This window comes from Heteronotia binoei, chromosome 3, assembly GCF_032191835.1.
Source record: "Heteronotia binoei isolate CCM8104 ecotype False Entrance Well chromosome 3, APGP_CSIRO_Hbin_v1, whole genome shotgun sequence".
NCBI classification, from domain to species: domain Eukaryota; kingdom Metazoa; phylum Chordata; class Lepidosauria; order Squamata; family Gekkonidae; genus Heteronotia; species Heteronotia binoei.
In genome coordinates, this window is record NC_083225.1 from 167,887,012 (window position 1) to 167,957,794 (window position 70,783).

General features: G+C 45.2%; 3 protein-coding genes across 3 annotated transcripts; all 3 read left to right on the forward strand.

Moving 5' to 3' along the window:
* Window positions 1-18,962: 18,962 nt before the first annotated feature.
* On the forward strand, window positions 18,963-43,211 carry LOC132568749 (vitelline membrane outer layer protein 1-like). Its single transcript, XM_060234862.1, has 4 exons — window positions 18,963-19,088; window positions 38,803-39,088; window positions 39,663-39,766; window positions 42,909-43,211. The coding sequence occupies exons 2-4, from the start codon at window positions 38,900-38,902 to the stop codon at window positions 43,198-43,200; spliced, it is 585 nt and encodes a 194-aa protein (XP_060090845.1). The 5' UTR covers window positions 18,963-19,088; window positions 38,803-38,899; the 3' UTR covers window positions 43,201-43,211.
* LOC132568750 (vitelline membrane outer layer protein 1-like) lies at window positions 22,427-31,155 on the forward strand. Its single transcript, XM_060234863.1, has 3 exons — window positions 22,427-22,710; window positions 23,875-23,978; window positions 30,674-31,155. Exons 1-3 carry the CDS (start codon window positions 22,522-22,524, stop codon window positions 30,963-30,965), a joined length of 585 nt encoding a protein of 194 aa, XP_060090846.1. The 5' UTR covers window positions 22,427-22,521; the 3' UTR covers window positions 30,966-31,155.
* Window positions 43,212-52,132: 8,921 nt separating the features above from the next.
* LOC132568998 (vitelline membrane outer layer protein 1 homolog) lies at window positions 52,133-57,528 on the forward strand. The gene is made up of 4 exons (XM_060235182.1): window positions 52,133-52,248; window positions 55,053-55,338; window positions 55,893-55,996; window positions 56,897-57,528. The coding sequence occupies exons 2-4, from the start codon at window positions 55,150-55,152 to the stop codon at window positions 57,015-57,017; spliced, it is 414 nt and encodes a 137-aa protein (XP_060091165.1). The 5' UTR covers window positions 52,133-52,248; window positions 55,053-55,149; the 3' UTR covers window positions 57,018-57,528.
* The last annotated feature ends 13,255 nt before the right edge of the window (window positions 57,529-70,783 follow it).

Here is a 70,783-nt window from a genome sequence, read left to right on the forward strand (position 1 = left end):
GGTCCTGCAGATATGTTGGTTCCAGACCACTCAAGGCCTTAAAGGTCAAAACCAAGACCTTGAATCTGACTCAGTACTCATCTGGAAGCCAGTGCAGCTGACACAGCACAGGTAGTATATGTGCTGTCTGTGGTGTTCCCGACAGGACTCGTGCCGCTGCATTCTAGACGCATTGGAGTTTCCAGGTCATTCTCAAGGGTTGCAAGTGATTATTTAGTTTCTCTGTGTTCGGTTCATAAGCAGTCTCTCTTCCTAATCTCCCTTTGAAATTTCTTTGTAAGAGCAGTGTGACTCTTGGGTCAGATACTGAATGCTGTGGTTTCTAATGTCAGACATATGTCCATTTATTCTTTGCATCCATCTGGATGGAACTGAGACCTAAGTTTCCTGTCTCATTACCAGCACCAGTATCTCCACACCTACTACCCCCCTGCATATCACACCTGATCCAATCAATCCTGCTATTGTCATTCACCTGCTATTGCCATTCAGCATTTGAAATCACCTTTATAAAATTTATATCTCCAGTACCTTGTGTTACATTTTATGGCACACACGGCCTGGCCCAACAAAGTAACATTAATGTCAGATCGAGCCCTCCTAACAAATGAGTTCAACGCCTCTGCTCTAGGTGGCACTCTTGAGCCTTAGCAAGTTTTGGGATTTGTGTCATACAAGGTGCTTTGAGATGCATCAAGGACTTCCTGAGACCATGCCAGCCATGTATCTTCTTCATGGAAGAGGGCAATGAAATGTGCCAGGACATTGGAGAAGGCAGAAGATGAGTTTCAGTTCAGATGGCCATTTTCTTACCTGTCTGGGGGACAGGATGGTTGACTGTCATAAAACATGATCTAGGGGATGAAGATGTGTGATATGTGATGTCCAACATGACTGGAGGGGGTTGGGGTATGATGGACTGGTGCTAGGGTTTTTGGTGCCCTAGGTGAGCTGCCTACTAGCGCCCCCCCCGCCACATTTAAAAAATAGAGAACTGTAGGAGAAATGAAGAAACTTGAAACTATTTACATTTTTAATTTACAGTTTTTAATTTAATTTTTTTTAAAATGTGAGATTAAGCAACAAATATTGTGAGAATACTACTTGATCCTTTTAGCTAGAGGAGCCAGGGACAAGATTTTCACATGGCCATTTCTACTTGATCCTTTTAGTTGGAAGTGCCAGTGACAAGACCTTGTGCATGCGAGAAAGATGCTCTACCATCGAGCTATGATTCCCACCCCATGGCTCTATTAAAGTAGAATAGGAAGGATGAGTGACAGCATACAACTTCAACAGGAGCCAATATTTAGAAACTCTAATTGGCTCTTCTTCAGCTTTTACAGTTGGTTAATTTTATCCCTGCCCGGCTCCAAGAAGCGCACTTCGCAGGCGCTGTCCGCTTTTGCATTTCCTGGGTCTGTAACAGACCTGGGGAATGCAAAACCAGGCGGGCAGCGTCTGCACTCCACGGAGCCTGCTTTCCTAGGAGGCTGTCTACTTGGCCTACTCCCACGCATCGGCCATGCGTCCCATGAGGGGCAGGATCCCAAAATCTCAACTAGGAGAGGGGTTCCCACCAAACAAGGTAGGAAGATTTAATCTTCCTTTGTTCTTTGTTCAAATGCATGCCCAGTCCTGTGGCCAAATGCTGGGATTCAGACTCCTCTGCAAGAGAGCAGTAGGGGACCTTGGGGTGTATTTACTCCATGACAGTCAGGTGGATTGTCAGGGGTAACTGTCCTGAATTGTAACCTAGCTTAGACCTATGTTTATGTTATTTTTCTGTAACCACGAGGCATGATAGCTGTTTTCCATGTATGTGGTCTAGTTTAAACTTTAGTAATAGCCTTTTTCTTGTTTAGGAAAGCAGACAGTATTTCAATTCCTACCCCTTCACCTAGATCACCTGCACATGCTGCCTGGGGAGGTGAAGTAATTTGAAAGTACTGCTCTTGTACTTGCTCAGAGGTAGTCTTTACCCCAGGGCAGCAGTTATGTGAGAGACTGGATTTGCTAACTTTGGGTGGGGGCACAAAGAAAAGGGAGCAATCGTAAAAGTGAGTTCACTCAGCTCTTAAACAAGCAGCAACAGTTTATTCAAGAAGAAACAGTCACAAACAGCACAGGCAACTTCACTCAATATATAAACCGTGGCTGAGTTAAACATGCCCCCTTTAGTTGGTGGCTATCCCTCCTATTGGTCTCTCCAGGATTCTTCATTTGCATTTCCTGGAAGAAATGCCTCACGTCCCGATTGGCCGGTTCTAACAGAACGCCCAATCAGAATGCAGGCATCAGGATCCTGGAGAATAACGGAAGCATGCTTCAGTCTCAGGCCTACTAATAGTGAACACTGAACACAGCAAATACATAACAGTAACATGCTGTTAAATTCATGCAAACATACAACATGCATGTAAGAACACAGGGTGGGTTTGTGACACATTCTGTCCTTATTTTTTCTATATAAACACGCTAGTAGTGAGGCCCTTCCAAAAAGCAAGGGAGAAATGACTCTGCCGGTGCTAAATGGGGCTCTATGACTCACCTGGGGAACCCCACCCACAGGCTGAAGATCACTACCATAAAGGAAGACTCGGTGGATCTTATATTAATGATCTGTATCAGGAGAATAATGCTATAGCATAGCGGTCCCCAACCACAGGGCCCTGGACCGGTACCGGTCCATGGCCCATCAGAAACTGGGCCATCAGCTGAGCTGCCCACCCCCCCGCAGTGCCCCACAGTCTCCTGCCCCCCCCATGCCGCCTCCTCCGCCTTCCACATCGGCTCCCACGTCGCCTCCTCCTCCCTCTATGTTTATTAGGTTAAGCAGGGGAAAGCGCTTTCCTGTCTCTTTAAAAGCTCACCTCCCGCGGCAGCAGCTGATCCGCTGGGGAAACCGGCAGCAGTGGCGAGCAATCGTTGAACAAGCCTCCGGATGCAAAGGCAGTGCCGCTTGTTTAGCAGATCACTCACCACTGCTGCCGCGGGAGAGGGGGAGGAGATGGCTTTTAAAGAGCCGGGAAGACGCTTCCCCTGACTTAACATAATAAACACAGAGGGAGGAGGAGGCGACGCAGGAGGAGGGGGAGGGGCGGTGCAGCGTGGGGGGGGGAGGTCAAATTCAGCCCCCCCCCCACTCTGCATTTCCCCCACCCTGCCGGTCCCTGGTGCCAAAAAAGGTTGGGGACCACTGCTATAGCACATAGACTTGGAAGCAAGTCCCACTAAGTCAATCAGGCTTCATCTGAAGGGAGTCTGGAGAAGACTGAAGCTTTAATGTGAATTTTGTTCACATTTCCTTGTTGTCATTCATGCTAAAATGGGACACATTTCCATCTAGATAGACTTCCAGCCAAATACCATGTTTAATCTAATGCTTAAATTTAATAGAATATATATTCTCTGCACTGGTGAACTGTATTAAATAGTATCACCTTCCATTAGAGCTTCTGCTTACAGATTAGTGTCTGAAAGGAAACCCTGCCTTTCCACAGTCATCCCTGCAGTTTGGACTTTCCATATCAATTTCTGGAAATCCTTTTTTAAGAAATAGCTTTGCTTAATCCAGATCTGCGCATGCTGCGTTAAAAGAGATGGACAAGATTAGAAACCCCAAGCTTGAGTGATTTTCTTATGCATCACTTTGGCACATTTATCAGTGCACTAGTTAAGTTTTAATGGCAGTCTATTTCTTTGTGGGAGTATTCAGATAGAAACTTTAAATTGCTAACTTTAAATGTATTAAGCTTCTAAACTACAGGTCCTTCTGGTGTTTAAGAAATACCTGGTACTTTATTCTGATTTGCAGAGCTGAAATTGTTATCAATTACTTTATTTTTATGGCACCCTCAATATTTTTATATTGTTCCAGATGTGTCTGTAAAAACATTCCTAGGGGAGGAGAGCAAACTGGACTGCTCATTCTTGAGCATTCCAAACCTGTGTGTGTTATAAGACTCGGGGCTTTTTTTGCAGAAAAAGCCCAACAAAAACTCATTTTCATATTAGGTCACACCCCCTGATGTCACCATTGTTTCAAACAGGGGGTTTTTTTTGTAGAAAAAGCTCAGCAGGACCTCATTTGCATATTAGGCCACACCCCTGACACCAAGGCAGGCAGAACTGCGTTCCTGTGTATTCCTGCCCAAAAGAAGCTCTAGACATGACCGTGTCCTTGTGGCTGCCACAGGGACGTTGCTGCCATTTTAAAGTCATGTAGTTATTGAACCCCTGAAGCAACCTTATACTGAATCAGACCAGGGGCAGTGTTTATTCGGACTGTCAGTGGCTCTTGAGGGTCGGAGAAAGAGCTTTTTTGCATCATCTGATAATTTTAACTGCAGATGGTAGGGACTGAACCTGAAACTAGAGGTGTGCTCCTGGAAAAAAAAACACACAATACTTTTTTTAGATTTAAATTTCAGAAATGACATAAATACTGGTATTAGATTATATTTGAGTTCCAGGCCTGTAGCTATGAGAGGACCTGTGGGGGCACAGCCCCTCGACTTCTGGGTGAGGCCTCCAGTCCCTGGGGTCTCTGCCATGGTTCCGGAGGCTGCCTGGCCCTGCCAGCAATTTGGCAGCCAGGGGCAGAAGCAATCTCAGCCTCCTGCTGGAGTTAAAGGGCCCGCTGATCAGCTGTTTTGCGGGCCCTTTAACTCCTGGGGGGAGCCGGTGGCTGCTTTTGCTGCCGGCTGTTTTAGTGGCGGGGAAGAAAGGGAGGGTGGCAACGAGAGTGACAGGGAGGGAAGAGAAGGGCCTTCTTTCCCCTCCTTGCTGCTCTCACCGCTGCCCTCCCTTCCCCACCATAAAATTGTGTGCAGGGCTGGAGGCAGAAGCAGCCCCAGCCCCTGTGCTAGTTAAAGGGTTGGCAAAATGAACCAAAGCCTCTCCTTCCTGCCCCCCTCCAAGGAAGGAAAGGGAACTCCCTCCTGACAACTGTGGGAAACCCGGAGGTTGGCTGCATTTGAATCCAGCAGCTAAATAGCCGCTCAAGATTCAGAGGCAGCCAACCAAAGCCTTCCCCCGCCCAGGAAGGAAAGGGAACTCTCTTCTGACAACTCTGAAAAGAAACCCACCCCTTCCCATGAGTGGCTCCGTGACTGCTGACTACTCGTGGGGCTATTCGTGAGTAGGAGGCAGGTCTGGTGACTAGAATGGGCCTGCCTAGCTAGAAGAGCTAGGGCCAGTCCTGCGTGTCACACTTGTCGCCACCCTCCCTTCCTTGGGGGGGGGGAGGGGAGGGTGTAAGAGAGGGAGAGCAACTAGAGGGGAGGTTGTGTGGGGCGCTGGAGGGCATCAGTGCCCCCCCCGCAAATGTAAATGCCCCCTCACCTTCCAAATCCTGACTATGGCCCTGTTTGAGTTTCCCCAGTACCATTTTGAAATTCAGGTTTTTCTAGGATTCTGGAATTATTTGGGTTCCATTGTTTCCCAAAGGGCACTATTTGGGAAGGGCTGGAGTGGCATCCAACCAAATGACATGACAATTGTAGAGGAGCTAGTGTTCCTTGTCCACTAAAACTCACCCAACTTTCAAGTGAATTGAACCAAGGGGCGGGGCAATTCTATGGGCCCTTGAACAAGATATCCACAGCCATTCTACTTTCAGGGGTACAAACTCAGAGGAAAAAACAGCGCAGGAGCTACACGAGCACAAAGAAAAGAGGAAAGAGGTAGGAGTCAGCAAACTCATGGCTCTGCTAGGCCCTGTGCCTGGCTCATGCCAGCCAAGAGCTGCCTTCCCTGGGCTGAATGAGACTTCTGCTGGTTGGGAGCTACCCAGGGCTTTTTTTTGTAGCAGGAACTGCTTTGCATATTAGGCCACACATCCCTGATGTAGCCAATCCTCCAAGAGCTTACAGTACTAGGCCCTGTAAGCTCTTGGAGGATTGGCTACATCAGAGGTGTGTGGCCTAATATGCAAAGGAGTCCGTTGCTACAAAAAAAAAGAAGCCCTGGAGCTACCTACACTAGGCTACAAGAGATGCCTCCCTCTTCCCTGCCTTTCATTGCCCAGCAAACCTGTTCAAGGGTGGGGTGGGGGGGATCACACCAGGCTGAGGATTCTTAAAATGCTGGTTCCAAATATTCTCAAATATTTCCAGAAACATACAGGACCCAGATATTCCTGGGAATCCTGAATATCGCTCACGATTCCTGAATATGCCTGGAAAATACTGGTGAGGTGTTTTCTGAGTATATATTCAGACTGGATGTATCCAAGTGCACATCTCTCCTGGAAACCCTCCACATGCCATGCAGGATGCTCTGCCACTCAGCCCTAACTCCTCCCTTCCTGTTTCTCGCCCCTTATACCTTTGCACCAGCCTTGCTAGCTAAGCACAGGAGCTCATATGGAAGTCTTCACAGGCACAAAACAACCACCCTCCTACTTCTAAGTAAGACGACGATGACTGCAGATTTATACCCTGCCCTTCTCTCTGAATCAGAGACTCAGAGTGACTTACAATCTCCTATATCTTCTCCCCCCACAACAGACACCCTGTGAGGTGGGTGGGGCTGAGAGGGCTCTCCCAGCAGCTGCCCTTTCAAGGACAGCTCTGCAAGAGCTATGGCTGACCTAAGGCCATTCCAGCAGGTGCAAGTGGAGGAGTGGGGAATCAAACCCAGTTCTCCCAGATAAGAGTCCGCACACTTAACCACTACACCAAACTGGCTCTGGAAGTGTCAATGAATGCAAAATTCACCATCTAGAGACTCCCAAGATTTAATTGCTCTCTTAACAAACACAAGGTTGAACAAAGCAGGAGTCAAGTTGCACCTTTAAGACCAACCAAGTTTTATTCAGAACGTAAGCTTTCATGTGCTCTCTCAGCACACTTCATCAGACGAGGGGATCAGGTATATTGGGCTGCAATACATGAAGTTTGTTGATTAAAAGGGCAAACTGACTGTGATCACATGGTAAAACAGTGTGGCTTGGCCATTTGATCTGGATAGCCATAAAAGGTAATAAAGTTTGCTGCCAGTTGGTGTTTCTACAGATCTAGGTAAATCACAAAAGGACATGTATTTCCTAGTTGTAGTCCACCTAATTTACTTATCAACATCAATCTATACATTATAAACATAATTCTAGTCTGCCATTAGAAAACAAGAATACATAAAATGAAAACGTGTTAAGTATATGTAATGAGATAAATAGCCAATATCCCTTATTTGAGTATGTCAATATAAAACATTATTCTGATACACTATTATAAAAGATAAATACATTGGAGTACTGTGGATGTATAGCTATACTCACTGAGAGTGGGTTTAGCATATGTAATGAGATAAAAAGTCAATATCCCTGTTCAGTCCTGGGGAGGTGTTTGTTCCAAGTTTCATAATAATAACTTGGAACAAACACCTTCCCAGGACTGAACAGGGATATTGGTTTTTTATCTCATTACATCTGCTAAACCCACTGTTTCAAATAGCCCAAGCTAGCTTGATCTCATCAGTTCTCAGAAGCAAAGCAGAGTTGGGCCTGGATAGTATTTGCATGGGAGACCACCAAAGAATACCAGGGTTGTGAAGTAGAAGCAGACAATGACAAACCACCACTGAATTACTCTTCCTTGGAACCCCTTTGAAATTGCCATAAATCAGCTGTGGGTTTATGGTTAAAAAAATCTCAACTCTCATTGGAAGAAACCTAAGAAGAAGAGGAGGAGGTTTGATTTATATCCTGCCCTTCACTAGCCAAAAGAGTCTCAGAGCAGCTTACAATCTCCTTTCCCTTCCCCTCCTCACAACAGACACCCTGTGAAGTAGGTGGGGCTGAGAGAGTTCTCCCAGAACTGCTCTTGAGCAGAACAGCCTTGAGAGAACTTATGGCTTACCCAAGGTCACATCAGCAGGTGCATGTAGAGGAGTGGGGAATCAAACCTGTTTCTCCCAGATAAGAGTCTGCGCACTTAACCACCACACCAAACTGGCTCTTGTTGTCCACTCTCAGAGAGTATTCTTCCCCAGTACCAGTGGTGGGATTCAGCAGGTTCGCACCAGTTCTATGGAACCGTTACCTAATGCGCTATCGGTTCTATAGAACTGTTTGTTGGTCGGGCACCCTCGGATCAACGGGGACTTTCCCCTCTAAGTGCCTAAAACTCACCAGTTTCTTTTCCCCACCAGACTGCAAAAAAGCCCAAGCGAACAAGTTAGACGCGCGCCCTGCCAGGAATTGCGTCTCACTCCCTCCAGCCCCTTCCAGCTTCACCACTCCCACGTGTGATTAAAACCCAGGCGCCGAGGAAAAAGCAGCTCAAGCTAACCACCGCGGCGCCTTCTGGGACTCGTAGTCCTTGCGCTCGGTAGCGCAGCAGGCAGGAGGCTCGAAAGACTACCAGACCCGGCATGCCCCTCGGCAAAGAAGGGCTCCGCTCGCTCGTGCGCGCTCGCGGAGTCAGGAAGCCCCGCCCACTTTAATTCCTGGAAGGATGAGTAGGCGAAGGTCTGTGGGCTGCAAACGCTTGTGGGGGCATCGGGCTTGTTTGGTTTTTTTGCAAATGGCAGTCAAATTAGGTGACAGATTTTTCTTTTTGCAGAGAGATAAATATTGGAGCCTGTTGCCATGTATGCAAAACAAGGCTTGATAGCCGGGCTTTTCCTCAGCCAACGGTTGACCTGTTCAGATGGGTTCTGTGGCATGCGTTTGGGTGCCCCAACTGTAGTAGCTTTCAGGTGATGGTAAAAAAAACCCTCTGCCTGGACATGTGAGTCCTCCACCCGTGTTTGCTCAAGCTTGTATAACCAGCTTTGGTTGGCACACTGCTTTTTTAGGGAGGCCAGCCTTTTAAGCTCACATTGCCAGAGTGACACTTCGTTCTGCAAAGCTGGGGTGTCAAACATCTGACCTGGGGGCCGAATCAGGCCCTCGGAGGGCTCCTATCAGGCCCCTGAGCAACTGTCATCTGCTTCCTTCTTTCTCTTTTCTGTATAACAGCTTGCTTTGCAAGGCTCCCTCAATTGCACAGGAACTGCAGAGCAAAACTTCTATTTTCTCCATTGGCTGAGGCTCCTCCCTTGGGGAGGAAGGAGGAGGAATAGCTTGCTTTGCCAGGCTCTCTCAATCGCACAGCAGAGATACTGAGTGAAGCCTCTCTTCCTTCTATTTGCTGAGGCTCCCCCCCCAGTCCCCTGGGGAAGGAAGGAAAGAGCCAGAGCTTCCTTTGCCCAGTTCCCTGGATCCCGTGGGAGAAATACAAAGAAAGCACCTTTAAGACCAACAAGTGCTAATGCTTTTAGCATGTTTTAAGTTTTTTAGGAAATATATTTGTGTTTGTGTCCTTTATAAAGTTTGTATCTTTGCTACCTAATCTTTAAATAGGAACACACATGGCCCAACCGGACATGGCCCAGCCAGACAAGGTCTCCTTTATGTCAGATTCGGCCCTCATAACAAAATGAGTTTGACACTTCCATAGCAGTCTGTACACTGGTTGTAACGGGCTTGAACCTCCCACCCCCACCCCGCTTCAGGTTCCACTGCAAGATTCTCTGGTTTGATTTTGGTTCTCTGGCTTGACACATTGGCTTGTGGTTCCTCTGGGATTACTGAGTTCTGTAGAAGTTCTGCTGAACTCGCTGTCTGTCAGTGATTCCTACTTGCAGACATGGGGGGGAGGGGGTTTGCCCTGGAAGCAGCTTGCAGGGTTTTCTGTCCCCCTTCCACTGGAAATAATGTTCAGAGGCCCATAAAATTGGACTCACTCCTTGGTCCAATCGACTTGAAACTTGGGGGTTATTTAAAGCAGGGGTCCCCAACCCCCAGGCCATGGACCGGTCCCGGTCCGTGGTGTGTTAGCATCCAGGCTGCACAGGGACAGCACTCTTGGCTTCCTGGGCCACAGATCTGGGAAGCTGAGAGCGGTGGGATGGATCAGCGGCGTGTGCTCTCCTCCAAGCCCTGCTTCCCAGGCATAGAGGAGAGCAGGCTTGCTCCACCACCCCTTTTGCCCATCCACACAGCCTCACTCCAAAGACGGTGGTGGACGAAAGACGCAGTGTGGCCTCGCTCTGAGGCTGCCTCCCCTTCCAGGGGAGGTGGCCAGAAGCAGCCCCAGTCTCCCCCGTAATTAAAGACCCCCATGGGGGCAGGGACATGGGAGCAGGGTGGCCTGGGGCAGCAAGAACCCCTGCACCACCCCCCACAGTCCGTGGAAAAATTGTCTGCTACAAAACTGGTCCCTGGTGCCAAAAAGGTTGGGAGCCACTGATTGAAAGGACAGGCACCAGCAGCTTCCCTGCGATTGTGGTGCTTGTGCCTCTAAAAGCCAGTTTGATGTAGTGGTTAAGTGTGCGGACTCTTATCTGGGAGAACCGGGTTTGATTCCTCACTCCTCCACTTGCACCTGCTGAAATGGTCTTCGGTCAGCCATAGCTCTGGCAGAGGTTGTCCTTGAAAGGGCAGCTGCTGGGAGAGCCCTCTCCAGCCCCACCCACCTCACAGGGTGACTGTTGTGGGGGAGGAAGGGAAAGGAGATTGTGAGCCCCTCTGAGACTCTTCAGAGTGGAGGGCGGGATATAAATCCAATATCTTCTTCTTCTTCTAAAAACAACTCCCCCGGCCACCTGGAAATCTTTCAAAACAACTGTTCCATTTCCCCAGCCATTCCCCACACAGAATAATGGTCCTGAAAAAACTGGAAATGGGGGGGGGGGAACCCTCCAAATCCAATTACCATACAGGTATCTGGAATTCAGGAATATTGGAATTACCAATATATTCCCAGTCCAATATATCTGAACCTGAAAAGGTACTTTTTTGGCACGTCCCACCCAGGACCCTGGGAATTATATTGTTATGGACAGTTGTTGGTATTTATGGCGAGAAAATGGTTGGATCCAACACTGAAGAGGGAAAAAATCAAACATTACTAAGGACATAGGTGTATTAACAACAGTTAGTGACTAGTTTACCAGGTTTCTATCCTGTTTATCCTTTCTATCAAGAGCCAGTTTGTTGTGGTGGTGAAGTGTGCGGACTCTTGTCTGGAAGAACTGGGTTTTATTCCCCACTCCTCCACTTGCAGCTGCTGGAATGGCCTTGGATCAGCTATAGTTCTTGCAGAGGTTGTCTTTGAAAGAGCAGCTTCTGGAAGAGCTCTCTCAGCTCCACCTACCTCACAGGGAGTCAGTTGTGGGGGAAGAAGATAATGGAAATTGTAAGCCACTCTGAGACTGATTCAGAGAGAAGAGTGGGGTATAAATCTATGGTCTTCTTTTTCTTCTTCTTCTTCTCTTCCTCAAAATTGTTCAAAGCAATTGTTCAAATTGTTCAAAGTTAGGAGCAATCGTGTTTTATTTAATTGGCCAGAAGAAGAAGCCAAGATTTGTTGCAATCAGAATTCTGGACTGGGAAGACTGAAGGTCAGATTCCTGCAAAACTCACAGGCTGATTTCAATCAGTCACTATCAGTGCAATCCTAAAGCCATTTCCCTATGCAGCCCAGTTGCATAGACCTGCGTGAGAGTCTGAGTTAGATCTCCTAAGGATGGTGCTGTGTCTGTCAGCCCCACCTACTGCACAAGGTTGTGCGGATTTAAAGGGGAAGGCTAGTAAACCATGTATAACATCATGAGTACCTGAATACAAAGATGGGCTACATCAGGGGTAGGGAAATGGCTGAGAAGTTGAATGCATTTTTTGCCTTCACTGTGGAAGACGAGAAGTGTTTGCCCGCTCCAGAACCACTAATTTTGGAAGGGGTGTTGAAAGACCTGAGTCAGATTGAGGTGACAAGAGAGGAGGTCCTACAACTGATAGACAAATTAAAAACTAATAAGTCACCAGGTCCGGATGGCATACATCTGAGAGTTCTGAAAGAACTCAAAGTTGAACTTGTTGATCTTCTGACAAAAATATGTAATCTTTCATTGAAATCTGCCTCCGTTCCTGAAAACTGGAAAGTAGCAAATGTCACCCCCATCTTTAAAAAGGGTTCCAGAGGATTTCCAGGAAATGACAGGCCAGTCAGTCTGACTTCAATACTGGGAAAGTTGTTAGAAACCGTTATCAAGGACAGAATGAGCAGGCACATTGATGAACATGGGTTATTGAGGAAGACTCAAGATGGGTTCTGTAAGGGAAGATCTTGCCTCACTAACCTGTTACAGTTCTTTGAGGGGGTGGACAAAGGGGACCCAATAGATGTTGTTTACCTTGACTTCCAGAAAGCTTTTGATAAAGTTCCTCATCAAAGGCTCCTTAGAAAGCTTGAGAGTCATGGAGTAAAAGGACAGGTCCTCTTGTGGATCAAAAACTGGCTGGGCGTTTTCGCACTCACCTTCAGCCGGCGTGACCCCCCTCTTCACCGCGCAGGATCTGCACGGATTTCGCACGTAAAGCCGCGGAGCAGCCGAAAGAGCCGGAAACTCTCGGCGCAAAAGCCGCGCAAGCGGAAACTGCTTTTTGGCGGTTTACGTTTGCGCTGCAAAAGCGCCGGGAGTTTCCGGCTCTTCCGGCTGCTCCGCGGCTTTACGTGCAAAATCTGCGCAGATCCTGCACGGTGAAGAGGGGGGTCGCGCTGGCTGAAGGTGAGTGCGAAAACACCCGCTGAGTAATAGGAAACAGAGAGTATAAATGGGCAGTCTTCACAGTGGAGGACGGTAGTGCCTCTCCCCAAAATACCCTCCCAGTTTCAAAAAGATTGGACCAGGGGGTCCAATTCTTTGAGCCCCAAAAGAAGGTGCCCTTATCCTTCATTATTTCCTATGAAAGGAGGGCATTGAAAAGGTGTGCCATCCCTTTAAATGTGAGGGCCAGAACTCCCAATATGGAAATATCTTCAATAAAACTTTCTTTAAACATAATCTAGTTGTCTTTACCTCTTTTACTGTTCTTATTGCAGTATTTAATGCGTGAATTATTAAACTACCTTTCGGTATATCTTTTGATATAGTTAAAATGGTCATTAGGACATAGAACCTGTTGTTAATTTATTTGAATCCCACCACTGCCCAGTACCCCTATCCAAAGCATAGGAAAGTAGGTGAAGACCACCACTTTGCAACATCAAACAAGAATTTTGCTCCAAGCAGCTCCAGCATCAGAGATGTGCATAATTTGTCAGGTAGAGTAAAGATCACAACATTCAGAATCACTGCAACTCTTCCTCACTCCTAACCAGTGGGGTTGCTGTGGAAGTAATTCTCATCTTCTCCATCACATTTTTCCTTTGGGTTCAGTGAAGGGTTCTCAAAGACCAGAAGCAGTTGTTCTGAATGTTAAAATGTTTATTCTATTTGACAAATTTGTTAACACTTTCTTATCACCAAACTGATCCTTAATTTTCCACTTCATGAACTCTTTTCAGTACAGCTGCTCAGCAGAACCTTCTAACTTCCATATTTAAATCTGCTATAATTATTTGTTCGTCATCATTCTTTTCAAGATGCTTCATCACATCCAAATATTGCTTCTCTGCTTGTTCTGGCTGGTCCTTTAAAGTCGGAAAAACTTGATACTTTCCATTTTCTGTTCTTTCTCCTGGAGTGACTATTTTCCTGGTCTGACCATTGCAATTTCTTCTTGGACAGCCTCTCTCCCAGTTTTCCTCCATTCTTAAGCTCTGCTGCTTGTTGGTTTTTCTCTTCCTCTCATTTTGACCATATTTCTCTCTTTTTAAGCTCTCCTGTCGTTGGCTTCCATGCCCTTTCCAGATCTAGTTTAAGCTTCTGTTTGTTTTCTAGTCTCTTAGTACTTTGGCCCCCTGTTCTTCATTTGCTCTTTAGTTATCCCCTACTTTCCGCTTAGTTAAACCTTATTTTTACTCTTTTTGATCCCATTTCTTTCCTTTTTCCTCTCTTGCAATTTTTTTCCCTGTGGCTCTCAGTGCCCTCCAATAGCTGCACTTTTAACAATGTTGGAAGGCATTTTTAAAATGTGTTTTTAACCTCTATTCTATGCCACTCTTTTTCCCCTTTTCTTTTCTTGGCATTGTCCTTTGAGTCAGTAAACTTGTCAGCAGGATTAACCTTTTTAGCATGCTTATTATTTTACAATGCTTAGCTGGTTAGGCACTTCAGAAATTGTTACTTAGCTTTCATCAAGAGAGGTAGGTCACAACCTATGCATTGGAAGCCCAGTCCTTAGACCAAAGAATAAAACCCAGTTGATCTCAAAAGGCAGAGGAGTTCAGTTTCTCTTCTGTTAAGAATGTGATGTAAGGGTAGGAGAAGAGCTTTCCCCCCTCAGCAGCCATAGACAAAAGAGGAAGCAGGTGTTGGCAAAACAGCTGGCAGCTGGAGTTTTAATGCGATACAGGAGTCGCTAATGTCATTACCATTTACCTTCATAACACCACAGCAGAGTGAGTGTTAGATATGACATTTAACTGCAATGCTGATATCATTTGGTGTCAACTTCATAATTTATGCCCTGAAGTTTATGAAGCTGGCCATTATTTCTCATGCCGCAGAGATGAAGCTCTCTTTCCAAGGTTACTATTAGTGAAGAACAGGGCAGAGGGCGAGTGAGGATGAACCACCGATCATGTCATGGTTGTGACTCATTTCAAAATAGCCACTACAGCTCAACTCAGCTTCTTCCTGTACTGCTTGGGTAATGAGAAGCTGCAGGCCGTGTGGGACAAGCTCATGTTGCAGACTCCACCCCTTCTTCACAGTGTCTTACTCAGGAACTGTCCTTATGCATTAAAACCAGGGCCTTTTTTGTAGCAGGATCTCCTTTGCATATTAGACCACACACCCCTGATGTAGCCAATCCTTTTGTAGCTTACAGGGCTCTTATGTAAGCTCTCGGAGAACTGGCTACATCAGGGGGATAGGGCCTAATATGCAATGGAATTCCTCCTCCTCCTACAAAAAAAGCCCTGATTAAAATACTGATTGGGTTTCCAGATAACAATGGGCACAAGGGGAGGCTCCAGGGTAACCATTAGGGCAAAGAATGGGTGAGGGTGTTGGGGTGGAAGTGATTAACAAGCTATCAACACTTATCTAAAGGAGACAATAGAGGGCCAAATCGTTACCTAAGGTGACACCTGATCTATACAAAGAACTCGGGCTCTAGGTGAAGATGTTCTTTCTCTTCTTTACTTTTATACTGGCACCATCTATTGTCTTGGGTTCCGTTGGACAAAAACTTAAGCAGTCTGGCAGGGTCTATGCTTAAGATAAGCTTGATTGCCTTATGCAAAAGTAACAGCTGTTGAGTACGTGAGCCTCTTGTTTAGTTGTCATGGAGTCTGGCACTGCAGAAGGATTGTTGCCGGTGATGTTAGCTTACCAACATGGCTTTCACGATCGATGCTGAAAACTGCTTGCCCGGACAGTTCCCGGCGGCGCAGCTTCTTCCATTGCAACAGCTGAGATGGTGTATGCACGGAGCGACTGGAAACCCATCTGTACTTCTGGCTAGCACTCTTTCGGAGATATAGAGTGCTGTTGTAATGCTGAGGCTATTAGTACTCATATAAGTCTCTTATAAACTGGTAGATAAAAGCCATGTTTCATAGCAGATGTGTGTAAGTTGAATCTCCAGACACCCTGGCAACCAAATGGGTAATTACGATGTCCGTATATAACTGAAATTAGGGGTCTCTCACTCACAGACAGATCATAGTATGACGCTCTAAATGCTATACTACACTGGTTCAGGATTAAGCTCTGGGAGATCTCTTCCCCAGAGATCTTATATTATATTCCCACCCCACCCCTCAGGTTCATCCAATCGTCAGTCTGCCATATACTATATCAATGGGATTTTCAGAGTTATCTTCAAGGGTAGGCTCATATATATTGCGCTTCAGTAATGGAGGATGTAATTTCTTATGGCCAATTTGGATTTCTCCCCCTGTCCTCTGAAAGTGCATATGGATCTCTCACTTCTGTTTCTTCTGTTAAAAACATCGTCTCATATCACAAACAGAACCAAAGCCTTAGGGAAAAGAGTGGCCATTATGAAACTATCTTATATCAGGTTGTAACCCTGTTGTTAGGTTGTCATGACTCCCATCAGTTGAAACCAGTCTACCAGAACAAATTGTGTTAATATTGTCCAATCTGGGCTAACCATGTGGATTTTATTGAAAAACTTGTCCTTTTCTCTAACTGCCTTTTCATTTTAGTTACCAGGAATCATCAGGAGCTGCAGATACAGCAGATCAGAGGCCACAAGGCAGGATATTATGGGATGTACCAGGATTTTTGTGCAAGCAGAGATTCCAACTGAAGCAGAAAGAGGCAGGCTCTGATGTTCTGGGAAGGGACCCAAAGAGCAAAAATTGTGTGCTTTGTACCTATTTTGAGAGTCAGTGAGCAATAATGAAACAGAATGTGGCAGAACAGCCCCACTGCCCTTAAGTCCCTATTACATCTTGCTCCCCAATGGCTTTTCTGTCCCGCTTTTGGTTCACCCACTGCCACCATTTGGCCTGTGTAGGAATTACTCACATAAAAGAGCCAGGGACCCCTTCCCTGCATTGCTGTTCTAAGGCCTCACCTCATGCCTGCATCTCCTGCTACCCAATGTCTGGTCATTATGTGGACAGCTTACTGCATTTGCACAGGACTAGCAGCTTGCCAAATGACTACCCCTCTTCTCCTGGTGCTCATTTTAAAATAGCATGTCTGAAAGGTGGGGTTAATGAGGTACAAAGAACAGCTACCAACATTAAAAGCTATGAAACATTTCTTAAAAAGAAAATGCCAGCATGTGTATTCTCAGCACAGCAACAGATTCACCCAAAAGAAAAGTGCAAACACACAATGCCTCTGTCCCTCAATCTGTACATCATGCCCTAGCTGATGTTATTGTAAGTCAGGCTCTTTAAGTTAGAAGTATAGCAGTGGTTCTAAAAAGGCTCTCATTAACTTTGAGCCTTTGTTCAGACCTGCAGTCCTCTACATCAGGGGTCCCCAACCCCTGGGCCGTGGACCGGTACCGGTCTGTGGCCTGTTAGCAACTGGGCTGAACAGCTCCGCTGCTCCCCCTCGCAGTGCCTCCTCCCCCCTCTGTTTTCACAAGTTTAAGGCTGTGGAAGGGGCGATGAAGCGCCTCCCTGGCTCTTTAAAGGCAGACCCCCCCCACGATCAGCTGATTGGTGGGAGAAACTGCAGCAGTGGCATTGACCTGCTGAAAAAGCTGTGCTGCCCTTGCCTCCTCCCCACTTCCTTCCCATGTCCAGGAAGAAAGTGGGGAGGAGGCAAGGACAGAGCGGCTTTTTCAGTGGGTCGCTGCTGTTGTTGCTGCGGTTTCCCCCACCTATCAGCTGATTGGCTGGGGGGCACCTTTAAAGAGCCAGGGAGGTGCTTCACTGCCCCTTCCCTGGCCTTAAACTTGTGAAAATGGAGGGGAGAAGAGGCACTGCGGGGGGGGGGGGGGGAGGTGGAGGCACTGCTGGGGGTGGAGGGGAGGCCGAATTTGGTGCCCCCACCTTGTTGGCCCTGGGGCCACTGGTTAGCTGGCCCTGGGGCCACAAAGGTTGGAGGCCACTGCTCTACATGGTAATTACAACCTTCAGCAGGAGCCAAGAGGAGAACTCCACCTGCCTAGATGGGATCAGCAAAAAAGCGCTTTTTCTCTGTTCCAAGCAGTTTTATTATTTCTCCTTTCCCACTGTCTGAGGATTAAAAAGGTTTTCTTGAAATCTCCAGGAAATTATGTTCTAGCATCTTAAGTCTTTCAAGTCTGTTTCCTGCTATGTAGTCTGAAAGTGTGAGTTGACCAATTCATTGTTTTTGTTTAGGCCATCCATTTGCATTTCTAAAGACTTGTTAGGTGAGGCAGGGAGCAGTTGATTGCTCCCAACTGCTCTCTGATCGGAGAGACAAACTCAAGAGCAAAGTAGGAGTCCAGTAGCACCTTTAAGACCAACAAAGTTTTATTCAGAATGTAAGCTTTTGTATGTATGTATACTTCTTCAGACAATGAAATGGGGTACAGTGAGCACAGCTACATATAGCTGGTGGGCAGTGGTTACGAATGCAAAGTTTGTATAGCATTTGCATAGGAAACCAATAAGAGGTAATAAAAGCTGTCTTTTAATTGCTAAATTGCTTACAAGTCTGGGTTAAACAAAGGAAAAGTATGCCCTTTGTTTAACCAAGACTTGTAAGCAATAGAGCAATTAACAGACAGCTTTTATTATCTTTTATTGGTTTCCCATACAAATGCTATCCAAGAGAGGAGCCTCAGCCAAAGGAGAAAATAGAGGCTTTGCTCTGTAGCTTTTGTGCGATTGAGCAAGCCTGGCAAAGCAAGCTGTTATGCAGAAGAAAGCAAGAGAGAGGGAGAAGGAAGCAGATGACAGCCAGTTGCTCAGGGGCCTGATAGGAGCCCTCCGGGGGCTTGATCTGACTCTCGGGCTGCATGTTTCTCACCCCTGGTCTAGGCAATGTCAGATGTGGGGCTGAATTTTCTTCTCAAGTCTGAACCCCTGGGTAGAAAAGAAATCTAAACACACACAATTAAATAAACACCCCATTGTGAGTTACTTTATTTCTCCTTTATATGGAATTCTTTCTTTTCCTTTTTAAAGGAGCATATGTAGCAACAAATGTTAAAACTGAATTTACTTTTTTCCCTAGTCAACACCTGCAACTGAAACTTCTTAATCACCAATTATGGTCCAACATAGTATTTCTAGAAAATTGCTCCAGGTTGTAGATTTCTTGATTATGTTTTTCATTTTTAAAGGGTCGCTCCATTTCGGTGAGCTTCTACTAAAAATAGGTGATGATTTGCATTCTTGTTTTAAAGCAAAGTGGAGGGGAAAGTCTTACAAGAAACATCATAGAAATATTTTGTCATTTGTTGATTGATTTAAATAGACAACACATCACAGAGCCACACCCCAAGTCTTCAGGTGTTTCCCAACCGTAAGTTGGCACTCTTTCACTTTAAGTACTCCTCCACGTTTCCTTCCCAATACCTTTGATTCTGGGAGGCACTTAGGTTAGTTGTGATGGGAGGGGCGGGACAGTAGCACAGCAGAACAGAGGCTGTGCTGCTGATGACTGCCAAGCCTGATATCTCCCTGCCTTGCCCTGCCCACACTCACATCTCACTGCTCTGCTGGCTGTTTGACTGGCCTACGGCGTGTGTAAGTAGCACTGTACTGCTTTGCTCTCAGCAGCTTTATGACAGGGGAAGGAAGGGTTGCCACCCAACCAGAATTTTACCTTCTTGGCCAGATGCTGGCCCCGAGTGAGATAAGGTCAGAAGACCCACCCATTCATGCTGTTCATGATTATAAGGGTTACAGCAAGCTGAAAGGGTATGTGTGTGTGTGTGTGGTAGTGGTACAGTTAATCCAGCAGAGGTGTTGTGGATAAAGATGGTTCCAAAGGCTGTTCTCCCCCTTCAGAATGAAGGCAGCATTAGTCTTCCAATGCTGTTTTGGGGAGGAGAAATGGCACTGGAGTGGAGCACAGAATCCCTTGTCCCTCCATGCCATGATGATCCTGACCAGAATCAGGCGTCTGTGGTGCACCATAAAGGAATTCCTGGCTGGGAACTTCCTTTTAAAATGGTACTTAACTCCCAGGGTTAATGTGGGGAGCCTTTCTCATCTAGATAGACTTTTAGTTTGGGTGATATCAAGCTCAGTGTTCTTTACTTGGACTGGCAACAGCTCTTCATGGTCTCAAGTAAATGTCTCACTTTATGCACTGCCTGATCTTTTGACCTGGAGATTCTGGGGACTGAAACTTCTGCCATCGATTTTTGTCCCCTGGTTGCCTTGAGTGAATTTTTTGGAGGAAGGGTGGGATATAAATATGAAGAAGGCATGAATGAACGACAATTTCTATGTTTTCACTGTCTGTCTTATTATGCCGGTTATTTTTAACTATATTCATTGTCACATCTATAACATGAAAAGGGTGGGGAAGAATGGTTGTTATAGACCTAACGGCAGAAGTTAGAATTGCCAAACTTGGTTTCCTGGAATTAGAACTGATCTTGACCACTGAGATTGGTTTACCTGGGGGAAAACCAGCTATTTTAAAGGATTGGCTCTATGGCATTATAACTTGGACTATAGAAGCAGGGTCGGCCCTGGTCAGTATTTCGATGGTCTTCTTTTTCTTCTTTAGCCTTACCTATTCCTCTTTCTCATTTCACTCTTCCAATTTCATCCCATCTTATCCCTTTCAGTTTATTTCCCCCTCCCAGGGCCGGATTAACAATTAGGTTAAGTAGGCACTGTCCTGGAGGCCCTTTAGGGGCCCTGGGCTGGCTCTCCCCCACTTTCCCCCTGCTTGCAGCCCTTTCAGCCTGCACTTGCAGCCAGCAACTGAGTTGCTCTTTACCCAGCTTGCCTAGTGTGGCTGCTGCTGGCATTGTTACCAAGTTTGCCTCTCTCTGTATCTCCCCTGCAGCTTGGTAAAAGGGGCTCTGAGATAATTTGCGAGGGGCCCCCAAGATTTTGACTGCCTAGGGGCCTCTACAGGGTTTTATCTGGCATTGCCCCCTCCCCCAGTATTGCTAACCAAGACTGAGAATTCTCAGCAAAGTTGGAAAGTAAGATCTGTGTTGTTTTAATCTGAAACAAATATGTCCCTACTCTAATTGTATGCATGTCTCAACAAATATTATTCTTGTCTATTTTCACTGTTGAGCAATAATCAAATTGAGTTGGGTGGGCGTATCATCATAGGGAAGAAACAAAATATTGACAGGATCTTTTTTTTTAAAGTCTGTCCTTGATTTTATCCCAAATTTAGAGGTTTATAGTTTTAAATGGCATTTTCTTTTTATAATATAATTGTATTGCCTCATATTTCCTACTACCTGGATTCCTATGAACAAATGCTTAATAAATGTTTCAGTATCAGTAGCAGTATTTGGATGGGGGAACACCGACAAAATCCAGGGTTGCTCTGCAAGTCACTGTGCAGAGGCAGGCAATGGCAAACCACCTCTGAAATTGTCTTGCTTTGAAACCCTATGGAGCTTGATGGCAGATGTATAGATATAGTTCTCAAGTGTGGCGCCCATCTTCAGATACCTAAATCTGCCGATCGGGGCCGCACTTACCCCAAACAGATTTTTCTGCAAACTTGAGTGACCGCCCCCCCCCCCCACAATTTTGCAGAAAAATCTGAAATCTTAAAAAAACACAATGTGGGGGGGGGTAAATCCCCCCCCCCAAGTAAAACAGGTTCAACTTGCTACCTACAGAAGTCACTGGAGGAATTGGGCGCTCACACCTCTGTGTGTGTGTGTTTCTCTCTCTCTCTCTATGTAAAGCACTGGGAATATTTTCTTTCACATTTTTTAAAGTCCTTCTTTCCTCTAAGTGTAGTTCCCTTATCCTCCATTTCATCCTGGTGAGGTAGGATGTGGTGTGTCATGGAGAGAGTCAGTGGCTCGAGATTTGTTTCAAGGTTGAAGCCAAATTTCTCAGTTCCAGCAAACACTACACCACACTGGTTATTGATTTCCCCCTGTCCTGGGATTTTCAAATTGTAGATAACACTGAATCCTTGGGATAGAACAAGATCACTGTCTATGTAAATCAATGAGGCTGGACAGGTGAGTGTACAATTTATTTTTATTTATTTATTTTGGTAAATTTATATTCTGCCCTTTCCCAGGCTGGCTCAGGGAGGATTACATCCAAGTAAAACCAGTCAAATACAATAAAACTAATACAATGCAGTTAAAAACAAAACAACAGAACACAGTAGTATATAACAAAGGTGGGTGGACTCATAGTGCAGGTTGGAGTATAATCAGTGGCCCAGAAATAATAATTCAGATGGTGGATAGCCGATGGTATAAGCAATAAGGAGAATTGGCACTTTTGAGGAATTCATTCTTTCCTTCAACGCATCTTGCCTTTCTGTTCTATTTTTTAAGTGGCTTTAAGATCAAGCCAGGAGATTGGAACTGAACATCTGTGATGGTGTAGGATGCCCAGTGGGAAGTCAATCATTAAGAGTTTTTTGCCAGAGAACAAAACCTTTCTTGTTTAGAAACTGTTTAATCTGAAATGTCAAAGCTGATGCAGAATAATGATGATAGTTCTATGCAAAAGGGGGAAAAGAGAGTCAGATTCAGGTCTCTATTTAATTAAAAAAACTTGCTTTGGTTTCTTTACTAAAAAAATTGAATCCTGTTGTATTAAGACATTCATTCTGGGTTCTGTTCCATTGGTTAGAGTGCCAGACTGGACTGGGAAGACTCAGATTCAAATCCCCGCTCTGCCCTGAAGCTGGTTGGGTAACCTTTGTCTCCTCCTAACCTCCCTGAGTCTTGTCACCTTTTACTTTTGCCTCTTGTCTGTTTTCAACAATTTTCAAGAGTTTCATCAGCTTTTGCCATCTTTTGGCTACAGGAAAAGTCTTTTCACAGTCTTCCTGGATAATATCTCTGGTTTCAACCTCCTAGTTCTTCATGTTCACTTATTAATGCAAATGCATTCTTTTGCAATAGGGACGGTGGCACTAGACCTGAAGAAACCCTGAATTCTTGCGGCTGCTGTTCTTCAACCACATTTCCACCACTCAAGTCAACGAGGACTATGTGAAATGGATCTTTCCTCAAGCACTGTGCTTTTCGTTCTCCTGTCCTGCTGCTGCTGCTGGGTTTCAGCGCACAGACACGCCTTTGATCCTTCTGCTCTTCCAGATATCTCTGTGACAAATGGTGGACACTGGGGCGCCTGGGGAACTGTTGAATATTGTCCAAAGGGTTATGCTATTGGTTTCTCACTGAAGGTGAAACTGGCTTTTCCAAATCCTTTTGTGCTGACTAGCTGTCCTGAACTTTCTGTCCTTCCCTCTTCCTAACCTATGAGCAAAACATCTAGCCATCAGGGTGCCTGTGAAGCAGAAAGCAGTTTCAGGCAGGGCTGCAGCCACCAAGATGTTTATGGGCACCTTATCCCACCTAGAGACATCCAAGTTCTCCTTCCTGGCTTTTCAGGGGCCATTAGGAATAAGCCGTCAGTCCTCATGATGCTCTAGAATTCACCCAAAACTCTAGGCCAGACTAAAGTTTGAGACCAGTGGCACCTTTAAGACCAATACAGTTGTACTGAAAGTATAAGCTTTTGTGTGCAAGCACACTTCTCCAGACAGAGTGAAACAGAATTTGCTTGACTGTTACTATATGGTTCTTCAGGGGTACTGGTTGGGCACTGTGTGAGACAGAACGCTGGATGAGAAAAAACGCTTGCTCTGAACCAGCTGTGCTGTTGGTATGCCTTACCCTTATGTAACTGTGGACAGGGCTCACCCACTAGGCAAACTAGGCGGTTGCCTAGGGCCCCGGGAGGCAGGGGGTGGCAAATTGGCCTCCCCCCCGTGCCCCAGGGAAGTGCTTAGTTTGTCTTCCTCTCTCCCCCTAATGCTGTGGCCACTGCTGCAGCTACCCCCATCACCGCTAGCTCCCTCTGGCCCGCTTCTAGCTCCTTCCAGCCCACCGGCCCTGCCCCCCACGCCATCCGACCCACTGCTGCCACCGAGCTTTGCTTGCTCTCCCACCTGCTTGCCACTGCTGCAAGTAAAACTAAGGGCTGCCGGATCTTTGCAGCCTGCGCCTGCGCATTTTGACTCCTAACAAAACGCTCAGGCAGGGGCTGCAAGGAGCTGGCAGCCCTTAGTTTTACTCATGGTGAGTGGAGTGGGATGGGAGGGAGAGCAAGCAGCATCGAAGGGGGCGCATCGGCGAGCTGGAGGGGGCGGGTTGGAGAGAGATAGCAGCAGCCGCGGTGGAGGGGAGGGAAGAAAGTAAACCAGAAAGGTAGGGAGCGGAGGAAGGGAGGAGGCGGGGCACGGGGGCATCGGCCTAGGGTGCCAGGCACCCACGAGTCGGCCCTGACTGTGGGAACCTTAGAACTTCCCCAGCAGCCCACAGCCTTTTTATCTCTCTTAACTCAGATAGAGCCTTATCAAGGAGGCGACCAAGACAGCGATGATACGGCTCTGAATGGCATCCGTCTGATGTGCTCTGATGGTACATTTATTACATCCAGTGTTTCCAGGTTAGTAGTTCTTTGCACTCTAGTGGTACTATTTAGATGCAAGAGGCTCTGCCCTCTGCGTGTGTCCACTCCCCATGTCCACCCTGTTGTTCCATGGTGTTAGCAGGAATCCAGGGATGGCTTTAGCCATAGGTCAACTGGGGCAGCTGTCCCAGATGGGAAGGGCTGCAACCACCTACAGCAGGGATGTCAAACATGCTGCTCAGGGGCTCAATCAGGTGCCCGGAGGGCTCCTATCAGGCTCCCAAACAACTGGCTGTCATCTGCTTCCTTTTCCCTCTCTCTTGCTTCCTTCCGCATCACAGCTTGCTTTGCCAGGCTTGCTCAATTGCACAGGAGCTACAAAGCCTCTATTTTATCCATTGGCTGTGGCTCCTCCCTTGGGGAGGAATAGCTTGCTTTTTCAGGCTCTCTCAGTTGCACAGCAGAGCTAATGAGCCAAGTATCTCTTCCTTCTATTGGCTGAGGTTCCTTCCCCCTCCTGGTCCCCTGGGGAAGGAAAGAAAGAGCCAGAGCTCCCCTTGTCCATTTCGCTGATCCCATGGGAGAGATACAAAGAGAGCACCTATAAAACCAATGAGAGCTAATGTTTTAAGCATGTTTTATTTTAAGGGTTTTTAAAATCCTTAATTGTGTTTGTCTGTGTGCTTTATAGTTTATATCTCTGCTACCTGGCATTACTTTTTATGACACACATGGCCTGGCCCAACAAGGTCTCATTTATGTCAGATCTGGCCCTCATAACAAATGAGTTTGACACCCCTGACCTCCAGCCTCGTTACCCAGGAAGGGAGAAAGAACAGGAAAAGGCGAGTAGGCTCCTGCTGCCACTCACACATGCCATTCAGGGCTTGGCAGCTGGGTAAGGGGTGGTAAGCAGTAGCATGCCAGTCCCAGCAGCCAACTTGGTGTTTGAAACTTTTCTTCGCCCTTCTTATCTCTTAACTAAGATTTTCCCCCCCTTCTCTTTCATTTCATAAGATGGCCATCTCCCGGGCTTATTCGCCCACTCAAAATAATTTTGCTTAGCATATTTAATTTTTTTCACCATCTCATCTAAATAAAGAACATTCATCTGATGTTGCAAAAATTTAATCTCCATCTTCAAATTCTTAATTGTAGGATCTTTTTTGAGGGCATCTTCTTTGATTTTGAGGTCTTCATATCTCCGTCTCTTTATTTTGTTCTGTCTTGCATTGAATTTAATCGCTATGCCTCTGAAGTAGGCTTTACTAGTATCCCAGATAGTACTAGGGGATGTCTCCTTTTGTGTATTTGTTTCAAAAAAAAATTTCAATTCTTTTTCCATCTCCAAAACAAAATGTTCATTGTTCATTATCTGCGTATTTAACCTCCATCTCAACTTTTTAGGTTCATCTTTCAACACCATTAACAGAGGACTATGATCTGCAAAAGTTCTCGGCAGTATTTGTACTTCTGTAAGATTTTTCATCAGCCCAGTGGTAAGCCAGCACATGTCGATATGCGACCAAGATTCATGTCTGTTCGAATAAAAAGTAAAATCCTTGGCCATGGGATTATGTGTTCTCCACACATCCACCATTGTATATTCTTCTGCCAACATAAAAAAAAAAATTGGCAATAGTTGACCTTTCCTCACTTGTTTGGCTGTTGTTATTGTCAAAAACTGCACTGAAATCCCCTACTATACAAATATTGTCATATTCATACTTTTGTAAAGTTTGCTGTAAAATCTTTAAAAAGGATACTTGATTTTCATTTGGTGCATATATATTCACCACTAATATTTTCTGATCTCCTCTTCGAAATTCTACAAATAAAGATCTTGCATCTTCCACAGCACAGACACACATAGATTTAAATTTTCCATTTATGTATGTAACTACACCCCTCTTTTTTTTGATCCAATGCCATATATACTTTCCCTAATTTTTTACTTTCCAAAAGATGTTTATCTTTTTGCCTAATATGTGTTTCCTGCAGACATACAATGTTCAAATTTACCTTATTTAATTGAAGGGAAATTTTTTCTTCTTTTGGAGGGTAAATTGAGTCCATTGATATTAACTGAAATTAGCTTTGACTTATTTCTTTCCATTATGTTTGAAGGTCTTTATTATCTTCTTTATAGTGTTTCTTCTTCTTCTGCAATCTTGTCTCCATTGATCTACCTGCCACTGTATCTTCTTCAGAATCCTGTTCTAGATCTGTAGAATCTTCTGCAGATTGTCGTCCATCTCCTTTCCCACTTCCTCTCTGAAATTCCTTGTATTCTTTTCCTTACCCTTCCTCCCTTTCATAGTATGTCTTTCCAAAAATTCTTCCAATTTAAATATAGTCAATTTTATATCTCTTTTTTTGAAATGTAAACTGCAAACCCTCTGGCAATAACCATCTATATGGAGCAGACTTTTCTTGTAAAAAAAATGCCAACGGTTTATAGTCTAATCTTCTCTTCCTCACCTGCCATAGAGTTTCCATTAGAATCTTTATATGTTGTTCTTTTATTTTTAGAGGTTGATTCTTAAAAACATTCCAAACTGACTCCTTTACCTGCCTTCTATTGAATTTTACATGAACTTCCCTTGGAAGAGAATGCTTTCTTGTATATGCTGTGTTGACCCTCTGCACATAATCTATTTCTTTTTCTATATCTAGGGGCTCCAATTCCATTGCTGGTGCTAATGCTTCACTTAACATCGATGTTAAATCCTCTTGTTTCTGTTCTGGAATGTTTTGCAATCTCAAGATATGTGTTGCCTGTTCCAGCTCCAATTTGACTAGCCTATCTTTTTCTGATTTTTGAGTTGTCTCGATGACCTCCAACCTTTGATTTATTAACTTCATTTTAGAATCAAAAGATTTTACACACTGAGTCAAACCCAAAATTTCTTCTTTTGTTTCTGTAGCCCATCCAATTTTAGGTTCAACCCTCAAATCTGTTCCATTAAATTAGCCTGTACCTGATTCAGTGCTGTCATAAAATAAGTTTGCATATTGCTTTACAACTCTTTAATATTATCTCGAGACACTGTGGCCTCCACTGATTTTGGAGCCCCAGGTGAGGGTATTGTTTTGACTGACTTACTCATTTTTAGTGAATTTAAACCGATATCCTTCTGGCACTCTTTAGTTGTTTGCCTAGCCCTTGCTATACCACTTTCCTTTTAATATTTATTAGGGGGGGGGGTAATTACCTATTACCTCTTTCACACATAATAACTAATATCTTCCCTCTTCCCTCCTCTTAATCAATTTCCTTCTAAACCCACAAGTAGTTGATTAGTTACAAATAAACAGTTGAATATTATTAATTAAATAAACAATTAATTGAAAATTAGAAATTATCTCCCAACATAATTCATAACTAATTCTTCGGTCCATTAATTCATTCAGTCTCTTCACAACTAGTTCAGTCTCTTCAGAGTTAATTCATTCTTTTTAAAAAAATACTTCAAAGCTAATTCAGTCTCTTTAAAACTTGTTCATAGCAAATTATCTAGTCCATAAATTTCATTCAGTCTCTTCAACCTTCAGTATTCTTGATATTGCTTAAAGTCTTACCCTGGGCAATCAGATCCTAGTTTGTTTATAAGTTTTTATAACTGAGTTTATATTTCTTTTATACTGTTCCAATTTAATATCCTTCAAGACCTTGGCACCCTCCTCACATACATACAACCACACCTTCTCTTTTTGTCACCTCCCTTACCACACCGTTCTCTCAGCCACACCTCACTCTCTCACACATTCACTCTTACTCTAATTTACTCAGACCATACACACACAGACTGTCTCTCATTAGAACTCCAGTATTAGTCTTCCTGGTCTTCTCTCTTCTTCTGTCCCACTGTTCTTCTCCCCGACTGCACTCTGCCAGAATATAACTGTTCAAATGTTAATAAATCTACAGCCAGAGTTCTTTTTGATGTTAAATAATGTCCTGTTCCACTCCCAGCCAATCCACTCAAGAAACTTAGTCAGCTAAATGTAGTCCATTCAAAGAATTTAAACCGCTCTGTCACACCGAACCTTTCATCTTTCATCTAGATCCATCACTGTCTCTTTTTCTGTCACTCCATCTTCACTCACTCCATCCCCGTCTCCACACACACCCACCATTTATTATTTTTCCTCCTCTGTCCTTGAACCTTTCCATGCCTTTGCCTCTTCACATTACACCAAACCAACCTTGTGCAGCAAGCTGTTTTGGGGAAAATATTCCTCCTTCGTTGTTAAATTCTGACCACTGTTCTCCTTCTCTCCGGCAATCACGTCTGAGCTGCCAAAATGGCGTCAGCAGCAACCCGGGAAAAAGAAACAGGAGCCCAAGCTGTGGCTTATGCCCTAATTTGAACTTCTCCAAGTGCCCCCTGCCTCAAGAACCCCCCAACTGGGGTTCTACTGGGTCTTCATGTTGACAGTAACATGTGCCAGCCCCCGGCAGCAGGAGCCAACCCTCCAGGTGCAGTACTTCTGGGACCCCTTTGAGGACTGTTGTCCAGGGCCTCCGATTCACTAAGATGATCCCCTTGGGGAATCACTTTCCTTCCTTTGCCTGGATTTGGGTTCTGGGAGTAGTTAGTCCTCAACATCAGCCGCTCATTTGGATGACTACAGAGCAAGATCTAAAGGTGGCTTAGGCTTCATTAGATCTTCCAAAGCCATTGGAACTTGTTATCAGAACTGACCAAGCTATAGAAGGTCTGCTTCTGGTTCCATTCTCTCATCCATTCTCTTTAACATTTATATGAGGCCACTGAGCAAGATCTCCCAGAGCATCAGCATTGTGCCTCATTGCAATGTAGATGGCGCACAGCTCTATTTTTATCCATTAGCCCTCTATTCCAGTGGTTTCCAATGCGGTAGTTGCAGACACCAAGGCACCTGCTGACCCTTTTCCTGGTACCTATCAAGTGTTTTCAGAACATGAGTGGGGCCAGATAGCTCTCCTGCTCAGCATTGGAAAGTTCTGATTGGCCACTAGAGTACTGAGTGGTTGTGCAGGTTAAAATGATGTTTGGGCAGCAGCTGCCCTCACAGTATTGGTTTTAGAAGAGAAGAGATTGGATTTATACCCCATCGTTCCCCTCCCCAAAACACACACCCTGTGAAGTAGGGGCTGAGATACCTCTGACAGAAACTGCTCTTGAGAGAGCAACTCTGATGGAATTATGACTGACCCAAGGTCACTCCAGCAGCTGCATGTGCAGGAATGGGGAATCAAACCCAGTTCTCTCAGATTACAGTCAGTGCTCTTAACCACTACACCAAACTGGCTCTTTTTATTCACTCCTCTTTCCCAGTGTATTTTTTTTTTAGAAGAAGAAGATATTAGATTTATACCCCACCCTTCACTCTGAATCTCAGAATCTAAGAGTGGCTCACAATCTCTTTTACCTTCCTCCCTCACAACAAACACTCTGTGAGGTATGTGGGGCTGAGAGAGCTCTCCCAGAAACTGCCCTTTCAAGGACAGTTCTGCAAAAGCTATGGCTGAGCGCCATTCCAGCAGCTGCAAGTGGAGGAGTGGGGAATCAAACCTGTTTCTCTCAGATAAAAGTCCACACACTTAACCACTACATCAAAGTACTCCACTTCCATCCTGCATATGTGTTTCCTCAATGTGTGTGCGGTTGCTACACCTCCTCTAGAGTCCATTTTATGGTTGGCTCCGCTTCCCTTGGTGGCCATTTTGTGGTTGGGCCCACTATACTGTGTCAGAATTCCAAAAGCACCCACAGACTCAAAAAGGTTGGAGGACTCCTGCTCTATTTTATCCATTAATCTAAGCCTCCAGATATGTCTGTCTTAGCTGTGAACTAGTGTTTTGAATCTGTAGTCTGGTGGCTAAGGCAAAACAAGCTGAAGTGAAATAAGTGAAAGCAGGCAAGATGGGCAGGTGGTCAGATATCTTAGAGGGATTGGTTCCACGTGTGGTTGTGGAACTGCCATTTGCCTACCTTAAAACAACTATGGTTTGTTTCTCAGTTCAATTCAAGCTGCTTGCTATGACTTTTAAATCTCCTCACAACCTAGGACCCACATATATAAAGGTGCTCTTCTGATATGTCCCTGCGAACTAACTCCCATCCCATAGGGACAGGTTCTGGCTGATGCCCAGGTTGCTATGCTGGTGAGTGTCCCACCATTTCGGATAGGAAGCCAGGCATCAACCAGAGCCTGTCTCTGTGGGCGGGGCTCCCTGAGGAGTTGAGGGAGTGGGTGCCATCTTGAGAAATGTTTAGTAGGTGCTGAAAGATCATTTTAGTTGCCACAGCTTTTAATAGGGTATAGACCACAGGGATCTTTTAGTGGGGAGGGAAATATTTGAGATTTTTCTAAAAATCTCAGTGTTCTAAATTGTCATTTGTAAACCCCCTTGAGCCATGAAGAAAGGTGGGATATAAATATTTAAATCAATCAATAAAACATCAACTTTTAATAAATAAAGATTGAGTTACATCTGGTGAGTTTTCGGTCCTGCAAGAGGAAGAATTCACCCCATTTCCCCATTTTATTGCAGCCCTCAGTGCCATGTGGCATGTTATTGGGGAAATTCCTTTGACTTCTGGCATTGGCTTTTCAGAGACTGCACCAGACTGCTGTGGGAATATCCGCAAATGGGCCTCTTGACAGATCCATCCCGTTGCCAGCCTAGCTGCAGAAAAATGTCTGTTTCTGAAGTTAATTCCTTTGTTTTTCTTCAACAGATGGGGTACTTGGTCTGGGCGCTACTACTGCCCTTTAAAAGGTAAACTGAAGACCTTCTCTCTGAGTGTGGAGGCACCCCAAGGGATTGGTGATGATACCGCAGCCAACAACATCAAGTTTTTGTGTGAAGGTGGTCATGTGCTGATCGGCAACTCACATAGCTGGGGTAGTTTTGGCAAATGGAGTGATACCTGCAGCAGTGGAATCTGCGGGCTACAGACAAGAGTTGAGGAAGAGCAAGGGCATTGGGATGACACGGCACTTAATGATGTGGTATTCCACTGCTGTTAATGGAAACAGAGCACTTCTTCCCTGTTTAACAACGGTCCTGCCTGTTAGTGTCATTGTGGCTTTGCTAGTTCCCACCTTGATCCAGTTCAAGGTGGAAAGTGGAACACTTCTGTAGAACATCCCCTGTCAAAGCTTATTGTGAAACACATTGGGATCCACAAGAGAAATAAATTTTGTTTTCTGAACCTGATCTCTTTTGTCTTTTCAACTTACTGGTACTGCTTCCACTTTTCCTGATTGCCTTCTGTTTGCTAGACAGAAATGTTATTCCCAGTTAAATCATAACTTTTAAACAGTAAATTTCAGGGTGGGGTTTTGAGCAGGAATGCAATTCCGACTGGCTTGGCATCAGGGAGTGTGGCCTATTATGGAAATGAGTTCCTGATGGGCTTTTTCTAAAAAAAAAAAAGCCCTGGTGAATCGTGTGTATCTTTCTAAATTCTACATTTTAAAATTTGAATTTGTAATCTCTGGGTGAGAGAAGGAACCAAGGGCAAGAAAAAGAGGAGAAATAGTGTGTAGGGCTAGATTAACAGAGATGGGGTGAGTCCACTGAGTTGTGTTCTTTAGTCCTGTAGGCATCTAATGCTTGGATTGCCAGTCCCCAGGTGGGAAGGAGAGAAGCTAAGTCTCTGTGTATACTGTCTAGATATTACTAATAAGATTTCTTAATTAAACACAGACAATAGAAATAGAAATATCTTAGATACCTATTATTAAATCACAAAGTGCATTCATATGATAATACCAACAGACCAGTACTTTTTAAAGGAAAACAACAGTCAGTTCTCATACAGTTCACAATTCAACAGGTAAGACCAGTTCGTTTTCTTTTCAGGTTAACTGTTCACTTCTCCCACTTTATGTAGATATTAAGACGGACTTCAGGACACAGAAAAATATGCTCCAGTCTGAAAGAGGGTTCTTCAATGTGCAATAACTCTCAAGTCAAGAGATTGTGGAACTTCTTGTGAAATGGATGAATAATGTACATCCCAATGTAAAATTTTCCTGTGATTTGATTTGGACAGCATAGTATTTTTAGACATAGTGGTATTTAGGAACTCCAATAACAGGCTGGCAGTCAGAAGCCATAGAAAACCTACAAATAGGGGGGTTCCTCTTCGTTTTCAATCATGCCACCCAGTACATTTGCATAAAAGTCTTCCATACAGCCAAATGATCAGGGCTAGGAGAAATCCCACAAACTGGGTTGATTTTTGTAAAGAGAAAGATTGATTGCTAACACAGTTTGAAGAAAGGGGCTACCCCAAGACAGTGTTAAATCAAGCTGAAAGGAGAACTGTGTCATGTCAGAGACATGATTTATTTAAAAAACAACAGAAAAATCAGAAGGAAGAGACTTTAACATATGCATTTCAATTTCCTCCGCTAGCTCACTCAATACAGAATATAGTAAAGAAATTTTGGTTTGTTATAAAGGACATTCCAGGCTGCCAGAAACCCCCAAGAAAGGGTTTTAGGAGATCAAGAAACATCAAAGATTTTTTTTTTAATTAGAACAGATCTGGCAGTAAACAATTCAGACAAGGAAGGGAAGGGGGAACATTATTCATGCGGCAGTTGTTCCGCATGTTCAGTTTGCTTGCAAATTAAGGAATAGGACCCGAACTCAGGGTATAAAATTGTTCTGAAAGATATTACAACCTGTGCAACTAAAATGCATTTACATAATTTTATGCCCATGTTCAAATATTTATGTGGGAAGCACAACATGCTTGATACATACATGTTGGAACATAAATTGTGCATAAAAATTATGTGGCTGAGACTCCGCTTGCGAAGCATTTTTGGATGTACCAGCATGACTTGGACTCTCTAAAATTCTTTGAAGTCTCAATTTACTTCCAGACTTTATACTAAATGTGATGTAACAAAATGGCTGTACCAGGAGGAAATGTGGTGGATCTTTAAACTTAGATCTTTAGTGCCATCAGGACTGAATAGTGAATGGGATCTTTCCTGTTTTCTGTAATTGTGTAACTGTGGAACATTGCTACGATCATACAATAGGGAAATATTGTTAGAATTACAAGTTACATGGAGAACTTCTGCTGTGGCATATACCTTTAAGGAGTACTATTAGGGAGGCTGTTCATTCTAACATGTTGCAAGACCTGTTAATCAGTCACTTGGTTGTGTGTGAAAGCTGGAATCTTGCCACGTTCTGGATCAGTGTTTGAAGGTTTATTCATACAGGTTGCTGTAGGGTGAATTATTTATATAAATTGTTCTTGCAATATGTTAGTTTTATGTTTTCTTCCACACAGCTAGTTAAAGCTGAAGATGAAGCGAGGGAGAATAAAGTACTACCTAATCATTGCATTGTGCTGCTGTGTGAAGAGCACTTTTTGGGAATATTGAATATCATCAGGATTCCTCAGGAGCAACTTGGAACCGAGGATTCTAAAGGAACTGAAGAACCATCATGAAACAAACATTAATTTGTAACTGAAGACGCTAAAATTTGGGACCTTAGATATTTATTCTTCTTCAGTGTTCTGTTGTCAGGATATGTTTATAAAGTGTTTAGTATGAGAGTGTTGAAATAATCACTATTTATTCTATTTGTAATTTGTTTCCAAATTGTATTATTGTGGAGGCTGAATATCATGGAAACCTAGGGTTTTCTTCCTGTCACTCTCTGCTGTGATTCTCTTATTGGTTTCACAAATCCCCAGGTCCGGGCAGGAGATCCCCCACTTTGGAGGCCTTTCCCCCACTTCAGAAAGCAGGGTGGGAGGATGGAAATGTCTGCTGGGCACTCCATTATCCCCTATGAAGATCGATTCCCATAGGGTATGATGGAGAATTGATCTGTGTGTATCTGGGCTGCTGAGGGCTGTTTTTTGAGACAGAGGCACCAGACTTGCAGCATAGCATCCAATAATCCTTCTCAAAGGACCACCCAAGTTTCAAAAAGATTGGACCAGGCAGTCCAATTCCATGAGCCCCCAAAGAGGGTGCTCCTATCCTTCATTATTTCCAATGGATGGAAGGCATGTAAAAGTTGTGAGGTCCCTTTAAATGTTGTGGCCAGAACTCCCTTTGGAGTTCAATCATGCTTGTGGCAACCTTGCTCCTGGTTCCATCCCCAATGTCTCCTGGCTCCATCCCTAAAGTCTTCTGGCTCCACCTCCAAACTCCCCGGATATTTATTGAATTGGATCTAGCAACTCTATTTAGTGCTGTCATGGTAGGTCTTGAGACACAGTCAAATCCCATTGCTGGCAGTGCCAGATTAAACCCTGTGGAGGCCCCTAGGCAGTCAGAATCTCAGGGGACCCCATAACAAATGATCTCAGTGTCGCAGCACCTACCCTGCCCCCCATGCCCCCCGCTACAGCCTGCAGGCACCTTCTCAAAAGTTTCTTTGAAAAAACTGCGAGGGAGAGGCAGAGAGAGGCAGACTTGGTGATGATGCCAGAAGCAGCCGCACCAGGCAAGATGGGCAAAAAGCAGCTCAGTTGCCATGCAGGCTGAGAAGGCTGCACACAAGGGGAAAGCTGGGGCGGGGGGGGGGGGGGAGGAGAAAGAGAAGCCAGCCTGGGGCACCTAAAGGCATGGGGACCCATAGGCCAGTGCCTACTTGGCCCTGATTGCTGGTATTTTTCTCCAGTGTGGGGGTGGGAATGGGAGGGTTTGGGGAGGGGAGGGGCCTCATTATGGTACAATGCCATAGAGTCCACCCTTCAAGGCAGCTGTTTTCTCCAGGGGTATAAAATAACAACAGCTTCCAGTGTATTAACAATGGTAAGAATAATAGCTTCACCGAAATGGTACCCTAGAGTTTTTACCATGAATCCTAGAGCATCCCTGGCATGACAATGTCACTTCCAGGTGATGTCATCATGCAGGGCACATCACATGTGCGAGAGGAGACCCTAGAAACAGTGGAAGAATTTGGAACCCTAGTTGTTGTGTTGCCAGGTCGGGGTTGGAGAATACCTGGAGAATTTAGGGACAGATACAAGAGAGGGCAGAGTTTGGGGAGGGGAGGAGCCTCAGCACGGTTCAATGCCTTCAAAGCAGCCATTTTTTCCAAGGGAGCTGATCTCTGTCCACCAGAGATTACTTCATTTATTTATAACAAGGAAGTAAATTGAACCAGCCATGAAGAGTAATGGAAGTGGGTTATAGATGTTGTCCACTGTCCACAATCAGCTTTTGGCACCTGAATATGAAAATCCTCCCTTTGCCAACCCTATGCCAACTACCAAATGAATTGCAAGAGGATACTATATTGGGGTTGGATTTGATGACCCTGGAGGATACTATATTGGGGTTGGATTTGATGACCCTTCCAACTCTAGGATTCTGTGACTTACCCAGGCTCGGCTATTTGGTACTGTTCAACAGCACTCACTCAATGAAAGTAAGGATGCGGTCACACTACAGGACTGGCCACAGCTTTAATTTCTCCAGAAGTATCAGTTCCAGAAAAACGCCATCAGACTGATCACAGACTGCCACTGCGCAGTCACCATAGAGAGGGTGAGCAGGCAGCTGTTTTTTCTTCTTTTTTTAAAAAAAGTCTGCTTTGTGTATGCATGTGAGGGAGTGGCCAAGGGTTGGCTTGGGAGGGGGACCACTATAATTTTTCCCTCAGTCACCTTCCCTCAGCCCCTCAGGCGTTGGGTGAATATGCAGTTGTGTGCACATCAGTAACTGCGGGAAGGGGGGGGGGACTGTGGGCAGGGAGCAGAAGTTAGACGGAAGAAACATCATAGAAAATATTTTGTCATTTATTGATTGATATAAATAGACCACATATCACCAATCCAAACCCCAAGTCTTCAGGTGTTTTCCTACCCTAAGTTTGCACTCTTTCACTTTAAGTACTCCCCCACGTTTCTTATCCAATACCTTTGATTTTGGGAGGCACTTAGGTTAGTTGTGATGGGAAGGGTGGGACAGTAGCACAGCAGAACAGAGCCTCTGCTGCTGGTGACTGCCAAGCCTGATATCTCCTTGCCCTGCCCTCACTGGCCTACGGCGTGTGTAAGTAGCACTGTACTGCTTTGCTCTCGGCAGCTTTATGACAGGGGAAGGAAGGGTTGCCACCCGACCAGAATTTTACCTTCTTGGCCAGATGCTGGCCCCGAGTGAGATAAGGCCAGAAGACCCACCCATTCATGCTATTCTTGATTATAAGGGTTGCAGCAAACAGAAAGGGTGTGTATGTGTGGTAATGGTACAGTTAATCCAGCAGAGGTGTTGTGGCGAAAGATGGTTCCAAAGGTTATTCTCCCCCTTTGGAATGAAGACAGCATTGGTCTTCCAATTCTGTTTCGGGGAGGAGAAATGGCACTAGAGCAGAATGCAGAATTCCTTCTCCCTCCATGCCATGGTGATCCTGACCAGAATCAGGCATCTTTGGTGCACCATAAAGATGTTCCTGGCTGGGAACTCCCTTTTAAAATGGCAGTTAACTCCCGGGGTTAATATGGGGACGCCTTTCACACCAAATAGGCCTTTGGTTTGGGTGATATCAAGCTCAGTGTTGTTTACTTGGACCGGCAACAGCTCTTCAGGGTCTCAAATAAATGTCTTTCACCTCATGCAGTACTTGATTGGTTAACCTGGAGATTCTGGGGACTGAACCTATTGCCATCAGTCTTTGTCCCCTGGTTTCCATGCCCGAATTCCTTGGAGGAAGGGTGGGATAAAATGTAAAGAAGGCATGAATGAACAACAATGTCTATGTTTTCACTGTCTGTCTTTTTATGCTGGTTATGTTTAACTATGTTCATTGTCACGTCTATAACACGAAAAAGGTGGAGAAGAATGGTTGTTATAGACCTAATGGCAGAAATTAGAGTTGCCAAACTTGATTTCCTAGAATTACAACTGATCTTGACCACTGAGATTGGTTTCCCTGGGGAAAAAACAGCTGTTTTAAAGGATGGACTCTATGGCATTAGAACTTAAAGGATGGACTGTAGAAGCAGGGTCGGCCCTGGTCAATATTTGGATGGTCTTCTTTTTCTTCTTTAGCCTTAAATGTTCCAATTCCATCCCATCTTATCCCTTTCAGTTTATTTACCCCTCTCCCAGTATTGCTACTAACTGAGGCTAAGAATTCTCAGCAAAGTTGAAATGTAAGATCTGTGTTATTTTAATTTGAAACAAATATGTCCCTACTCTACTTGTATGCATGTCTAAACGAATATTATTCTTTCCTTGTCTATTTTCACTGTTGGGCAATAATCAAATTGAATTGGATAGGCGTATTGGCATAGGGAAGAAACAAAATATTGACAGGATTTTTTTTTTTAAACAAGACTGTCCTTGAATTTATCCCAAATGTAGATGTTTATAGTTTTAAATGGCATTTTCTTTTTATAATATAATTGTATTGCCCCCTAATTCCTACTACCTGGATTCCTATGAACAAATGCTTAATAAATGTATCGGTATTTGGATGGGGGATCACCAACAAAATCCAGGCTTGCTCTGCAAGTCACTGTGCAGAGGCAGGCAATGGCAAACCACCTCTGAACTTCTCTTGGTTTGAAAACCCTATGGAGCTGCTATGTTGGCAGCAACTTGATGGCAAATGTATAGATATAGTTCTCAAGCATGGCACCCATCTTCAGATACCTAAATCTGCCGATCAGGGCTGCACTGATCCAAAACAGATTTTTCTGCAAACTTGGGTGACCCCCCCCTCCCTCCTCAATTTTGCAAAAAAATCTGAAATCCTAAAAAAAAAACAAAAAACATTGGGGAGGTTAATTCCCACCCTCGCAAGTAAAACAGGTTAAACTTCATACCTACAGGGGTCACTGGAGGAACTGTGAGTCCACACTTGTCTGTGTGTGTTTGTTTCTGTTTGTGTGCGTGTAAAACACTGGGAATATTTTATTTCACATTTTTTAAAGTCCTTCCTTCCTCTGAGTGTAGTTTGCTTCTCCTCCATTTCATTCTGGTGAGATAGGATATGCTGTGTGTGTCATGGAGAGAGTCAGTGCCTCGAGATTAGTTTCAAGGTTGAAGCCAAGTCTTCCAGTGCTAGGAAACACTATGCCACACTGGTTATTGATTTCTCCCTGCCCTAGGATTTTCAAACTGTAGATAACACTGAATCCTTGGGATAGAACAGGATCAATGTCTATGTAAATCAATGGGGCTGGACAGGTGAGTGTACAGTTGGCACTTTTAAGGAAACCGTTCTTTCCTTCAATGCATCTTGTCTTTCTGTTCTATTTTTGAAGAGCCTTTCAGATCAAGACAAGAGATTGGAACTGAACATCTGTGATGGTGTGGGATGCCCAGTAGGAGGCCAATCATTAAGAGTCTTTGGCTGGAGAACAAAACCTTTCTTGTTTAGAAAACTGTTTAATCTGAAATGTCAGAGCTATTGTAGAATAATGATAATAGCAGTATGCAAAAGGGAGGAAAGAGAGAGATTCAGGTCTCCTTATTTAATTAAAAAACCCTTGCTTTGGTTCCTTTAGTAAAAAAAAAAATGAATCCAGTTGTATTAAGACGTTCATTCTGTGTTCTGTTCCATTGGTTAGAGTGTCAGACTGGGCTGGGGAGACTCAGATTCAAATCTCCGCTCTGCCCTGAAGCTGGTTGGATAACCTTTGTCTCCTCTTAACCTTCCTGAGTCTTGTCACTTTTTACTTTTGCCTCTTGTTTGTTTTCAACAATTTCAAGAGTTTCATCAATCAACCACAGAGGCTTTTGATGTCTTTTGGCTACAGGAATAGTCTTTTGAACAGTATTCCTTGATAATATCTCTGGTTTCAACCCCTAGTTCTTCATGTTCACTTGAACTTTTTAAAGCAAATGCATTCTTTTGCAATAGGGATGGTGGCACTAGACCTGAGAAGAAACCCTGAATTCTTGCGGCTGCTGTTCTTCAACCACATTTCCACCACTCAAGTCACCAAGGACTATGTGAAATGGGTCTTTCCACAAGCACTGTGCTTTTCATTCTCCTGTCCTGCTGCTGCTGCTGGGTTAGAAAATACAAACATGTCTTTGATCCTTCTTCTGATCCAGAGATCTATGTGACAAATGGTGGACAAATGGGCTACTGGGGACCTGATGAATATTGTCTAAACGGACATGCTATTGGTTTCTCACTGAAGGTGAAACTGGCTTTTCTAAATCCTCTTTTGCTGACTAGGTGTCCTGAAGTTTCTCTCCTTCCCTCTTCCTAACGTATGAGCAAAACATCTAGCCATTAGGGTGCCTGTGAAGCAGAAAACAGTTCCAGGCAGAGCTGCAACCACTGAGATGTCTATAGGGACCTTATCCCACCTAGAAACATTCAAGATCTCCTTTCTGGCTTTTCAGGGACCATCAGAAATAAGCCCTCTAGTCCTCATGACACTCTAGGATTCACCCAAAACTCTAGGTCAGACTAAAGTTTGAGTCCAGTGGCAGCTTTAAGACCAATATAGTTGTATTGAAGGTATAAGCTTTTGTGTGCAAGCACACTTCCTCAGATAGAGTGAAACAGAATTTCTTTGACCATAGAATTTCCTTGACTATATGGTCCTCCAGGGGAACTGGTTGGGCACTGTATGAGACAGGATGCCGGATGAGAAAAACCACTTGCTCTGATCCAGTTGTGCTCTTGGTATGCCTTACCCTTATGTAACTGTGGGAACCTTAAAACTTCACCAGCAGCCCACGGCCTCTTTATCTCTCCTACCTCAGATAGAGCCTTATCAAGGAGGCGACCATAACAGCGATGATACGGCTTTGAATGGCATCCGTCTGATATGCTCTGATGGTACATTTATTACATCCAGTGTTTCCAGGTGAGTAGTTCTTTGCACTCTAGTGGTACTATTTAGATGCAAGAGGCTCTGCCCCCTGTGTCTGTCCACTCCCTATGTCCACCATGTTGTTCCACCATGTTGTTTGCAGGGATCCAGGGATGACTTTTTCCAAAGGTCAACTGGAACAGCAGTCCCAAGTTGGGAATAGTCCCAACCACCTACTGCAGGGGTGTGAAAAATGCAGCCCAGGGGCCCAATCAGGCTCCCAAACAACTGGCTGTCATCTGCTTCCTTCTTCCTCTCTTGCTTCCTTCTGTATCACTGCTTGCTTTGCCAGGCTTGCTGAATTGCACAGGAGCTACAGAAAAAAACCTCTATTTTCTCCATTGGCTGCAGCTCCTCCCTTGGGGAGGAAGGGTAGCTTGCTTTGCCAGGCTCCCTCAATTGTGCAAACACAACAAAAAGTGCAAGCTAGTGACCAATTTACTAAGAAATATATAGAAACCCGTCCAAATGTCCAAAACATATACATTCAAGTCCCAAAGTAATGTGGTGACAAGCCAATCGATTAAGTACTTGTTTCTTTCCAGTCTTCATCAGACTTGGGACCACTAACAAAATAAAATATTATACAAAAATATCAGAAGGACATTCAGACACCACCAACCCTCTTCCAGTGAAAAAATATCATACTTACATATTGATTCAATTATATACATTCTTTACATAATTTTTTAAAAAGGGGGTGCAGAGCGTCTCCAGCAGCGATTTCACATCGGCTACAGCTCAGTATGAGGCTTCTTGTGCACCCTAATGGTGCAACTAACATGTTTTAAAAGGCAAACATCTCATTTACAGCTGCCATTACACAAACCTCTTAAAGGTAAAGTAACATATTTCTAATGCAACATGCTAAATGACACAAACACCACAAACTATATCCACAGAAGATACAACATACAAAATATTCCATACAAAGAATGTCAAATCACATAACTTATACAAAAATGTGTTATCACACAGCCAAATTATGCACAGCACTCATAATATTATAAAGAAGACCATTCATAAAAAACATGTCAAATCATTGGTCATATTCAGTCCATATGGAGAAATGCAATTCAGCTGGTGTATCCAGTATGCCTCTTTTTGCAGCAGGATCTTGTGTACGTCTTCATTTCTATCTGTTTGTTCATATTTGTATAAGGTGAAAAAACAAAAATCTTCACAGTCATGATTCTTTTGCATAAAATGGCTGACCATAGGAGCTTCAATCACATGGCTCCTAAGTCTGCTCCTGTGTTCCAGAATACGTACTCTAAGGGCTCGAGTAGTGCTGCCAACATACCTTAGGCCACACCCATAAGTGATCAAATACACAACACAGCGGGTAGCACTTGTAGAGTAATGATTTAGAACAAATGGTCTAGTCTTTTCAGCAAAATAATACTCTTTGACATTCATAGATAAATGACAAATTGCACACCTTTTACAAGCAAAGTGCCCTTTAAGAGTATGCTTGACAGATTGGTATTCTCTAGATCTTACCAATTTATCCCTAATGGAATAAGTGCGACGCAATCTTATTTGCGGTGGCATTTCACAACCGGATCCAATATCACTTACAATGTGCCAGTGCTTCCTTACCACATTACAAATTCTGCTAGAAAGTCTGCTAAATTCTAGTCCCCATTGTAATCTAGTATTTCTCATGCTGGAATTCTCTTTTAGTAACTGTATTCTATCTAGATTAGAAGCCCTTTTTCTAGCCATCCTAACATCTTTTTCTGGATAGCCTCTACCAACAAAATGAGATGCCAATTTATCACTATCCTTTATCACTGTCAAGTACCATAGTTGTTTTAAGGTAGGCTAATGGCAGCTCCATCACTACAAGTGGAACCAATCCCTCTAAGACAGGGGTGTCAAACTCATTTGTTATGAGGGGCAGATCCGACATAAATGAGACCTTGTTGGGCCAGGCCATGTGTGTTATAAAATGTACCAGGTAGCAGAGATATAAACTTTATAAAACACACAGACAAACACAATTAAGGATTTTAGAAACCCTTAAAATAAAAAAAAAAACATGCTTAAAACATTAGCATTCATTGATTTTAAAGATGCTTTCTTTGTATCTCTTCCATGGGATCAGGGAACTGGGCAAGGGAAGCTCTGGCTTTTTCTTTCCTTCCCCCGGAGGCCAGGAGGGGAAGGAGCCTCAGCCAATAAAAGGAAGAGAAGCTTGACTCAGTAGCTCTGCTGCACAATTGAGGGATAAAATACAATCCAAGAGAGGTCACTATAATGGATAACACAACAAAAAATGCAAGCTAGTGACCAATTTATTAAGAAATATATAGAAAGCAGTTCAAATGTCCAAAACATATACATTCAAGTCCCAAAGTAGTGTGGTGACAAGTCAATCGATTAAGTACTTGTTTCTTTCCAGTCTTCATCAGACCTGGGACCACTAACAAAATAAAATATTATGCAAAAATATCAGAAGGACATTCAGACACCACCAACCCCCTTCCAGTGAAAAAATATACGTACATATTGATTCAATTATATAGATTCTCTACATAATTTTTTAAAAAGGGGGCGCAGAGTGTCTCCAGCAGCAATTTCACATCGGCTACAGCTCAGTATGAGGCTTCTTGTGCACGTCTTCATTTCTATCTGTTGTGTGTCCTCCCACTTCGGATAGGAAGCCGGGCATCAACAGAGCCTGTCCCTGTAGACTGGGCTCCCTGAGGAGTTGAGAGGGTGGGTGCCATCTTGAGAAGTGTTTAGTAGGTGCTGAAAGATCATTTTAGTTGCCACAGCTTTTAATAGGGTATAGACCACAAGGATCTTTTAGTGGGGAGGGAGATATTTGGGATTTTTCTAAAAATCTCAGTGTTTTAAATTGTCATTTGTAAACCACCTTGAGTCATGAAGAAAGGTAGAGTATAACTATTTAAATCAATCAATAAAAGTATCAGCATATTTTTGGGGAACTTCCTTTGACTTCTGGCATTGGCTTTTCAGAGACTTCACCAAACTGCTGTGGGAATCAGCAGGCAGGAAAAAGATCATCTCCCCAAGTGGGCCTCTTGACAGATCCATCCCATTGCCAGCCCAGCTGCAGAAAAAGATGTCTGTTTCTTAAGTTAATTCCTTTGTTTTTCTTCAGCAGGTGGGGTACTTGGTCTGGGCAATACTATTGCCCTTCAGGTGGTAGATTGGTGTCCTTCGCTTTGAGGGTGGAGCTACCCCAAGGGTTTGGGGATGACACGGCAGCCAACAACATCAAGTTTCAGTGTGATGATGGTCAGGTGCTGATCGGCAACTCACATACCTGGGGTGTTTTTGGAGAATGGAGTGACAGCTGCAACAGTGGAATATGTGGGCTACAGACAAGGGTGGAGGCAGAGCAAGGGCCCAGTGACGACACAGCACTTAATGATGTGATATTCTACTGCTGTTAATGGAAACAGAGCACTTCCCTATTTAACAACATTCCTGCCTGTGTCACTTTGGGTTTGCTAGTTCCCACCTTGATCCAGTTCAAAGTGGGAAGTGGAACACTTCTGTAGAACACCCCCTGACAAAGGTTACTGCAAAACACATTGGGATCCACAAGAGAGAAATAAATTTTGTTTTCTGCACCTGCTCTCCTTTTTCTTCTCCACTTACTGGTATGCCTCCAGTTTTCCTGATTGTAGTGACAGAAATCTTATTCCCAGTAAACTTGTACATTCTAAACACCGAGTTGCAGTGTTGTTTTTTTTGAGCAGTAATGCATAGGAATCCAGTTCTGGCTGGCTTGGATGTCGGGGTGTGGCCTAATATGCAAACGAGCTCCTTCGGGGCTTTATCTAAAAAAAAAAAAAGCGCTGGCAAATTGTGTGTAACTTTCTAAATTTTACATTTTAAAATTTGAATTTGTAGTCTCTGGGTGAAAGAAAAAACCTAGAGCAAGAAAAAGAGGAGAATAATTGTGTAGGGGAGATGGGGAGAGTCCACTGATTCGTGTTCTTTAGTCCTGCAGGCATCTAATGCTGTCATGGTAGGTCTTGAGACACAGTCAAACCCCATTGCTGGCATTTTTCTCTTGTGTATGAAATAAACTGTTAGAAGAGCAGACTTCTGCCCCAGGGCCCAACTTTGCTGTACATTGTTAGGTACAGTGTGTATTCTTTGTAAGTCACTTCGGGTCTCTCCAGGGAGAAAACCTCTATTTCAAATACCATAATGAGAAAGTAAAATTTTAATGTTGACACAAATAAAAAGTTCAGAAGAGGGCAACTAGAATGATTAAGAGGTTGGAACACTTTCCCTATGAAGAAAGGCTAGAATGCTTTGGGCTCTTTAGCTTGGAGAAATGTCGACGGAGGGGTGACATGATAGACGTTTACAAGATTATGCATGGGATAGAGAAGGCAGAGAAAGAAGGACTTTTCTCCCTTTCTCACAATATGAGAACTCACGGACATTAGGGTGGCCATAATGTCTGAAGGCCAGCCAGGGACACCTTTGGGGGGGAGAAGGTAGGGGTGCGCACACGCCGCCGGAAACAGGAAGTGACGTCACTTCCGGTGACGTCATGCCACCGCCGGAAACAGGAAGTGACATCACTTCCTGTGACATCATTTCCCCCACGCCACCTGCCGGAAACAGGAAGTGACATCACTTCCGGTGACATCATTCCCCCCAAATGACATCATTTTCCCCAAATGCCACTGCCGGAAACAGGAAGTGACTTCACAGCACTTCCTGTGACGTCCCCAAAAATCCCCCAAAATATCACCGCCGGAAACACCAAGATTATTTATAGAGAGGGAAAGGGGGAAGTAAAGTTAAATGAAACTCTTTTTTTACTTTTTTCAAAGTGAGACTAGAGAGAACGGGTTCCATGCTGAGAAGCCAGTCAGATTCCAGTGAGATTCCAGTGAGACTGTGCTGCATAATGCAGCCTATTTATTTTGTCCTGTTTGCTCTGTTGGCTCTATCTGCGCCACCTTCATCACTTTCGGGGTGTGGATCCCCCAGTGGGGTGCTCTCCCGACTCCCTCCGCCGGCTGTTTCTGATAGCCCTGCGCCCCCTCTTTCATTTGATATGTGTCCCGTGCGGGTGCCACCCTCCCGCCGGGAGATGCCGCAAAATGAGCCCCCTTGAGGCTTATGGCGGCAGGGCTCGGGGGAAGCGAGCTAGACTGCTGTTCTTTTGAGGGGTTATAGAGTGTTTCGAGCCCGTCCCTGTGGCATCGGTCCCATCGTTGTGGGACCCAGGGGGCCGGCGCAGCGGCACGTCGAAGCAGCCTGTCACTAATAACACAGGTCGAGATGCAGGACAGGAACCCGGAAGTGACTGACAGGCTGCTTCAGCGTGCCGCTGCACCGGCCCCCTGGGCCCCACAACGATGGGACCGATGCCACAGGGACGGGCTCGAAACACTCTATAACCCCTCAAAAGAACAGCAGTCTAGCTCGCTTCCCCCGAGCCCTGCCGCCATAAGCCTCAAGGGGGCTCATTTTGCGGCATCTCCCGGCGGGAGGGTGGCACCCGCACGGGACACATATCAAATGAAAGAGGGGGCGCAGGGCTATCAGAAACAGCCGGCGGAGGGAGTCGGGAGACCACCCCACTGGGGGATCCACACCCCGAAAGTGATGAAGGTGGCGCAGATAGAGCCAACAGAGCAAACAGGACAAAATAAATAGGCTGCATTTTGCAGCACAGTTGAGAAAGTGCCTTATCCCATATACTGATGAAGTAAATACAGGATTTGAGAACAAAATTGCACCAGAAGACACAAACACAAAGCTCCCTTACACTGAATCAGTGCTTGGGTCCACCAAAGTCAGTATTGTCTACTCCAGGGATGGCCAGAGTTGCTTAACAAAAGAGCAACACAGAATAAAGGTCAGATGTTTGAGAGCCGCAAGACATGAACATCGGATATTTGAGAGCCACGGAAGGAAGGAAGGAAGGAAGGAAGGAAGGAAGGAAGGAAGGAAGGAAGGAAGGAAGGAAGGAAGGAAGGGAGGGAGGGAGGGAGGGAGGGAGGGAGGGAGGGAAACAGGGGAGATATTCTCTGCTGGTCTCCTGTCCTGTCTGGCTAGGTCAGCAACCAGAAAACACCAGATACCTCCCTTAGTCAATGAAAACAATGTACATAAATACACAAGCACTTGAAAAATACGCAAAGCACAAGTAGTATAGGAAAATGAACACCCTATCTATATGGCAAAAAAAAAAAAGTCAAAATGTTGTATTACACAAGCTATTGCCAATAAATGCAAAAGTAACCATATACCAAACCACCAAAACAGGGAGGGAGGAAGGAGGGAGGGAGGGAAGGAAGGAGGGAGGGAGGAAGGAGGGAGGGAGGGAAGGAAGGAAGGAGAGAGGGAGGGAAGGAAGGAAGAAAGGAAGGAGGGAGGGAGGGAAGGAAGGAAGAAAGGAAGAAAGGAGAGAGGGAAGGAAGGGAGGAGGGAGGGAGGGAAGGAGGGAAGGAAGGAAGGAAGGAAGGAAGGAAGGAAGGAAGGGAGGGAGGAAGGAGGGAGGGAGGGAAGGAGGGAGGAAGGAGGGAGGGAGGGAAGGAAGGGAGGAGGGAGGGAGGGAGGGAAGGAAGGAAGAAAGGAAGGAGGGAGGGAGGGAGGGAAGGAAGGGAGGAGGGAGGGAGGGAAGGAGGGAAGGTAGGAGGGAGGGAGGGGGGAGGGAGGGAAGGTGGGAGGGAGGGGGGGAGGGAGGGAAGGAAGGGAGGAGGGAGGGAAGGAAGGAAGGCCACCCCCTCCCGCCAGCCGCCCCCCCCCGCTTTCGGCCCCCACCCTCCCTGCTTACCTTCATCCAGGGCGGGTGGCGGCCTCTCCTCCCGGCGGCTGGTGCTGCTGGCGGGGCTGGCCGCGGCTGCGGAGGCCGGGGAGGGCCTCCGCTGGTCTCTGGAGGGCCTCCAGGGACCAGCGCCGGCCTCTCCGCGGCCTCAGCTGGTCGGCACTGGTTGCTGGAGGCCCTCCAGGGTCTCTGGAGGGCCTCCAGGGACCAGCGCCGGCCTCTCCGTGGCCTCGGCTGGTCGGCGCTGGTCGCTGGAGGCCCTCCAGAGTCTCTGGAGGGCCTCCAGCGACCAGCGCCGGCCTCTCCGCCGCCTCCCCGGCCTCCGCCACCGCTGCCGGGCCCCGCGCGCAGGCGGGGAAGGTGGCGAGGAAGGGAGGGAGCGTCCCTGCGCACGCGCAGGGACGCTCCCTCCATCACTCGCCGCCTTCCCCGCCAGCGCGCGCGGCCCACCGCCTCCGGGGCTGGCTAAACCGGGACCTCTAATGGTCCCGGTATAGCCAGCCTGGGAGGCGGGAATAGGGGGCCAGAACCGGGACATTCCCGGGTGCCCGGGATGGTCTGGCCACCCTAACGGACATTCAATTAAATTGCTGAGCAGTCGGGTTAGAACTGATAAAAGGAAGTACTTCTTAACCCAAAGGGTGATTAACACATGGAATTCACTGCTACAGGAGGTGGTGGCAGCTACAAGCACAGCCAGCTTTAAGAGGGGATTGGGTACGCATATGGAGCAGAGGTCCATCAGTGGCTATTAGCCACAGTGTATTGTTGGAACTCTCTGTCTGGGACAGTGATGCTCTGTATTCTTGGTGCTTGGGGGGCACAATGGGAGGGCTTCTAGAGTCTTGGCCCCACTGGTGGACCTCCTGATGGAACTTGGGTTTTTTGGCCACTGTGTGACACAAAGTGTTGGACTGGATGGGCCATTGGCCTGATCCAACATGGCTTCTCTTATGTCCTTATATATGGATGTTCAGCACAATGCTTATTGATTTGCATGGATGCTGTGGAATCAGGCTATCACTGGCTCTTCTATGGATATTGAGATAAAGAGGCGTGATTTGGCCCGCTACTTCCTCCTCGCTATAGGCATCCATGTTGTGTCCCGACATCTGGAATTAGCTATTTGCGGATCAGAAAGGGCTGCTGAAGAAGGGAGAACATGGGAAATATCTGCTTCTATGTTTGTGCTTTGTTAGGCTCCAATCCAGTCTTGTCTCAGCTCCTTCTCTGCATGGTTGTCCTTATGCTATCCTACTTTACAGGATGGTTGAAAACACTACCGTTTGACAACACACAAGCAAGTGACCCATAAGGACTTGTGGAAGACATTTCATTTCCCCTACGATTCCTCTTTCCCTTCCCTGAAACCCCCACAGCCTGTCCCATTTTACTGCTTCCTTCTCTCTTTTCCACCCACCAGCCAACTTACCTTTATATGCTTCCCTATCTTCAGCTTTCCCTCCTTCCTTCCCCCTGGCAGTCTCTCCCTGGGAAAACTCTGTCAAAACTGTGCAGTGCCAGTTGATCCTGGCCTAATACTGTGGTGGGGAATGTACAAGTCTCACAGGGCACCTCACTCCCCTGTTTTCCCTCCCCACACTATTTCCTCTTTCCATCCTTCTGGCAGTTGCCATACCCTCAACTTTCTCTGATTTCTTCTTTCCTTCCCACCTACCTTTTCATGCCCATGTTCAGCTATATTTTTTTGTTTGTGAGTATTTTGTGTGTGTGCCTGGAAGTCATGGTTGACTTCTGGTGACCCCTAGTGGAGCTTGGACATTTCAGAGAGGTGGCTTTCTCTTGCCTGCCTCTGCGCCCCTGCCCTGGAATTCTTTGGAGGTCTCCCATCAAAGTATTTGCTAGGGTTGACCCTGCTTAGCTTCTGAGATATGACTAGACTGGGCTTGCCTGGGCTATCCAGGTCTGGGGAGCTATATTTATTGATATCCTTTGCCCACAAAAGAGGCACAAAGCAGTTTACACCATTCTCCCATGCCTTATAACAACACTGTGAATTAAATTAGGCTGAGCGTGTGTAACTGGCTCATGGGGTTGCCAGGTCTGTGTTGGAAGATACCTGGATATTTGGGGTGGAGTTGGGAGAGGGAGGGTTTGGGGAGGGGAGAGGCCTCAGCATGGTACAATGCCATAGAGTCTGCTCTTCAAAGCAGCTGTTTTCTCCAGGGGTATAAAATAACAACAGCTTCTGGTGTAATAACAATGATAATAGCTTCACTGAAATAAATGAATGATACTTTTTCAAACTGTAAACAATATGTTTTTTTAGGTACAATTAACTGAAATAACATTCATATATCTATAAACACAAAATATTTTCCATCATGTTTTTCTTATAAATCGCAATCATGCACACTCTCCCCCAGTAATTCAATCATATATGAGTATCAACACATCTCCTTCATGTCTCTGCACACGATTCTTGCTGTTAATTCCTGTCCCTCCAATAAGTACATTACTTCTAAATTCCCTTAAAGGGATATCTTATAAAAAGGTTGAATATTCAATGTTAGCATTAAGCCCCCCAAGATGTACCATTTGGAGCCTGTGTATCCAGCAGCATTCCTGTTGTAGAAAAACTTTAGTTATATCTTCCTTAATGTATGGTTTAGCCAATGCAGAAAATTTTTCCTCTGTAGCTCATGTGCAATTGAGCAAGCCTTGCAACTGTTTTGCAGAACTGTTTTGCAGAAGGAAGCAAGGGATAGGGAGAAGGAAGCAGATGACAGTCAGCTGATTGGGGGCCTGACAGCGTCCACGGGTCACATGTTTGACACCACAGCTCTAGGATTTGTGGTAAAACTGTTTAGTACCCTAAAGTTTTTACCATGAATCCTAGAGCATCCCTGGCATGACAATGTCACTTACGGGTGATGTCATGCAGGGCACAGCACGTGTGCGAGAGGAGTCTACCGAAGCTACAGTGGAGGGACTTGGCAACCATAGTTGTTGTGTTGCAAGGTTTGGGTTGGAGAACATAGGCGTAAACTATGTGGGGGCTTGAGCCCCCATGGATTTTTCCGGTCAGGCAACCAACACAGGACTTTGGGACTTCCAATTTAAATTTGCAAGGAGGAGAGATCATTATCTTCAAAGGCATGAATGGGGTGGTAGAGTCTATGTGTGATTTTCCCTCTGGGCTGCAAGGAGGTTAGTGGTGTAATGACTTTACAACCTCAGCTTCTTAGAAATGCTAATTGAGCTAAAACAGAATAAAATGTCTTAAAGGTGTTACTGGACTCAAACTTTGTTCAACTGGTTCAGGGATGGCCAACGATAGCTCTCCAGATGTCTTTTGCCTACAACTCCCATCAGCCCCAGCCATTGGCCATGCTGGCTGGGGCTGATGGAAGTTGTAAACAAAAAACATCTGGAGAGCAACCGTTGGCCACCCCTGAACTAGTTAATGATTGGAGAAGAAATTGCAGGGGGGGGGAGGAATAATTCTGTATTGCTATGTTGCATACACATTGCTATAGTATTTGGGGGTTCTTTTGGCAGATAGATATTTTGTGTCTTCTTCACACCTGTGATTGTTTACATTCATTTAAGTGGATGCTGAACCAGATCCTTTTGAAAATTAATGGCCCCAGCAAGCCTCCCCCCCCCTCTCAAAATGACTACACTCTTAAAAGACTTGGTCAAGTAGGTGTGTATTGACAATTCACCACCTAGGCATAGGGTTGCCAATCCCCAGTTGGGGGCAGGGCATCCCTCAGTTTGCAGGCCCTCCCCTTGCTTCAGGGTCATGAGAAAACAGTGGGAGGAAGGGAAATGTCTGCTGGACATTCCATTATACCATATGGAATTGATTCCCATAGAGTATAATGGTGAATTGATCTTTGGGTATCAGGAGCTCTGGAGGGGCTTGTTTTTGAGGAAGAGGCACCAAATTTTCAGCATAGCATCCGGTGTCTCTCTTCAAAACACCATCCATTTCAAAAACATTGGACCAGGGGATCCAATTCTATGAGCACATTATATGTATATTTGCAGATCTTAAACTGACTATTCTAAAAGTAAATTTCAAAAACAGGACACAGCAAGAGACCTCTGAGATACCACTATAATCACTGGCCAACTCCCACCTTTTCCTGGGTTTGGCCCGGTCCGTGGACATTGGGGGGGGGGGTGCTCCCTACATTTATGGGGAGGGAGCTTCTCCATAAATACATAGGTAGTGATAATGGAGGCCCCTCCCTGTGATGTCACTGGCTCCTCCCTATGATGTCACTGGATCAAATGCCTCTGGCTGGGCCCAGACCACCCCCCCTGGGAAATTGAAAAGTCTATGCCGTTGTTGGAGAACACCTGGAGAATTTGGGGATAGATCCAGGAGAGGGCAGAGTTTGGGGAGGGGAGGAGCCTCAGCATGGTACAATGCCTTCAAAGCAGCCATTTTCTCCAAGAGAGCTGATCTCTGTCCGCCAGAGATTACTTCATTGATTATAACAAGGAAGTAAATTGAACCAGCCATAAAGTGTAATGGAAGTGGGTTATACAAGTTGTCCACTCTCCACAATCAGCTTTTGGCACCTGAATATGAAAATCCTCCCATTGTCATTCCACTGTTGATCAGGGTGCCTAAGTGGTGCCTGATATCAGCATATCTCATTCTCAATGAGACCCCCATTGGTGGATACGTGAATCCAGAGATAAGGGTCACAGACAGACAAGACAAATTTTACCAAAAATTCAAAAAACCCCAAGGTTCACAGGAAAACCTGTAATCTAGGGGAAAATATGTTTGGGGTTAGTTCCCCCAATGGTAGAAGCAGTGCCTGTAGTTTTAAGGAAGAAATAATGACCGTTGCTAGGCAACCACAACAGTATTGCCAGATGGAGTCTTAGTTTCTATCATTCAAAGTCAGTGGGAGGGAGCAGGGCCTTTTCCAAGGCTATTCTGAACTTTGAGGCCACTGGACCAGGCTCAGCAGCAACCCTAGGCCATCTACCAAATGAATTGCAAGAGGATACTATATTGGGGTTGGATTTGATGACCCTGGAGGTCCCTTCCAACTCTAGGATTCTGTGCCTTACCCAGGCTCAGCTGTTTGGTACTGTTCAATAGCACTCACTCAATGAAAGTAATGGTTCGGTCACGCTAGAGGACTGGCCACAGCTTTAATTTCTCCGGAAGTATTAGTTCCAGAAAAATGCCGTCAGACTGATCACTGACTGTCACTGCACAGTCACCACAGAGAGGGTGAGCAGGCAGCTTTGTTTTTTTTTAAAAAACAAGTCTGCTTTGTGCATGCGCTTAACCACTTACTTGCTGTTGGGTGAATATGCAGTTATGTGCACATTGCTAACTGCGGTGTGGGGAGACGTTGGCCAGGGAGCAGAAGTCAGACGGAAGAAGCATCATAGAAAATATTTTGTCATCTGTTGATTGATTTAAATAGACCACACATCACCAATCCAAACCCCAAGTTTTCAGGTGTTTTCCTACCCTAAGTTGGCACTCTTTCACTTTAAGTACTCCTCCACGTTTCCTGCCCAATACCTTTGATTTTGGGAGGCACTTAGGTTATTCGTGATGGGAGGGGTGGGACAGTAGCACAGCAGAACAGCGGCTGTGCTGCTGATGACTGCCAAGCCTGATATCTCCCTGCCCTGCCCTGCCCACACTCACATATCACTGCTCTGCTGGCTGTTTGACTGGCCTACGGCGTGTGTAAGTAGCACTGTACTGCTTTGCTCTCAGCAGCTTTATGACAGGGGAACAAAGGGTTGCCACCTGACCAGAATTTTACCCTCTTTACTAATGCTGGCCCCAAGTAAGATAAGTCCAGAAGACCCACCCATTCATGCTGTTTTTGATTATAAGGGTTACAGCAAACAGAAAGGGTGTGTGTGTGTGTGTGTAGTAACACTACAGTTAATCCAGCAGAGGTGTTGTGGTGAAAGATGGTTCCAAAGGTTGTTCTCCCCGTTTGGTCTTCCAATGCTGTTTCGGGGAGGCGAAATGGCACTGGAGCAGAATGCAGAATTCCTTCTCCCTCCATGCCATGGTGATCCTGACCAGAATCAGGCATCTGTGGTGTACCATAAAGGAGTTCCTGGCTGGGAACTCCTTTTTAAAATGGCAGTTAACTCCCAGGGTTAATGTGGGGATGTCTTTCTCATCTAGCTAGGCCTTTAGTTTGGGTGATATCAAGCTCAGTGTTGTTTACTTGGACTGGCAACAGCTCTTCAGGGTCTCAAGTAAATGTCTTTCACCTCATTCGCTACCTGATCATTTGACTTGGAGATCCTGGGGACTGAACCTATTGCCATCAATCTTTGTCCCCTGGTTGCCATGCGTGAATTCCTTGGAGGAAGGGTGGGATATAAATGTGAAGAAGGCATGAATGAACATCAGTTTCTATGTTTTCACTGTCTGTCTTTTTATGCTGGTTATGTTTAACTATGTTCATTGTCACGTCTATAACATGAAAAGGGTGAGGAAGAACTATAGGCCTAATGGCAGAAGTTAGAGTAGCCAAACTTGATTTCCTAGAATAACAACTGATCTTGACCACTGAGATCGGTTTCCGTGGGGGAAAAACAGCTGTTTTAAAGGATGGACTCTATGGCATTCTAACATAAAAGTTGGACTCTAGAAGCAGGGTCAGCCCTGGTCAGTATTTGGATGGGGGACCACCAGGCCTCAGATTCAGTGGGAGCTCACAGGAACACAGCTCGTGAACCTTTCTGAGAGTTCCACCTCCTCCTTCTGAGAGTTCCACCTCCTTGTTCATTGAATAGTATGTGCAGCTGCATAACAATCCCTGGATGAGATCCACCACCTATAAAATGACTCCTGGCGATCACCAACAAAATCCAGAGTTGCTCTGCAAGTCACTGTGCAGAAGCAGGCAATGGCAAACCACTTGGCAAACCACCAATGACACTTCTCTTGCTTTGAAAACCCTAGGGAGCTGCCATGTTGGCAGCAACATGATGGCAAATGTATAGCTATAGCTCTCAAGTGTGGTCCCTATTTTCAGATACCTATATCTGCCAATCAGGGCCACACTTACCCAAAACAGATTTTTCTGCAAACTGGGGTGCCCCCCCCCATTTTGCAGAAAAATCTAAAATACTAAAATATATATATATATATATATATATATATATTGAGGAGGTTAATTCCCCCCCAAGTAAAACAGGTTCAACTTCCTACTTACAGGGGTCACTGGAGGAACTGGGAACCCACACTTGTGTGTCTGTGTTTGTCACTGATCTCCCACGAACCTTGTTCCGGATGGAGAGCCCTTTTGCTTTTGGGGCTTCTCTCTGTTTTCGCACAAGTTGTCCCAGAGCTGTGAGTTTGTGTGGTGCTCTTCCACAATAAGCAGGATCCTCTTCCAAGTGGTTTCTGCCTGCCGCAGGGGAACGGCGCGCCAACTCGCAGCTCCGGGGCAACTTGTGCAAAAATGGAGAGAAGCGCCGAGATCAAAAGGGCAGTTGGAACAAGTCCTAGTGCAAAATTGATCTGTGTTTCTTTCTCTGTGTGTAAAGCACTGGAAATATTTTCTTTCAAATTTTTTAAACTCCTTCCTTCCTCTGAGTGTAGTTCCCTTCTCCTACGTTTCATCCTGGTGAGACAGGATGTGATGTGTGTGTCACAGAGAGAGTCAGTGGCTTGAGATTGGTTTCAAGGTTGAACAGGGTCTTGAAGCCAGGTTCCCCAGTTGTAGGAAACACTACACCACACTGGTTATTGATTTCCCCTTGCCCTGGGATTTTCAAAGTGTAGATAACACTGAATCCTTGGGGCAGAACCGGATCACAGTCTATGTAAATCAATGGGGCCGGACAGGTGAGTGTACAATTGGCATTTTTAAGGAAACTGTTCTTTCCTTCAAAGCATCTTGTCTTTCTGTTCTATTTTTGAAGTGCCTTTCAGATCAAGACAAGAGATTGGAACTGAACATCTGTGATGGTGTGGGATCCCCAGTGGGAGGCCAATCATTAAGAGTCTTTGGCCGGAGAACAAAACCTTTCTTGTTTAGAAAACTGTTTAATCTGAAATGTCAGAGCTATTGTAGAATAATGATAATAGCAGTATGCAAAAGGGAGGAAAGAGAGAGATTCAGGTCTCCTTATTTAATAAAAAAAACCTTGCTTTGGTTCCTTTAGTAAAAAAAAAATGAATCCAGTTGTATTAAGACGTTCATTCTGTGTTCTGTTCCATTGGTTAGAGTGTCAGACTGGACTGGGGAGACTCAGATTCAAATCCCCGCTCTGCCCTGAAGCTGGCTGGACAGCCTTTGTCTCCTCCTAACCTCCCTGAGTCTTGTCACCTTTTACTTTTGCCTCTTGTCTGTTTTCAACGATTTCAAGAGTTTCATCAGTCAACCACAGAGGCTTTCATTGTCCTTTGGCTACAAGAATAGTCTTTTCACAGTCTTCCTTGATGATATATCTGGTTTCAACCCCTAGTTCTTCACATTCACTTGAACTTATTAATGCAAATGCATTCTTTTGCAATAGGGACGGTGGCACTAGACCTGAGAAGAAACCCTGAATTCTTGCGGCTGCTGTTCTTCAACCACATTTCCACCACTCAAGTCAGCAAGGACTATGTGAAATGGGTCTTTCCACAAGCACTGTGCTTTTCATTCTCCTGTCCTGCTACTGCTGCTGGGTTACGGCATACCACCACGTCTTTGATCCTTCTTCTGTTTCAGAGATCCTTGTTTCAAATGGTGGACAATGGGGCTACTGGGGACCTGATCAATATTGTCTAAATGGACATGCTATTGGTTTCTCACTGAAGGTGAAACTGGCTTTTCAAAATCCTCTTTTGCTGACTAGGTGTCCTGAAGTTTCTGTCCTTCCCTCTTCCTAACCTATGAGCAAAACATCTAGCCATTAGGGTGCCTGTGAAGCAGAAAACAGTTCCAGGCAGGGCTGCAGCCACCAAGATGTCTATGGGGACCTTATCCCACCTAGAGACATTCAAGGTCTCCTTTCTGGCTTTTCAGGGGCCATCAGAAATAAGCCGTCAGTCCTCATGATGCTCTAGAATTCACCCTAAAGTTTATGCCAGACTTTATGAGTCCAGTGGCAACTTTAAGACCAATACAGTTGTATTGAAGGTATAAGCTTTTGTGTCAAGCACACTTCTTCAGGCAGAGTGAAACAGAATTTCCTTGACCATTACTGTATGGTCAGGTGAACTGGTTGGGCATTGTATGAGACAGGATGCTGGATGAGAAAAACCACTTGCTCTGATCCAGTTGTGCTGTTGGTATGCCTTACCCTTATGTAACTGTGGGAACCTTAGAACTTCCCCAGCAGCCCACAGCCTCTTTATCTCTCCTACCTCAGATAGAGCCTTATCAAGGAGGTGACCAAGACAGTGATGATACGGCTCTGAATGGCGTCCGTCTGATGTGCTCTGATGGTACATTTATTACATCTAGTTTTTCCAGGTGAGTAGCTCTTTGTGATCTAGTGGTACTGTTTAGATGCAAGAGGCTCTGCCCCCTGTGTCTGTCCACTCCCTATGTCCACCCTGTTGTTCCATGGTGTTAGCAGGGATCCAGGGATGGCTTTAGCCATAGGTCAACTGGGGCAGTTGATGAGGAGGACCCCAACCACCGACCGCAGGGGTGTGAAAAATGCAGCCTGGGCGCCCAATCAGGCAGTTGGAGGGCTCCTATCAGGCCCCCAAACAACTGGCTGTCATCTGCTTCCTTCTCCCTTTCTCTCGCTTCCTTCCACATCACACCCCTAGAGGGATTGGTTACACTTGTAGTGATGGAACTGCCATTGGCCTACCTTAAAACAACTATGGTACTTGACAGTTCGTTTCTCAGTTCAATTCAAGATGCCTGCTATGACATTTAAATCTCCTCACAACCTAGGAGCCAAATATATAAAGCTGCTCTTTTAGATATGTCCCTGTCTTTTCATATGCCCCTGCAAACTAACTCCCATCCCATAGGAACAGGCTCTGGCTGATGCCCGGGTTGCTATGCTGTTGAGTGTCCCCCCACTTCGGATAGGAAGCCGGGCATCAACCAAAGCCTGTCCCTGTGGACTGGGCTCCCTGAGGAGTTGAGAGGGTGGGTGCCATCTTGAGAAATATTTAGTAGGTGCTGAAAGATCGTTTTAGCTGCCACAGCTTTTAGTAGGGTATAGACCACAGGGATCTTTTAGTGGGGAGGGAGATATTTGGGATTTTTCTAAAAATCTCAATGTTTTAAATTGTCGTTTGTAAACCACCTTGAGGCATGAAGAAAGGTAGAATATAAGTATTTAAATCAATCAATAAAAGTATCAGCACGTTATTGGGGAACTTCCTTTGACTTCTGGCATTGGCTTTTCAGAGACTTCACCAGACTGCTGTGGGAATCAGCGGGCAGGGAAAAGATCATCTCCCCAAGTGGGCCTCTTGACAGATCCATCCCATTGCCAGCCCAGCTGCAGAAAAAGATGTCTGTTTCTTAAGTTAATTCCTTTGTTTTTCTTCAGCAGGTGGGGTACTTGGTCTGGGCAATACTATTGCCCTTCAGGTGGTAGATTGGTGTCCTTCGCTTTGAGGGTAGAGATACCCCAAGGGTTTGGGGATGACACGGCAGCCAACAACATCAAGTTTCAATGTGACGATGGTCACGTGCTGATCGGCAACTCACATACCTGGGGTGTTTTTGGAGAATGGAGTGACAGCTGCAACAGTGGAATATGTGGGCTACAGACAAGGGTGGAGGCAGAGCAAGGGCCCAGTGACGACACAGCACTTAATGATGTGGTATTCTACTGCTGTTAATGGAAACAGAGCACTTCTTCCCTGTTTAACAACATTCCTGCCTGTTAGTGTTACTGCGGGTTTACTAGATCCCACCTTGATCCAGTTCAAGGTGGGAAGTGGAACACTTCTGTAGAATATCCCCTGTCAAAGCTTACTGCAAAACATATTGGGATCCGCAAGAGAGAAATAAATTTTGTTTTCTGCACCTGCTCTCCTTTTTCTTCTCCACTTACTGGTGTGCCTCCAGTTTTTCTGATTGTAGTGACAGAAATCTTATTCCCAGTTAAATTATACATTTTAAACACCGAGTTGCAGGGGTGTTTTTTGAGCAGGAATGCGTTGGAATCCAGTTCCAGCTGGCTTGGGTGTCAGGAGTGTGGCACAATTTAAGAAAATTAACTATACACATTGCCAACTCCATACCTCTACATGCACATGCTTTAAAAACGACTCACCCCAATTTCAATTATTTCTTATACATTCCAAAAATATTCACAAGTAACATTGATTTTACAATACAAATACTACTATACTGAAACCTTTATTATAATCAAACTAGGAGTAAGGTCCGTTGTGAAGAAAAATACAACAGGCTCTAGAAGGAAGCTCTGAGTGAGTGCCCCCCCACCCTTGCTGTCTTCCCACCCACCCAAGTGAAGGCATTCACTCCCTCCCCCATCTCAAGGGGAACTGATCTCTGCCATCTGGAGAGCACTTGTAATTCTAAGTGATCTCCAGTCCTCACCTGGACATTGGCAACAGTGGTTCCCCATGAGGAAAGACCTCTCCCTCAGAGGCGTGTAGTGATACCTTAGGAATTTCCCACCAAACTGGAAAGGTATCACTAAAGGCCTCTGGGTGAGTGCCCCCCACCCTTGCTGTCTTTCCATCCACCCAAGTGAAGGCATTCACTCTCCCCCCCCACCTCAAGAGGAGCTGATCTCTGCCATATGAATAACAGCTGTAATTCTGAGTGATCTCCAGCCTTTACCTGGAGATTGGCAACAGTAGTTCCCAGGGAGAAATGGCATTGTACCTGTCTGAGGTCCCATCCTTTAAACTCCACCCTCTCCAATTTCCACCCCTTAAATCTCTAGGAATCGCCTAACTTGGAGTTGACAACCCTATCTCCTTCCCTTTATCTGCCCCTTTGACTTCAGCTTTCCATTGCCTTCCCCCTCCCTGCAGCCTCTACATAGGAAAAGAACAGTCCTCCACAGTGGGGAGGGGGGAACCAAAGCAGCTTAAATCATTCTCCTCTCTCCCCTTTGAACTAAACAACAACCCTGTGCGGCAGGTTAGGCTGGAATTCTGTGACTGGTCCAAAATCACCCAGTCACCTTCCACATCAAGAACCTGGGTCTGGCAGACCCCACACTGAAGCTCTAACCTGTATGCTCTCCTCAACGTCCACCACAAAATCTCCAGGAATTTCCCACCAACCTGAAAAGGTATCACTAAAGGCCTCTGGAGAGTGCCCCCTAACCCTTGCTGTCTTTCCACCCATCCAAGTGAAGGCATTCACTCCCCCCACACACTTCAAGGGGAGCTGATCTCTGCCATCTGGAGAACAGTTGTAATTCTGAGTGATATCCAGTCCTCACCTGGAGATTAGTAACAATGGTCCCCCAGGAGGAAACGACTGGTTTGGAGGGTGGCCTTGTACCTGTCTGAGGCCCCACCTTTCCTCACACCCAACCCTCTCCAGGCTCCACCCCTCAAATCTCCAGGAATTTCCCAACCTGGAGTTGGCAACCATATCTCTTTCTCAGCCAACCATCCTGAAATGAGGCTAAGGGGAGGAAGGAGACAGGGAGTGACAGGAAAGAGGGAGGAAAGTTGGGACAGCTCCCTGGCTATTTTGGCAATCTTCAGAGACTGCCTGTGTTGGCAGGCTGTCTGTGTGTGCTGTTGATAGGGTGGCAGAGGTCTGTTGCTGGTGGCAGCCACGGCACCTTTTGTGAGGCTGCAGTACAGCAGCACCTCTTTCTGAGGCCAGTAGACAGAGAAGCATGAGAGATGTGTCCCTCTCTAATGTAAGACTGCTTTTGGCAGTTTGTTCAACATTCTTGGGCCTGAGTAGGTAGGGGCAGGGGAGTCAGCCAATGGGAGGAGAGAGACTTTGACTGAGCTGTAATCAGCCAGTGGTTTCTGGAGTGCATGGAATGCAGCCCTAAATGAACGGGAGAGCTCCATTTGGCCACCCCACAAGAGAATTATGATTTATGATGCAAAGTTCATAAAAATTTCTAATCCGTTCATGTGTGCGTAAACTGTCACATCTCAGATTTCCAAAGCTTCATAGACGATCCGCCCACTCCTGCAGATTGATTTAAAGTGCTAGTGCTAAAACTGATTCTGTTGTCAAAAGTTCCTCTCCATTTTCCAGGGAATTTTGTCTCTTTCCAAAGACGTATTTTACAATTTCATCTGTTTCTAAGTTATAAGATTCAAATAAAGTGGGAATAACAAAAGCCTCTTATGGGAATGCCAGGCTGTGTTACTGTTTCTGATTAACCCTTTCTCAAAGAGGTATCTCCCACTCATCAACTGAGGCAGTCCCACTGTATCAAAAGGTGCTTCACTCGATCTTTTACCTCAGACAACCCCAACTCACCTCTCAGTGTAGAGATTCTAAAATGGAATCTCATAAATATGACACTTTTCTTTCTCTTCTCACCTAGGCAAGAGCAGTTCATAGGTGGTTTGCCCCTGCATGCCTCACAACCCAGAACTTCATTGCTGGTTTCTCATCCAATTACTAACACGGGCCCTGGTTAGTAATTGAATCACTTCTGGGTGATGTCATCACACAGGGCACATTGCATGTGTGAGAGGAGTCCCTTGCAGCAGCAGTGGAGGGACATGACAACCCTAGTTGTAGGGTTGCCAGGTTTGGGTTAAAAAATACCTGGAGGTTTTGGGGATAGATCCAGGAGAGGGCAGAGTTTGGGGAGGGGAGGAGCCTCAGCATGGTACAATGTCATAAAGTCCATGGTACAATGTCAAAGTAGCCATTTTCTCCAAAGGAGCTGATCTCTGTCCAGCAGAGATCAGTTGTAAAAATGGATCTCCAGGCTCCACCTGGAGGCTGGCAGCTCTATGTTGTGGATTGTACTATGAGTTTCCTGTACCTGTCATAATTCCAGTACCAGGCTCTGCAGTCTCGCTGGGTAGAAGCTGATGTTTAGAGCAGGGGTGGCCAAACTGTGGCTCAGGAGCCACATGTGGCTTTTTCACACATATTGTGTGGCTCTCAAAGCCCTCAATGCTGGCTTGGAGAAAGCATTTGTCTCTTTAAATCACTTCTACAAGCCAAGCCAGCTGGCAGTTTAAAGAATGCATTTGAAGTTAAAGTTGCTTTCTTTCCCCCTCCCCATCTATTTTCCTCCCTCCCTTCCTTCGTCTCTCAAAATCTGATGTTCATGTCTTGCAACTCTAAAACATCTGATGCTTATTCTATATGGCTCTTATGTTAAGCAAGTTTGGCTACCCCTGGTTTAGAGAGAGTGGCTCGGGAAGTAGGTGTGGAGGCGAGTGGGTAGTTTGAATGATCCAATAACATGCTTGTGTGGGAACCCAGAGTTGTATATAGTTGGCCCTATGGGCCCAGTTAGCCAGTCTTGGGGGTGCAGCCCTATACTATGCTGTACTGCAATAAAGAGCTATGATCACTTCCACCTCGCCTTTTCCCTGTATCAAACCCACTATATTATAGAAACAATGGGGAGCAGGATCCAAGTCTCTGTTTCTCCAGACCAATCGCCAGCCCCCTGCTAGTTTGAATGACCCAATGGCAAGCTGCCACAGGAACTTTGGACTGTATATAGTTGGCCCCATCGGCCCAGAATAGCAGCCTTAATCTTAGTTTCAGCCTAGCTGTTACCGTGTTGTAACCTGAATAAAGACCATAGCCTCTTCATGTATCAAACCCACTATTTTAACAGTTAGAGAGGGTGGCTCAGGTGATGGCTATGGAGGTGAGTGAGGAGGCTCCTTCTTCCCTCCTTGCTGCCTGAGCACCACCATCTAGAGGATGGTGTGGAATTGTCAGCTTCTAACCAGTGAGACTGCAGAGAGCAGTGTTAGAAGCAGGGCTCTTTTTTTTTCCCTGAGGGAACATTGTGGAACAGAGTTTTGGAATCTTTTTGTGGAAACTAAATTTTCAAAAAACGTTAAAAGTTCATGAAGGGCACCTGTCTGCAGTGTCCCCTCTAAGCTGAGTTAGAATGAGTGAGCTCACAGTTTTGTAGCCTCCAGCTCATACATTTTTGTCTTCGTTCAGGAAGGATGACCCCAGAGCACAATAATTTACGCAGTAGCTCACAACTTTAATACCAGTAGCTCACAAAGTAGAATTTTTGCTCACAAGACTCTGCAGCTCAGAGGAAAATTGCCTGTCTGTTTCTCCTTTTCCCTCTTGAGAGTTCCAGCACCTCTTTTTCCAGAAAAAAAAGACCTGGTTAGAAGCACTGGGAGGGGGGTGGGGAAGACAAGGACTCTTTTCACCCAGCCACTTGTCTCCAACACTGCTGTTCCTTGTCTTCTTCCCCTCCCCCATGGCACCAGTAGCTCATTTAATTTTTAAGAATATTTTAATTATAAGTTTAAGATTTTTCTGCAAACCTGCGGGTGGTGGTATCCCCCAAGTCTGTCAGTGTGGACCCAACCCACAGATATAAGTATCTACAGATGGGGCCATAGTTGCCAATTAGAATATCAGATAGTAAACATTTTGAGTGCTTGGAATTAATGCTTGGCATTTATTTTTAAACTTTTGGGGAAGCAGCTCTTCCTGAGGCCCTGAAAAACCACAATAAAATAATAAAAGTCATACTTCCTCCTTTAAAGTTCAAGAAAATGTAGTCCAAGCACGGATTTTGCGTCGTATCAATTCCAGTCTCAAGTCATAAGAAACTGCTTTCACACAATATAGTGAAATTTTTTTAAAAGCCTCACTGGTAAAGGGTAATATGAGACAGTTTTATGATAGATTGAGATCAAGTGTAATACATTATGGTTTTAATTACTTAAGGAAGCTTTTTGGGAAACACTATTATCCTCTCTGATTTATATTCATTTAAAAAGAATGTGTATTGAAGCATGCATTTTCTGTAATGGATATCAATGGATATTTTGCTAGGCTCTTCTTGAACTGAATGAATAAGTCTTAAAATTGTGGCAAATTCCCTGTATAATTGAAATGGATGTCTAGTTACAGTTATATGTTGTAATGCGTTTCCTGAAAGATAAGGCTTCCTTGGCTTCATCTCTTATCCTGTATTATGAAGATACATACGATGAAAAATCAACTTTGAAAAACCAAGAAGTTGCATGTTGTTATTAACTATCCAAATACCCAACTGTTTGACAAGTAGTGACTAAAGAGTGCTATGAGAATGAGTGTGGTGTAGCAGTTAGTTAGAGTGTCTGAATCGCCACTTTGCCATGGAAACTCAGTGACCTTGGGACAGTTACACCCTCACAGCCTAACCTGCATCACAGCATTGTTGTGAGGATAAGATGGAGGATAGAAGAATGGTGTAAACCACTTTGTCCCCACTTTTGGAAAAAGACAGGATATAAATGAATAATTAAATAAGTAGAGGTAGAACTGGGGTTCTGTGATGGAAGATTAAGAAGATTCCAGGTTCTGTGACAGAAGATTAAGAAGATTCTGGTTCAGTCCTCCAGTTCAAAGGTCATCCAGTTCAAAGGTTCTTGACAAACAGTTCCTAAAAGAAGCCACTGTTAACCAGAGTACACAACACTCTGGAAGTCAGTCTAGGGCATCTGTGTGTGTTCCAGTATGTAGAAAGGAGGCTTGTACACTGCAGGGAACCCACTGGTGGGGGATCCATTTGCTCACCTGTGCATAGAATACTGTGTGGCCATACAGAAGTTGATTCATTTGATTTGTGGTATAGGAGGAGAGTTTTACGAATTAGTGGGTTCTAAATTAAATCAAGTCTGAACTCAAATGGACTTTGAAAATGAACTTGATTTAATTATGAGTAAGACAAGAGTCATTGGAACAGGCAATCATGCTAGGAAAAGTTGAAGGCAGCAGAAAAACAGAAAGACCCAACATGAGATAGATTTATTCAGTTGAGGAAGTCGTGGCCCTCAGTTTGCAAGACCTGAGTGAGGCTGTTTACAATAGGATGTTGCCCCCCCCCGCTGCTGGACCTCCTGATGGCACTTGGGTTTGGGCCCCCCTGTAACATGGAGTATTGGACTAGATGGATCATTGGCCTGATCCAACATGGCTGCTCTTACGTTCTCATGGTCCATCTAGTCCAGTTTCTCTTATGTTCTTATGGTCCATCTAATTCAGCATCCTGTTTCACATGGTGGTCAACCACTTGTCTTGGAGGACCAACATCACCATCTTCAAGAAGAAGAAGATTTGCAGGTTTATACCCTGCCCTTCTCTCTGAATCAGAGACTCAGAGCGGTTCACAATCTCCCATATCTTCTCCCCCCACAACAGACACCTTGTGAGGTGGGTGGGGCTGAGTGGGCTCTCACAGCAGCTGCCCTGTCAAGGACAACCTCTTCCAGAGCTAAGGCTAACCCAAGGCCATTCCAGCAGGTGCAAGTGGAGGAGTGGGGAATCAAACCCGATTCTCCCAGATAAGAGTCCACGCACTTAACCACCACACCAAACTGGCTCACCAAGTACTTGAAGGGCTATCATCTAGAGGATGGTGTGGGATTGTTTTTTGTGGCCCCAGAAGGTAGAACCAGAACCAATGTGTTGAAATTAAATCAAAAGAGTTTCTGGCTCAACATCAGGAAGAACTTTCTGACTGTTAGACTGTTCCTCAGTGGAATAGGCTTCCTCAGGAGGTGGTGGGCTCTCCATTCTTGGAGGTTTTTAAACAGAGGCTAGACAGCAATGAAGATCCTGTGAATTTAGGGGGACGTATTTGTGAGTTTCCTGCATTGTGCAGGGGGTTGGACTAGATGACTCTGGAGGTCCTTTCCAACTCTATGATTCTCTGATGCTATGATTCTAACAGACAGGGTATAGAGGCCTATTGTAAGCTCCAGGAGGATTGGCTACATCAGGGGTGTATGGCCTGATATGCAAAGTAGTTCCTGCTACAAAAAAAGCCCTGGTTAGGATAAAGAATGAAGTTGATCCTTGTCACTAGGGGCTACCAGCCATTGACAAACCTCCTCCTATTTGCATAGCCTCATCTCTCTGACGTCATTGGCTTAATCTTGGATTCTCTGAACTGGTCACATAACAGCAGGCCTATAGCCAGAATTTTTCAAGTTGGGGGCATTTTAATTTCTTGGGAGCACTAATTTGATAAACAACACACACACACCCATGAGTCAACTCACTGCGGCAGGCTTCTAGTGAAGCTTTGGAGACCACAGCCATTATCTCCCTTTTTGAGCTCATCTATGATGGCACAACTCTCTTGGACCTAGCAACAACTGGTGTACTCATAACGGCAGACTGCAGGAGCCAGCACCTCAACTCTACATTTTTAACAAGCCTCAGCAAGATTCGTTCTCTCCCTGCTCCTCCATTTTCCTTTTAGGGAGATGTGAGTCCAGCAGCACTGGAAATGTCCCCACTCCTCCCTTTGCTTTGACATTTGGTGTCTGACTTGCACAGACCCTGCCGCTTATGCCCTGCAAATGAACCCAGGCCGGGAGCCTTCTTAAAGCAGGGGACTACCTGGGCAGTTTGGCATGTGCCAGCCAGGGGGCTGATCAGAGCTGTGGATCTTCTTGAAGTCACATGGTGCAAGAAGCCTGGAGCTTGGCACCACCAACCCCATCCATGGAAAGGCTGGTTCCCAAACTGCCAGGGCTGGCTCTGGAATGGGCCCGGTGTGTGTGTGGGAGGACTGGAGGCCAGCCAGGGAGGAGATAAAGCTCCACCATGGGCCAACAGGCCAGCTGCTTCATCCCGGTAGCCAAGCCAGGCCAGGCAAGTGAGGGGCTGGCATTCCTCTGAAGTGCTGCACTCCACCGAGAGATGCAGGCCCATCTTGGAGGCAGCAGAGGGCTCCTCGTGGCTGGCCAGCAGAGAACACAAGCAGGAGGAGGTGAGAGCAGCATGGATGCACCAGAACACACAGAGGCACCTGGTTGCTCTCTCTCTGGGCAGGGAAGCCCACACTAGTGGGAGGATGCTAAGGAGAAGTGCCGCCTCAGGCTGGCTTGCTCCCAAACCTTCCTTACCCTCCCTTCCTGCTCCTCTGGGTCAGGGGGCCCTGAGTTGGGGGGCCCTGCTGGTAGGGCTTTCCTGTATAAAAAGTTCAGCAATAACTTATTTGCATATTAGGTCACACCCCCTGGTGCCAAGCCAGACAGAACTGTATTCCTGTGCGTTCCTGCTCAAAAAAAGCCCTGTTTGCTGGGAAGACAGAGGACAGGGCACCTAGAGCCTCACCTGTAGCTACGGATCTGCATTACAGAGTGACACCATGTTGGATACTGGGTTTTATCTATCTAGATAACTTACCAAACATCAAAGTGTCAGACAAATAGCATGAATTCTTGACAAAAGAGGAGGCTTTCAAATTTACTGAAGAGAGAAATTTTATATGTTGACTGTTTCAAATTTCATAGCTTTTCTATGTCTGTGCAGGATATGAAAGATGCATAATGCATGCAGATCAAATTGTCAGATTTGTTGTAGCCCATGAAATTAGTTCAAATTTCTATTTGATCCATGTAGTTATCGTTTGACAAGTATGATTGTTAGTCATTTTCAGCACATGCTTACAGTGAGATGATTTTTTTTTTAAAAAAATCTCCAAAGATTAGTTGCTATCAATGAGGACATGTTCCTCTATAATGAGATTTTTGCCACCCTATGGATCAATTGTTAACACATCATGTAAATCTATCCCATATATAGGATGACAGGGAGGCCACATAAAATTAATGGGGAATCAGGAAGAAATTGCATTGTTATTCTGAATGCTATATTGAGTGGCAGGCACGAACATTTTAAATGAATAAACACACAACTGTATTCTCCATATTCACTCAAATGCAAAAATCTTGTGTTTGTGCCTAAGAGTTTGGGAGATGGTCCAGCATAGTGTGATCTATGGACTCAAGTAATTTCACTTGGGACGAAAGGCATGGCTGGGCAGGGATACAGGAAGAAGAGAGAAGAAATTGGATTTATACCCCACCATTTGCTCAGAATCTCAGAGCAGTTTACAATCTCCTTTCCCTTCATCTCCCCACAACAGACACCCTGTGAGGTAGGTGGGGCTGAGAAAGCTCGTTTGAGAACTGCTCCTGAGAGAACAGCTCTTTCAAGAACTGTGACTGACCCAAGGTCACTCAAGAGGTACATGTGGAGGAGTGGGGAATTAAACTCACACCTCTAGATTTGAATCTGCTGCTCTTATGCTTGCCAGCTCTCAGGTCCCTGCAGGGGATCTCCTGGTTTTTCAGGCTCCACCCCGCTGCCACCTAGCTGGTCCGTAGGGGGGAAGCCCCACCCCAACAAACAGGATGTGCCTTTAGATCTCAGCAGGCTTAGAAGAAGTCTGCACACTCTTTGTGTTTTGGAATGCTGTATGTGCCTTAAATCTAAGCAGAATCCAAAGCTGTATCAGGAGGGGTGAGCAGCGGAGCCATGTGGCTCTTCCTAATAAGTATATGAGAGATTAAGTCAGCACAGTCCTTGCATTGGTTTCAGAAGTCATATGGATAGCAAAGAGTTAACTGGAATCTGATTATGGGATGGAGGAAAACTCTACCCTCTAGAGTAGACTCTCTCTCCTATACTCTTATTTTCCTGTTAGTCTGAATAAGTTGGTGGAAATATAGCAGACTGTTACATTCAGCAACTCCCATGAATAAAGTGATTGCCCCAGTGAGATAACAAAACTGTGGGCTTGCAAACTATTTATTTTAGCTACTTTGTGAGTGTGTGTGTTCACATTCATTTAGTGGAAGTGAAGCTGCTGGGGGACGAGGAAATTAAGACTTTATTCAGGGGAACTGCACTGCTGCATTTTTATTTTTTTTAGAGAATGGGAAAGTCTCCAGGCTCCACCCCCAAAGTCCCTAGGTATTTGCTGAGTTGAACCTGGCAACCATAGCTGCTCTTAACCACTACATCATACTGGCGTATACTGACCTAGGGTTGCCAGCTTTTAAAGCAGTCCCTCTAGCTGTCCCTTTAATATCAATTTGATCAGTATTAATTATCATGTCATGAAGAAAAACTTCAACAGCCCATCACCACATTTTAAACTGCTATTGAAGGGCCAGTGCCATTTACTCTGGCCTGCTGATAGCCCTCCCGTACCTGGTAAAGTGTTTGTGCATGGAGAAGACCCTATGTGGACTATTTTGCATGTGTGTCTGCGCTACAGTGGGTAAGTGACAGGGCTTCTTTTGTAGCAGGAACTCCTTTGCATTTTGGGCCACAGCCCCCTGTTGTATACAATCCTCCAAGAGCTTACAGGGCTCTTCTTACAGGGCCTACTGTAAGCTCTTGGAGGATTGGCTACATCAGGGGTGTGTGGCCAAATATGCAAATGAGTTCCTGCTACAAAAAAGCCCTGGTAAGTGATACACATCCACCCTCCCATATACACAGAAACATTATTTTCTTTACCTAGTTTTTCTTAGCTATCTCCAAAACAACTACCAAACATGAGAGGCACTTTTTGAAAAGATTAAACCCTTTTCCACCAAGAAGGAATGCATTTATTGCAAGTTTCTCCTCCCCCCCCCCTTATACACTTACAATTGGATGTTCGTTTTGCATTCCAGCTTCACATCTTTTTGTAATAATGCTTTGAATCTCTTACTTTGCAAAGTTGCTCAACCCTTTCCCCCCTTAATTTTGAAGAAGAAGAAGAAGAAGATATTGGATTTATATCCCGCCCTCCACTCCGAAGAGTCTCAGAGCGGCTCACAATCTCCTTTATCTTCCTCCCCCACAACAGACACCCTGTGAGGTGGGTGGGGCTGGAGAGGGCTCTCACAGCAGCTGCCCTTTCAAGGACAACCTCTGCCAGAGCTATGGCTGACCCAAGGCCATTTCAGCAGGTGCAACTGGAGGAGTGGGGAATCAAACCCGGTTCTCCCAGATAAGAGTCCGCACACTTAACCACTACACCAAACTGGCTCTCCAAGAAGACTGACCCCCCAAAAAATCACAACAGAACAAAAACCCAACAAACAAAACATACACAGTTGGATTTTCAGCTTCCAGTCAGGGTCAGGGTTAGGTGTTGGGATTCAGGTTCCTTTAAATATTTGTATGGCTCTGGTTGTTTTAGTCTTGCTTGTTGTTTTGTTTCTATTACCATATCTCTTCCGACAAATTTTACAATAGTATCTTTAAACAAAACGAAACATTTTATTCCCCAGTTCCACTCCCAGTCTAAATTTGTAGGAGGCCACTCTGGATAGACTGTAGCATGATCAGGACAGATGAGCGTCCCACTTGTGTTGTACAATGAAGCAGATCATTTGAAATGAAAAAGAAATTGATCCTGAAAATAAGATTTGCGTGGGCAGGAACAGAATGACCAATCTCCCTTTGTAGGATCCCTGCATCTCCAGATATCAATCAGGAACAAATTGTCCTTTCATTTCTTACATGCCCTTGGCAATGACAATAGAGCTTTTCCCCAAACCATCTAATCTTCAAAATCTCATTAAAATGCCTGTCAATAATGAAAGAACTTTAAGAAAATTAATTCCGCTTTCCCCATCCCACACCAAAGAACAATACAAAGCCTTCTGCAGAAATCATAGAAAAGTCAGAGCAGTTTTATGCACTATACGTAGGTTTTACACAACAAATATTAGGAGGCAAACTTCATTTCAGGATCTATGAAGATCTGAAATGAATTGATACAACAAGGTCCCCCAACACCATTTGGGATTCAGGTTTATTTTTTGAGCTGGGATCCTGGAATTATTTGGGTTCCATTATTCCCTACGGGGAACTTTCGGGAGGAGTGGTGCTGGAGTGGTTATTTTTCATTCAAATGACACCAGAATTGCACAGCACTTGGTACTTGCTTGTCCACCAAAGACTCCCCAAGTTTCAAGTGAATTTGACCAAGGGGTCCAGTTCTAAGGGTCCATGAACAAGGTGACCTAGCTATCCTCCTTGTTTCTTATGGGGGAAAGATCCTATGCTTTCTCTTAGTGAAAGCCAACAGCCAAACACAAAAGAGTGACCAGTGGTCAAAAGCCTTTCTATCCAAGCAGAAGCAACAGATCTTATGGAACCGACATCACATCAAAGAATCTCAGCAGAATCAACTGAAGGAAGAGATGCTGTTCCAAGCCAAACATAACCTGGGCTAAGTCATGGAAACCAGGCAGGACCTTGTGCCAACGTGGCAGCACACTCAATAGAACCAATGACAAACCAAAGAATCTAAGCCAAATCAAGCTGTCAAGCGAGTGCCAAGGCAGCAAGCTAGACTTTGCAACAGAGAGAGAGAGAGGGGAGAGGAGAGAGAGACCAATTCTTCACTAGCAGTTGCTCTGCCCCTGGGATTCTACTTTTCCTGGCTCAAGAAATCAACTCCCCACTTATTTATTTTTGACCCAGAATTATACAAAGAGGTGCTGGGGTTCAGTGAAGTTTTTTCTTCTAGTTTTTTTTAGAACACCCTTCAGAATGTGGACTGTATATAGTGTCAATCAAATGGGACAACTTCCCTGATGTTGGTTTCTGTTTCTGAGCTTCAAGTTTTTAAAACAGCATTTTCCCTCTACTCCCCAATACAGATCGAGAGGATGCAGGCATAAGCACATGCTCACCCCACTCTCTTTCAAAGTCTAGCACAGAAGAGTTGAAGAGCTTCAAGCTGACTTCCAGGAAGACCAACTGCTGAACCCTCCAAGGGAAGGGGACATGAGCAGTGTGGGCAGACAAAATGTCACCCATGTGGGAGAGAACATGCTCATTCTGCATGCTTATCAGCGGGCCCAAGAGGAACATCCAAGAAGCCTATGTACAATGTGCTTGGCACCAGCATCTTGAGGGCACTTGCCCCCACATATATCTGGCATTGTTGACATTAGACTGCAAGAAGACTGTATTTTAGACAAAATCTCTCCAACATCTGCTACTCATAAATCACATCCCAAATTCTCTCCCTTAAAGGAAATCGAGATGGTTGTACACTGCATGGGTCAGGCCACCTGGAGTATCGTGTGCAGTTCACTTCAAAAAGGATGTGGACAGAATGGAGTGGGTGCAGAAGAGGGTGAGGAGGATGATTAGGGGCCTGAAGACCAAGCCCTATGAGGAAAGGCTGAAGGACTTGGGAATGTTCAGTCTGGAGAAGAGGAGATGGAGGAGGGACAGGATTGTTCTATTTAAGACTTTGAAGGGCTGCCACTCAGAGGAGGGCAGGAAGCTGTTCCTGTTGGCAGCAGAGGATACGACTTGCAATAATAGGTTTAAATTAAGAGTGGGAAGGTACTGGCTGGA

Excerpts from the sequence above, each read along its gene's own strand:
- LOC132568750 (XM_060234863.1), top strand. The coding sequence starts at position 22,522 with ATGGATCTTTCCTCAAGCACTGTGCTTTTCGTTCTCCTGTCCTGCTGC. Across the intron at positions 22,711-23,874 it reads CTATTGGTTTCTCACTGAAG|ATAGAGCCTTATCAAGGAGG; the intron begins GTGAAACTGGCT and ends CTCTTAACTCAG. Across the intron at positions 23,979-30,673 it reads ATTACATCCAGTGTTTCCAG|ATGGGGTACTTGGTCTGGGC; the intron begins GTTAGTAGTTCT and ends TTTCTTCAACAG.
- LOC132568749 (XM_060234862.1), top strand. The coding sequence starts at position 38,900 with ATGGGTCTTTCCACAAGCACTGTGCTTTTCATTCTCCTGTCCTGCTGC. Across the intron at positions 39,089-39,662 it reads CTATTGGTTTCTCACTGAAG|ATAGAGCCTTATCAAGGAGG; the intron begins GTGAAACTGGCT and ends CTCCTACCTCAG. Across the intron at positions 39,767-42,908 it reads ATTACATCCAGTGTTTCCAG|GTGGGGTACTTGGTCTGGGC; the intron begins GTGAGTAGTTCT and ends TTTCTTCAGCAG.
- LOC132568998 (XM_060235182.1), top strand. The coding sequence starts at position 55,150 with ATGGGTCTTTCCACAAGCACTGTGCTTTTCATTCTCCTGTCCTGCTAC. Across the intron at positions 55,339-55,892 it reads CTATTGGTTTCTCACTGAAG|ATAGAGCCTTATCAAGGAGG; the intron begins GTGAAACTGGCT and ends CTCCTACCTCAG. Across the intron at positions 55,997-56,896 it reads ATTACATCTAGTTTTTCCAG|AGACTTCACCAGACTGCTGT; the intron begins GTGAGTAGCTCT and ends TTGGCTTTTCAG.